This window comes from Mesoplodon mirus (assembly GCF_964341445.2).
Source record: "Mesoplodon mirus genome assembly, chromosome: 3".
NCBI classification, from domain to species: domain Eukaryota; kingdom Metazoa; phylum Chordata; class Mammalia; order Artiodactyla; family Ziphiidae; genus Mesoplodon; species Mesoplodon mirus.
This window is the reverse complement of record NC_138978.1, coordinates 18,358,498-18,430,586: the sequence shown is the minus strand read 5'-3', so window position 1 is coordinate 18,430,586 and position 72,089 is coordinate 18,358,498. Positions and strand designations below refer to the sequence as shown.

Sequence of the window (72,089 nt, the reverse complement as noted above, 5' to 3'; positions counted from 1 at the left end):
GAACCACACAGAGTCTCGTAGGAGGGGAGAAACCATCTAGTCAGGACCTACACCCCTAGTGAGTGACCCAGAAGAGAATGGAGATGTCAGAGGCTCGGGGATCTTTCCTAAGGACTGAGGGGCTCGAGTCCCATATTAGGCACCCCAGCCCTGGGATCTGGCACTGGGAAGATGAGCCCTCTTGGCTGGTCTGAAAACCAGTGGCGCTTACCAGAGGTTTGTAAGAAGCTGAGACTCTGCTCTTGAAGATTGTGTACACAGACTTGCTTACTCCCAGTCCCGGCACAGAGGCAGCAGATTGAAAACTGCCTGGTTCTCTGGCCAACCTTCCAGGACCACCTCAGTACACCCCCAGCCCACACCAGGCTCCTCCTCCAGCCCTACCTGCTCTGGCATTGCTTCCCATCCAGGCAGAGACCATCATCACACACACCAGGGAGAAGCATAGCCAGCTCAGAAGTGCAGCTCTAACCCCTCAGGCCGATCCCATCCTCCCCAGCCAGGGCAGAGACTGCCATCACTTGCACAGGGAGAAGTGGGGCCAGCTCAAAACAGCTGTTCCAGCCCCATGGGCCCTGCCTCTACCCAATCCCCAATCAAAGCAGAAACCTCCATCTTTCTGGGGAGAAGCCCCACTCCCTCAGGGCTCCTACCCTAGCCCCTCAGGGCTCAGTCACACATACCCCCAACAAGGCAGTGACTGCCTTTGAGCCTGAGAGAAGGCCCGTCTTGCACCAGGCTCCAGCTCCAGCCCCTCCAACTCCAGCCTCACTTCCCACCAAGGCATTGGTCACCAGTGCACCCCAGGAGAAGACACCACCCATGCTCACTTCAGATCCAGCTCTCCCACCGAAGCCACTGGGCACACACAGACTGCATAGGGACTCTCCTACACAAGAACACACCTTCAAGACTGGGGTAGGTAACTGGTTCTCCTAATTTCATAGATACAAACAGAGAAAGTCAAACAAAATGAGAAGACAGAGGAATATGTTCAAAATGAAAGAACAAGATTTAAAAACCTAGAAAAAAGCCCTAATGAAATGGAGAGAAATAATTTACCTGATAAAGATTTCAAAGCAATAGTAATAAAAATGCTCACTGAACCCAGGAAAAAAAATAGAGGAACACAGTGAGAACTTCAACAAAGAACTAAAAAACATAAAACAGAACAAATCATAGCTGGAGAATATAAAAACTGAAGTGAAAAATATACTAGAAGGAATTACAGCAGATTAGGTGATGCAGAAGAATGCATATGTGATCTGTAAGACTGAAAACTGGGAAATCACCCAATCAGAACAGCAAAAAGAAAAAAAAGTTTTAATGAGGATAGTTTATGGGAACTCTGGAACAACATCAAGCATACCAACATTCACATTATAGGGGTCCCAGAAGGAGAAGAGAGAGACAAAGGGGCAGAAAACATTTTTGATGAAGTTATAGCTGAAAACTTCCTTAACCTGAACAAGTAAACAGATATCCAGGTACAGAAAGCATAGAGTTCCAAGCAAGATGAACCCAAAGAGACCCACACCAAGACATATCATAATTAAAATGGCAAAATTTAAAAATAAAGAAAGAGTTTTAAAGGCAGCAAGAGAAAAACAAAGAGTCACATACAAGGGAACTCCCACAAGGCTATCAGGTGATTTTCCAGCAGAAACTTTGCAGACCAGAAGGGAGTGGCGTGATTTATTAACGTGCTGAAAGGAAAAAATCTACAAGCAAGGATACTTTACCCAGCAAGGTTATCATTCAAAACTGAAAGAGAGATAAAGAGTTTCCCAGACAAGAAAAATTAAGAGTTTATCACCACTAAACCAGCCTTACAAGAAGTGTTAAAGGAACTTCAAGTGAAAAAGAAAAGGCTATAACAAGAAATAAGAAAATACATGAAAGGAAAAATCTCATTGGTTGAGGTAAATATATACTAATGGCAGTGGATCAACAACTTAAATAAGCTGGTACAAAGGTTAAAAGAGAAAAATTGTAAAATCAACTATAACTATGGTAAACAATTAAAGGATATATATAAGGATGTAAAATATGACATCAAATACATAAAACATGGGGGAGGGAGTAATATAGGTATAAACCTTATGGTAACCGCCAGTCAAAAACCTGCAATAGATACACAAAAAACAAAGAGAATGAAACCCAAACATAACATTAAAGAAAATCAAACCACAAGGGAATAGACTAGAAGAAGAAGAAAGGGAGAGAGAAGAACCACCAAAATGACCAGAAAACAAGTAACAAAATGGCAATAAGTACATACCTATCAATAATTACTTTAAATGTCAATTGACTAACTGAAGAAAACAGATAGGTCTCAGATGATGATAACAGATTCCACAAATTCAAACAAGAAGTTGCTCCGATGGAATAAGCCAGGCCAGATGTGTCTCCTTGGTAGAGCATATTAACATAGTATTGGTCCTCAAGTATACAGTCCTCAATCTGGTGAATGTGCTCTTTTTCATCCCTATCAAGAAAGTAGATCAGAATGAATATACATTCAACTGGAGCTGACAATAATATACATTATTTGAGGGCTATTTTAGTTCTTTCACCTTCCATCATAATATAGACTGAAGAGAACTGAACTATCTGTACATCCTGCAGGACATCACACTGGTCAACTATATCAAGGACATCATACTATTCAGACCGTAAGAGCAGGAAGTGGGTAATACATGGAAGGTCTTGATAATACACATGTGCTCTACATGGTGAACAAGAAACTCTATAAATATTCAGAGGCCTGACCTATCAATAAAAGTTTTAAATGTTAAAATAAAATGTCAATGGACTAAATGCTCCAATCAAAAGACATGGGGTGGCTGACTGGATAAAATAACAAGACCTACCTAATGCTGCCTACAAGAGACTCACTTTAGAGCTGAAGACACAAACAGACTGAAAGTGAATGGATAGAAAAAGATAGTCCATGTATATAGAAACAAAAAGAAAGCTGGGGTAGCAATATTCATATCACACAAAGTAGACTTTAAAACAAGTCTATAACAAAAGACAAAGGAGGATATTATATAATGATAAAGGGGTCAATACAAGAAGAAGATATAACATTTATAAACATATATGCACCTAATACAGAAGCACCTAAAATATAAAACAAATATTAACAGACATAAAGGGAGAAATTGACAACAATACAATAATAGTAGGGAACTATAGCACCCCAATTACATCAGTGGAAAGATAATCCATACAGAAACTCAATAAGGAAATGGTAACTTTAAGTGACACATTAGATTAGATGGACTTAACAGACATCTATAAAACATTCCACCCACAAACAGCAGAATACACATTCTTTACAAGTGCACATAGAACTTTCTCCAGGATAGATCACATACTAGGCCACAAAACAAGTCTCAATAAATTTAAGAAGATTGAAATTATATCAAGCATCTTTTCTGACCACAATGGTATAAAACTAGAAATCAAATACAAGGAAGAAAAATGGAAAGAACACAAACATGTGGAGACTAAACAACATGCTATTAAAAAACCAATGGGTCAACAAAAAATCAAAGAGGAAATCAGAAAATCCCTTGAGACAAATGAAAATAAAAACATAACTTTCCAAAATCTATGGGATGTAGAAAAAGCTAAGAGGAAAGTTTATAGCAGTACAGGCCTACCTCAAGAAACAAGAAAAATCTCAAATAAACAACCTAAATCTCATCTAAGGGAATTAGAAAAACAAATAAAACCACCCTCCCACCTACTGCTTCATGGGCTCCACCCCCATGAAGACAAAAGCCTGAGCCCATCAGCCAATCCCTTATCCTGGCTCCTGTGATTGGTTCCGGGGGTTGGGCAGTGAGCCAATCTGGGCCAGTGATGGTCAGACCTGGACTTTTGTTCCAAGGGTTTGGAAGGAGCTCCCTCTGTGGATTTGAACCTGGAGGGTGTAGACCAACAGCTGCTGGCAGCCATCTTGCCACCTCTCAGAGATGGAGAATAAAGCAACACAGAAAAAAAGGAGTGCTAAAGATGGGGAGAGACTGGAGTTTTTCTGGATACTCAAGTCTATATAGGCTCTTTTATGGCCTAAGGCAGTCTGAGTTGGGTTTGCTGTCATTTGCAGTTGAAAGAGACCTACCTCAAACAAAATGATTGGGACCCTCAGGGAACCCTTTGATAAGGGCTGGGAGGTAAGGGTCTCAGGATGAGCCCCTGCCAGTTCCCTGAATCCCTGAGGGTCTCTCTCTTCCCTCCCTTCCAGAAAGAGAGAGTTTTGTCCTCTAGGACAGTGGCCATTTTGCTGTAGTATCTATGTCTTTCAACCCCACATATTCTCACTTCACAAAAGCTGCACATTGTGGTAAAAAGAACAAGTATACTTCTCAAATTCTGGCTGTCACTTACCAGCTGTGCCATCCAGAGCAAGTTACTTAATTTCTCTGAGACTCAGTTTTCGTATCTGAAAAGGACAATACTGTCTCCTGGACTTTTCGTGAGAATTAGATGCAATACCACGTCTCCCCTGTGGGTGGAGCAGCACTAAAGCACTTGGAGCCCGCGGAGGGTGGTTGACAGATGCGGGGCTTCTATGACCCCCTTCTCTTTCCTCCTCACCCTCAGCCTTTATGGGGAGGGGATATTTGACACAACAGATATGTCATATTATGAAAAGACATGAGCGGTAGGATGAGAGAGATTTATTTATCTCATAGATGTTTCACTGTGAGATATATAAACATCACTGCTGATCTCAGGATGGTACCGGGTGAGTCTCCCCAGCCTCAGACACGAGAGGTGCATGTGCATTGTGCTGACCTCCACCACGAGGCATGCAAACTGAGCCGGTGAGGACCCTGCATGGCTTTCAGCGAGTCGGAATGCCTTCTCAGGGGCCAGGGGCAGCAGAGGGCCAGGGGTGGTGATAGCAGTAGAGCCACTGGGGCAGGGGAAGACTTCAGAACAGACACTTCAACCAGGAGCAGGGACTCCGCCTTTAGGTCGGAATTGATGGGGCAGGATAATGCCCAGCCCTACTCAAGGGAAGGTCCCTGCAGGATTTCAAGGGAGGCAGGGGGCCTGTGAAGAACAGTGCTTACCTGTGCAGCAGGCAGCCTGGAGGAAGAGGTTCATGGGTGCGATATGACAGAGCTGGTGCCAGGACCTTAGCCAGTGTGGGATCAGACTCCGCCCACACAGGGGCTCTGGGTGAACAGCCCAGGACAAGAAAAGGACCAGCAGCACAGCTTGCACTGGGCACCCCACATTTGGACACCTTGGGGCTCATGGGAGATTAGGGCACGTGTCAGGGCAAGAAAAACTTGCCTCAACAGCTAAACACCCTTGTGAGAAGTCACAGTGATGGAAACTGTGGTAGGGTGAATATCCCAAAGATATCCAGGTCCTAATCTCTGGAACCTGTGACTGTTACCTTAGGTGACCAAAGGGACTTTGCAGAAGTAATTAGAATAAGGAATTTGAGATGGGATATTACCCTGGATTAGGCAGGGGAGGCTCTAAATGTAATCAGGAAGTATCCTTTATTATAAGACGAAGGCAAAGGGAGATTTTACCAAAGAAGAAAACAGCAAAGTGACTACTGAAGCAAGAGATCACACTGTTGGCTTTGCAGATGGACGAAGGGGCCATGAGCCAAGGAGTGCAGCTTTAGAAGCTGGAAAGACAAGGAAACAGACTCTCCCCTACAGCCTCTAGAGAGAACAGCCCTGCCTACATCTTGATTTCTATGCAGTGAAACTAATTTTGGACTTCTGACCTCCTGAGCTATAGGAGAATAAAGTGTGCTATTTTAAGCCACCAATTTTCGAGCAGTCATAGGAAACAGGGACTGATAAACAAAGGTAGGTAATGGTGAGCCTCAAGGACCAGGAAGGAGGTGGGAGGTCCCTGCACTTGACTGGCAGCTGGAGCTAGAGCAGGCCTTAGGCAATTGAACAGAAGGTCAATTCTCAATGGCTCAGTGCCTGCTGACTGCCACCCCAAATAACATGTGTGAGGGGAGGTGGTGTTGGCACCTGGGCAGGTTCCTGGATGGGCAGCTCGGAGACGGGGCCTTGCAGAGAACTGTGGCAGTTCTCTGTACTGCCACTGTACAAAGTTCACCTGGACGCTGACCTCACCCCTGCTCTGCTTCCTCTTCTGCTGTCACTGTTGGCCTCATTCTAGTCTTGAACGTGGGCTCAAATTCTGAGTCCTCTGTCTTAAGGGCTGAGGAAGGACTTCCTGATTCCCAGGACTACTAAGCAGAGTCCCCAACACCCCTGAGGTTGGGGGTGGTGAATTTCACTGTGTTCCCCACCCCAGGTGTTGCCTCTCCTCCACAGCACACAGACCAGTTCATTCATGCTCCATCACCTGGTCAAAGAACTGGGGGGAACCTACCCAGTCCCAAGACAGAAACAACCAGGGCTGGACAGCAGGCAAACTCCAAGCCTGGCTAGAGAGGACCCCTAACTGCCCACTGACTCAGGGACAAGGAGGCAGTAGAAGACGGATGGACCCTGTCTGGTGGCAGAGGGGATAGGCAACACCCAAGGCAGACATCCAGTGACATCTCTGGGGGATTTAAGGAACCTGCGCAGTTGTCCTGGGAGACAGGAAGCCTCCCTGAGACCTTAAGGAGAAGACTTCACATTTGAACCCTTATTCGAGACCAGAATGAGACCGATGGTGACCATGAAAGAAACAGCAAGGCAGGGGGCAGGTTTGGTGTTCAATGTGGAGAAGCCAGGCACAGCTACCTGCAAGGGGCATCGGGAAATCCACCCAGTGTTGCAAGTGACCCCTGAGAAGCTGGAGGACCTCACCTCAGTGGTCCAGCTGTGGTTCGGTGGTGACTGGTCTTTGGGGAAAAGGTGCCCACCCCCCAACCCTAGGAGAGGGGCAGAAAAAATGTATCTATCTCTGCTATATTCGTAGTTATTTCTTTTTCACACTTCTGATTCTGTAGGCTTGCTCTCTCCCCATTTTTTTTTTGATCAGACTCATAGATTATATTATTAGGTATTTTCCCCTCTTGAATCAGCTCTTTGACTTGTCAGTTCTGTTATTTTTCTCTTTTTTTACTTATTACAATCTGTTCTTATCTCTCTTGTTTCCTTCCTACACTCCTTTCTGTGTATTTTGTCATTCTTTTTCTAAGCATTCTTGCATTGAATGCTTAATTTATTCATTTCATTCTTCCTCACTTATGAATGCATTTAAGACTATCAATTTTCTGTGTATGGTTTAATCTATAACCTGTAACCGTGAAATGCTGTTTTCATTATTCTACAATATTAAAAATGTCTTCATATATATGAGAGTCATTTAGAAGAATTCCCTTTCCCAGTGATAGAGGCTTTTCTTTCTTCTTTTGTTAGTTATTACTGCTTCTTATTGTGTTGTAGACCAAGTCTGTACTATTTCTACCGTTTTTGTCTAAATTAATTGATGTTTTCTTTGAGACCTAACATGTGGTCAGTTTTTGTTTTCATCCCACACACACTTGACTAGGAAGAATAACCTCTGTTTATCGGGCATAGAATTAGACCTATTAGATACTTTTTTTTTTTTTTTTTTTTTTTGCGGTACGCGGGCCTCTCACTGTTGTGGCCTCTCCCGTTGCGGAGCACAGGCTCTGGACGCACAGGCTCAGTGGCCATGGCTCACGGGCCTAGCCGCTCCGTGGCATGTGGGATCTTCCTGGACCGGGGCACAAACCCGTGTCCCCTGCATCGGCAGGCGGGCTCTCAACCACTGCGCCATCAGGGAAGCCCCTATTAGATTCTTTATACAGTCATTTAATAACATTTCTTAAGGATTTGCTATGTTCCAGCACTGTTCAAGTGCACAGATCACACCAGATAAAACAGATGTCTGGCCAAGGTTCCTGCTCTGGGATGGTGGGGGGCAGGGAGGAGGAGGGGGGAAGACAGTCAATGAATGTAAACATAATTAAAAGTAAATTATATAGAAGGAAGAGAAGATGGAAAAGATGCTGATGATAAATAAAAGCTATGTAGCTTGAAAAAATTTTTAAGCACTAATAAAAAATATCTAGAATTTTTTTTAAAAAGTAAATTATATAGTATATTAGAAGGTGACAAATGCTATGAATATAGAAAAAGTACAGCTGGTTAAGAGGAATGGGATGGGGGAGGAGTTGTAACTGTAAATAGGGTCAGAGGGGGATTCACTGAGAGTGACATTTGAAAAAAAAATTGAATGACATGAGGGTGTCAAGCAAACAGACATCTGGGGAAAGAGCCTGCCAGGCAGAGAGACAAACCAGGGCCAAGGCCCCAGAGCAAGGGTGAGCCTGGCATGTTGGAGGACATGGGTGTCTGGAGCACACTGAGCAAGACAGCATAACAGGGATTGGAAACAGGGCGTTGGACCATGTGGGACCCTGTCTCCCACAGTGAGACTTTGTCTTATTCTGAGACAAAGTGAGATGATGTGACTTGCACATAAAGTGATCACTCTGGCCAATGTGTTGAGAAGAGACTGTAGGAAGCAAAGGCAGAAACGGTCATACAGGTGAGGGAGTCATACAGGTGAGGGTGTCATACAGGTGGCAAGATGGTGGCAGCTCAGACAAGACAGGAACCATGGAGGAGGTGAGAAGTGGTCAGTTTCTGGATATAATTTGAAAGGAGAAACAATTGGATAAGTGGTGTGAGGGGTCAAGGGTGACTCCAGGGTTTTCAGCCTAAGCCCCCTAGAAGTAGAAATCGCCATCGACTGAGATGGGAGAGACAGAGTGAAGCAGTGCTCTGGGGGCAGGTCAGGAGTTCACTCTTGGTCATGTTGACTTTGAGATGCCTGTTAGACATCCACGTGGGGGTGTTGAGTAGGCAGTTGAATAAAGGCATCTCCATTTACAGAAGTGCATACCTGAGCTGCAGGTATAAACTTGACAGTCATTAGCCAACAGATGGTACTGAAAAGCCGTGGGAGTTGATGGTATCACCAAGGGAGTGAGTGTGCAGAAGGGAAGCTGGGAAGGAAGATGAGAAGGAGTGGCTGGGGAGGAAACCAGGAGAAGGTGGTAGAAGCCAAGTAAAGAAAATGGGCCGAGGAGGTGGAAGGGTCAGCGTGTTAAATGCTGCGATAGGTCCCCTAAGATGAGTATTGAGAATTAGCCATTGGACCAGCAATGTGGTTAGCATTGGTGACCTTAGGAAGAGCCATGGGGTGAAGTTCTGGGAGTGAGACTGATTGATCAGAGTGTGTATCAGTCAAAGTCCTGATGGAAAATAGGTAGCCCCTTCAAACTGTAACTCAACGAGACTTTAATAAAAGGACTTTCAGCCAAGATGTGGGCAGGTGTAGGGAAATCTCAAGGAATTTGTAATGGTGGGGTAGTTGTTACCATCTCCATGTCTGGAAAGTCGGGGGGTGGGGGGGTGGGAGGTGGGGAGTGAGGAGAGGAGCCGGGGGGTGTGGCCTTCAGTCAAGGGACACACCCATACCCCTCCCCAGAGAGGGGTCCAGAGGAATAAACATCCTGACCTCACTCTCCTCCCTCCTCTGATTCTTTGGCTGGTCCTCCCTGGGGACAAACCCAACAGGAAGCCATAGCTCAAGTGGACCTGTTGATGCAGCCATAGGGGTCAGCCTCCCAGGATGCAGGCAAGGCAGGGAACAGAACTGGAAGGACAAAGTAGTTTGGAGAGAATAACATTTGCTGTGTTTGCATTTTCCTGGCATTTTTAATTCCCTTGTGCCCTATACTTGCAATAGGTGTAAGAGAAAGTATACACTATGACTTAAATGAAAGAGACTTTCTTAAATTAAAAATGATGAGGTCATGAGAAATGTTATATGTTTCTATGGGATGAATCTTTCAACCAAATGTTTTTCAAGAACAGAGAGCAAATCAGGCAACAAGAGAAGAGTGCAGTGGCCCTAAACAGAAACAGAGGCCTTCATCCTCTTTCCTCAAACTCTCTCCTCCCTTTTGGACCACATTCTCCTGGTTTTTCCTCATCTCACTGGTCACTCCTCCATCTCTACTGCAGACCTCCTCCTTGACTTGATCAGAGTTCCCCCAGGCTTGGCCCTGGACCCTGTACATGGAACTTGGACACAATGGCTGGCACTCAAGCAACCATGTTTAACCATGAGGTACTACACTTAGAATACCAGAGCAGCAAGACAGAGGATGCTAAACAGTCCTTGATGACTGTGGACTCACTTTTACACTCAAGACTGCCTACTTCTGAACTTCTTTTCTGTGAGAGAGAAGTAAACCTCCATCTTGTTTAAGCCACCATTATTTTGAGTTTTTATCATTCACAGTGAAACCTAATCCTGATACACCACCCCAAAACCAAAGCTGAAAATCCATTTCACATTCTGTTTTCCATTTCATGTTCAGCCTCATTGTCCAGCACAGCCTATTAGAGGTTCTGCAGTGAGCACAAATGACATCAGAAAGATATTGCAATAACTAATTCCAACCGTAAAGTGCCCCTCATTTGAATATGAATCCTCTACCATTATCAAATCCCCAGGAAGAAAGTAAAATCTGAAAACTACCCTAATTCATTTATTCTAAAATGTACACTTGCCCCTCGTTTTAATGCATCCAGATTTAATGCAATTCAGATACATCTTAAAATCAATATCATTTTACAATTGTCTGACAGGTAGAATTCTTGACCTAGTTGTGTAAAAATCTTCCATTGGCCACTTCAGATAAGAAGAACCAACATTAAAGCATATTAGATTAAAAAGGTTATTTTACCTTGCAAGCTAAAATCCAAGGAAATTATGGTGCAAAATTTATCCTCCCCAATTTTTCACTGGCTCAGTCTCAGCTGGAGGACACAAGATCTCATTTTTTCCTTTTATGTCTCTAGGCAGTCTCCTAATATCGCAGCCTTTCTCTGAAGGCAGTGGTTCTCCAACTGCAGTGAGCATCAGGATTACCTGGAGGGCTTGTAAAAAAGGGTTCCAGGGCCCTACCCCTAGAGTTTCTGGTTTAGAAGGTCTGTGGTGGGGCCTGAGAATTTGCATTTCTAACAAGTTCCCAGGTGATGCTGATGCTGCTGATAAGAGACCACATTTTGAGAACTACTATTCTAAGGAAATCTCGCCCCTAAATTAACCTGCTTGTCTTCCTTGATTTCGTTTTCCTTCTTTTACTGCTCCTGTTCAGACTAAAAACAAAAAACAAACAAACAAAACCCCTGAGGCATACTTCTCAAATAATTCTGGCTCCTTTTTTAATCTCCTGAGCAATTGGACTCCTAGAGACAGAGTATTACAAATGAAGGCCACTTTAATTGCCTTAACCCTCAAGTTGACAATAAGTTAATTGCATCATTTCTATACCTTAACTACAAGTAGATGCGATGTTATGTTTATAGTAAAAGTATCCATTCCTTTTTAATTTTTTTTCTCTGTTATAAAATCTACCACCTTTCCATGGGTGGGTCTAAAATTTGACCATGGCCTGACTTCTGTCATTGATAAATTCAGAGCTAACTTGAGACTTTGTGTGGGAATGACCACATTGGACAAGCCATCTAAATCCAAGGCTGATCCCTCTACAGCAAGGTTTTCAACCTCAGCACTATTGATGTTTGGGGCTGGGTAGTTCTCTGTTGTGGGGTCTGTCCTGGGCATTGTAGGCTGTTTAACAGCATCCCTGGCCTGCACCAACTGGATCCCAGTAACATCCTCCCAGTTGCAACAACCAAATACCTCTCCAGACTTTGCCACATGTCCCCTGGAGGCCAAATCACCCTTGGTTGAGAATGGTCCTCTACAGTTTAGTGCCTTGGCTCTGAGGCCATGCAAAGAAACATAAAGGGAAAGGAATTTGGGCGATCCATCTATACCGACCACATGAGCCTTTAATGCTAAAAGCTAAAGCCTTCATGCTCTAGAGCAACACTGCTCAAAATGTAACATGTCTGAAAATCTCCCAGGGAATCTTGTTAAAATGCAGATTCTGGTTTCTGGCCTTACATTTAGGGCCACTCTGGAAAACAGTATGGAGGTTCCTCAAAAAACTAAAAATAGAACTACCATATGATCCAGCAATCCCACTCCTGGGTATAAATCTGAAGAAAACAAAAACACTAATTCAAAAAGATACATACACCCCAATGTTCATAGTAATGTTATTTACAATAGCCAAGATATGGAAGCCACCTAAGTGTCTATCAACAGAGGAATGGATAAAGATGTGAGATATATATACACACAATGGAGACACACACGCACACACACACACACACACAAGAGTATACTGCTCAGCCATAAAAAAGAATGAAAATTTTGCCATTTGCAGCAACATGGATGGACTTAGAGGGCATCATGCTGACTGAAATAAGTCAGACAAAGACAAATACTGTATGATATCACTCATATGTAGAATCTAAAAAATAAAACAAACTAGTGAATATAACAAAAAAGAAACAGACTCATAGATAAAGAAAACAAACTTGTGGTTACTAGTCATGAGAGGTACAAACTACTATGCATAAAATAAATAAGCTACAAGGATATATTGTACAGCACAGGGAATATAGCCAATATTTTATAATAACTTAAATGGAATATAATCTATAAAAATATTGAATCACTATGTTGTACACCTGAAACTCATAAAGTATTGTAAATCAACTATACTTCAATTTCAAAAATAATTTTTTAAAATGCAGATCCTGATTCAGCAGGTCTGGAAGGGGACCTACCTGGGTATTCAAAGTCAAGTCCAACTCAGACTAAGTGAATCAGAATCTGCCTTTTCAGAAAACCCCCAAGGGATTCATATGCACGTTAAGGTTGAGAAGCACTGTCCTGAAAAAACACACTCAAATTTAGCTGAAGCTAAAGTCCTGGCCTGCAAACCTGGCTGAAGAAACACAGGAAATGCAGCAGAAAATCGTTCTGCCCCCAGCGTCTGCAGGACGTGCCTACAGGAAGCCTCGTTCCCCCATCATGAATCCTTGCCTCAGCTGTGCACGCTGCCTAAATCTCCCACAGCCCTCCGGCATCTGCTAAAGACCTCTGCTATCTCATGTACCTGTGCTAAGGCAGGCTCCTAGTTCAAGGTCAAGGTGAAGTTGCTTGGCCCAAACTTTTGCTAAGTCCTTCCCCATGAACCTGCCCATATTTGCTTAAGAATATCACCTGAAGCTCCACCTGTATGGAAACAGCAGCTTGCATCAAATGCCACCTGTATTGTGCTTCCCTAGTTCTATTCCCTGTTTATTTCTTACGTTCCTAACAGACATCAGATGTGGGTTTTGGAGGAAGGTCATTAAATAACATTTTTCCCTTCCCATGTAGGTAGCTTTTGTAGTGAACTTTAAATTCTGTCTCTTATTAACCCAGATCCAGAAGAACATCTTATCTCACCTGACTCAATTTTTTTGTAACATTTTGAAACATTTTAACACAAATACTGTAGAATTTTATCTCTAAGTGTATGGCTCCTACATCACGTATTTCTTTCTACTGGATCAAAGTTAGTTCTGCACCTGCTTATCTCCCCTTTGGGACAACAGACCTGCAGGATGGGCTACATATCTGGTTTGTTCTTGGACCAGGACATAACCTTGCACATAAGAGATGCTCAATCAACATTTATGTAATGAATGGTCATGACTATTTTGCCCCTTAGGCCATGGTATTATAAATTAAGTAATTAATTCAACTCCTTCTAGACGTGGCATAGAGCCTAGTTCTGTGGGGTAGCCCTCCCTGATCGGACCCTCTCCCTCATATCGGAACTCTGAAACTGTCTTGCAGATCTTATGCCATGTTGACTAACTCGCTGATAGATTTCTTTTTCCTTGTCTAGTTCTGGGCTTTTGTTAATGTTTGAAGACTCTTATTTGCTTTCATCTGTTCTTGGATCACCTTTGTTCTGTTATCTCAGCAGCTAAGGACTTGATGGACAAATTATTTCAGATCTTGATCTGAAGATGTTCTATGTCTAACATCAAAGTATAACAAGGTGACCCTGGGTGGGAAAAGACTTGAACCTGTTTTAACCCTTGGTGAGGAACAATGAGAAAGGGATGGGGCTAAGCTTGGCTATTAGTATTTCACACATGGTGTCACTTAACACGGAGCAGCATAGACTTGGGAGATGAGATGATGGGGATGGTGACAGGTGGATGATGATGATGATGATAAGGAGGAAGAGGGGGAGTCAACAGTATGATCTCTTCCATGACACTCAAGTACATGAAATGTCACAATTCTTTAACTTTTCAACTCAAATCAATTTAGCTCACCTGACCCAGGTTGGTAGGCAATTTAAGTCATGTTTTGGAGGAATCTCTTCCCCCTCCCTTGAAGTTGTACCATAGTCTTCAGGATTTACCCAGCCCAGGACATTTGGGAAAGGGTCTTGGTACACCATGCTGCACTTCCTGGTGGTCACTTGGCCCATTTGAAAAGCTGAGGCTATTCTCTTTCCAAGCCATGGTTGAGCCCATGGATCTTTGTTGAGGTTTCCAACCTCTGCACCTGGTGTTCAGCCTCACCTCCATGTACCACCCAGATACCCCTCCTGGGGTCTCCTGAGTACAAGTAGAACCAGATTTCTGCTCCCCATAGAAACCTTCTGGGTTAGTCTTGATCCTTCTTAGTTTCAAATGACAGAACCCAAGTCAAACTAGCCTAAGTCACAAAGAGAATCTGTTGGTCTACATAACTTGAAGGTTCAGAGTAGAAATCAAATGATGTTAGATCCAAGAATCTCAACATCTCTCTCTGTCTCTCTGTCTCTGTCTCTCTGTCTACCTCTCGGCCCGCCTCCACCAGCATAGTGGCTTCATTCTATAGGAAGCTTCTCCCATATAGTCAGGAAACATGGTCACTGACAGCTCCAGGCTCGCATGGTCTTTATAGCTCAAGGCCCCAGAGAAAGGGGAGACCCATAAATCTAAGGAAAGATTCTGATTGGTCCATTTTAAGTGCCAATTCCTGGAAATACCCCTGTAGCCAGGAGAAACAACCTGTGCTTGGACATCTTGGGTCACGAGTCTACCCTAGTGGTGGAAAATGCAGGGCACCATAACGAATAATTGTACAGGATCACATAGAATGGAGGGGAGAGATGGTTTTCAAAGTAAAAAGTGGTTATTACCAACAAAATGGAGAGGAGATGTTAAAACAAACCTTCCTCACTACACACACACACACACACACACACACACACACATATACACACACACTCACATAAACACATATACACACATAGAATGCCTAGTGGTTGGGCATCCTATCTCCCCACCCCCAGTCCCCACTACACTCCTAGCAAAAAAAAAAAAAAAAAAATCAAAGGTCTTCTATTTCAAAAAGTTGTCTAACAATAATTAGGGTAACTAATGTGGACTTTCATGCTCAAAATAAAAGAGCACTCCATGCTGCCACAAAGGCGGCTCCCTGCCCATCCATCTGAAAGCGCTGGATGACAGGCCCCACCCACATGCATGGAGATGTTTATTGTCTTGTTTATAAATGTCAGCAGAGCATCAAGGACTATCAGAAATGTAAAGAAACATTACAAAATGCAGGAGGCCAACATAAACAAGGTGAGGGAGATAACCCAGTAGAAATAGAGACAATTCAGAGAACAGAAGATATGTTTTTTAAATCTCTAATTGTTACCCTCAGAAAGATCCAAGAAAATAATGCATTCATAAAGCACCAGGAAGTTATATTAAAACAGTAAGTGGATAATAAGAAAGAAGTTTTAAAAAAATATATGATTGCTGGAATTTTTTTTTTTTTTTTTTTTTTTGTGGCATGCGGGCCTCTCACTGTTGTGGCCTCTCCCACTGCAGAGCACAGGCTCCAGATGCGCAGCCTCAGTGGCCATGGCTCACGGGCCCAGCCACTCCGCAGCATGTGGGATCTTCCTGGACCCAGGCACGAACCCGTGTCCCCTGCATCGGCAGGCGGACTCTCAACCACTGTGCCACCAGGGAAGCCCTGATTGCTGGAATTTTTAAAAGCAAAGAAGGGTTGGAAGAAAAAGTCAAAGTAATTCTTAGAAAGTAGAACCAAAAGACTATAAAAGAAAAAATATAACAGAAAAGAGACTCAGAGAATCAATCCAAGAAGTCTAACAGTCATCTTATAGGAAATTCAAAAAAGAGAAAACAGAGCAAAAGAAATTCTCAAAGAAACATGAGAATCCCCCAGAGCTGAAGAATAACAGTCCTCAGATTGAACAACCTCACTTGAGTGCTTAGAAAATCAGATGGGGAAAACACTCATGCCTAGCCACATCGCTGCAAAATTTTAGAACACTAAAGATGAACAAGGGATCTTATAGCTTCTGAGAAAGAGGGGGAAATAAACAGGTTATCTACAAAGGAATAAGAATTCGGCAAAAGGGCTGGATTTGGTCCATGGGCCATAATTACCAACTGCTGGGATAGAGTTCTACATCCAGAGAAACTGTGAGGTAACCATGATATTTTGGGACATGGAAGGATTTAGAGTTGCTTCTTTTTCCTAGAAAATTACCTGAGGATGCATTCCAACAAAATTAGAATGTACGTTAAGGTGAAGACGTAAAGTCCAAAAAACAGTGCATCAAACTCTCAAAGATAGGGCTTCACTGGTGGCGCAGTGGTTGAGAATCTGCCTGCCAATTCAGGGGACACGGGTTCGAGCTCTGGTCTTGGAAGATCCCACATGCCATGGAGCAACTAGGCCCGTGAGCCACAACTACTGAGCATGCGCGTCTGGAGCTTGTGCTTCGCAACAAGAGAGGCCATGACAGTGAGAGGCCCGCGCACCACAATGAAGAGTGGCCCCCGCTCGCCGCAACTAGAGAAAGCCCTCGCACAGAAACGAAGACCCAACACAGCCAAAAACATTAATTAATTAATTTAAAAAAAACTCACAAAGATAATAATAGGAAGTCCCAGGATGATTGACAGCTGTACCTGATGGAAATCTATGCCAGTCTGAGTCGCCTTCTAATTTAGAAGGGATATCCTGACAGGCTCCTAGACCCTAAGGAACTTCACTGAAGTTGAGATGCTGTATATTCAGTATCCTGTCATTCGGGTGTGTCCATTACTCAAATCAAACACGATCTCAGTGGGATACCAGCCCATTTCATTTCTGGTGACTCCAAAGTAGATCAGCCCATGCTCTGAGATCTCATCACCTCACCCACCAGCTATTGCCAGGATGACCCTATTCATTCTGCTCCTGATAACTGCCTGCTGCCTCCTGGCTGTGCCACCCTGGGCATCCCTCAACCCCACTGAAATAATTTCACCGGTTTCATTCCTCCCTCTTGTGAAAGGAAAATCAAAATGGAGTTGGTATTGGTAAGAGGACTCTCTAAAATGGAACAGGGAGGGAGGCCATTGAGGAAGGATGACCTAGGTACATCTCAGCCTGGATGGGATCTGACCTTTTGACTGCTTATTATCCTAACAGAGGCATCCAGAACATCTGGCAAAACCTCAAGATACTGATTGGACCTTACCCTAAAACAACCCATGATAGCCACCCCTTAAGGACAAATATGTCCTTTCTTGTATCAGAGTACAGCTTCATGGCTTTTGCCTTTATAAGCCCCTGACTCTTTCTCTTCCCCAGAACACTCCTTCCATTTTACCAGAATCTGTGTCTCCTGACTTGCAATTCTATTCTTTTTTTTTTTTTAATTTTCTTTTGGCTGCGTTGGGTCTTTGTTGCTGCGTGCGGGCTTTCTCTAGTTGCAGCGAGTGGGGGCTACTCTTCACTGTGGTGCGCAGGCTTCTCATTGCAGTGGCTTCTCTTGTTGCAGAGCACAGGCTCTAGGCACACGGGCTTCAGTAGTTGTGGCACGAGGGCTCAGTAATTGTGGCTCGCGGGCTCTAGAGCACAGGCTCAGTAGTTGTGGCACACAGCCTTAGTTGCTCTGCGGCATGTGGGATCTTCCCGGACCAGGGCTTGAACCCGTGTCCCCTGCATTGGCAGGAGGATTCTTAACCACTGCTCTACCAGGGAAGCCCCTAAATTGCAGTTCTTAAGACCCCAATACACTCTTTTCTTATTTGCAGCCTTCTGTGGTTTTCTGGCTGATACTCCATGTTAAGACAATGAGTTCTGACTTTCCACATGCCGTGAACCAGCATATGAGTTCGCCAACCCAGGTGACATTAGACTCACAGAGCTGCCCAGATTAGCACAGTGAATTACAGAATCTTGGGCTAGGGCATCCAGAGTAATAAGTTCAACCTGACACAACATTTTACTCTTGGTGGAGGAGCCTCAACATCTTTTCTCACAATTTCTCCCCAGATTTTTTTATCATACGAATTAGCAAGTTCTTTTTATTCTTTCTGGGATAATGCTTCTATTTCTTACTCTAGAAATTCTAAACTAGAGCTTGCTGTTTAGTCACACGTGCATTTGCTCACTTAAGTGCCTACCTTGTGTCAGGCACTGTTCTAGGCACTGGAGGAAGAACAGTGTTCAAGACAAAGTGTCTGCCCTCAAGGAACTCACATTCTATTAGGTGAGAACAGAAGAAATAAACAAATCTGACGTATAATATGTTGCGTGGTTCTGGGTATGATAAATATCTCCCTCTTTAATTAACCAAATGCTGTCAAAACAATCATCCCATCATGAGGTCTTTCTATTCCTCATCCCTCTTAAATTGTTGTATGTCAGCAAGCACCCAGCACGCCAAGCTTTGCCCTTGTGAGCAGGTGGCTGTTTAATGACTATGGGTACCATGGACTGCTGGCGTTTGAAAATCATGGCCCCGTCTGTGCCCATTAACCTATCCCAGGGCCTATTGCTTACAACCTTCCTTCTGGTGCCAATTTCTATATGAAATAAAAGTTTTTGTTTGCAAGCACATTGAACTGTTACAGAAACCTACTTGGGTTAACCAAAGCCAAAAAGGAGTTTGGTGAAAGGAAACTGGATGACTCATGAACTAGAAGAGCACAGGGCGGAGTCAAGATGGCATACTAGGAGGACGTGGAATTCGCGCCTCTGCACAGCTAGGGTACCTACCAGGCACCGGTGGGGAACCACGGACACCTAAGGGGTCAGGAGGAACCCCCAGCGACCTGGTAGGATGTGAGCGCTGGGGGGAGGGAGGGGGGAGGAGAAGTGGAGGCAGCAGAGGACGGGCACCCCTCAGGGGCGGCAGGGGGAGGGGAAGGGATCTCAGGCCCGAAGCAGGAAACTGGGAGGGCGGAGGATCAAAAGGGAGCGTGGCCAGGTTTCCCCTGCCCACTTGGGCCCCGGGGAGCCTGCTGAGATCCCGGGCCTGATCCTCTGCCCAGGAAGGCCCCCTCCAGCCGCGCGGGTCCTGAGGGAGTGGGAGGGAGGGAAGGGGGAGCACACGTAAAAGGCTGGACCTCCAGGATCGGCACCCCTGAGGGGTGGCTGGAGGAGGGGAGGAGTTCCTACATCCAGTTGGACCCACTCATGGCTAGGGGTCCAGCGGGGACGGGGAGACCCTGGGGGGCACCGTGTGGGGCTGGAGGGCGGAGGAACGGAAGGGAAGGTGGTCAGCGCTTTCCCTGTGCACTTAGGCACTGGGGAGCCTGTTGGGCTCCCAGGCCTAATCCTCTGCCCTGGGAGCCTCCCTCTTGCTGTGCAGAGCCCAAGCCCCTCCCCTACACCCCCCCCAGGGCCCACCTCTACACTGGGAGACCCCCTCCAACGCGCTGAGCCTAAACTCCACCCACACCCCCTCACCCAGGGCCTTAGCTCCCAACTCCACCGGAGACCCTCCTTTGGAGGTGCGGCCTCTCCCCTTCCACACAGGTGCTAAGCAGGGTCCGGGCCCCACCCCACGCCTGAACGTCACCCCCGCACCGGCTTAGGTCCCGCCCCACCCTAAACTCCACCCCTGCCTAAGTTCCACCCCCGTCTAAACTCCACCCCCCATGGCCAAGGCTTTTTTTTTTTTTTTTTCTGTTGTGGTTTTATTTTACCTTATTGCAGTTGTTTCAATTATATTTTTATATTTTTTACCTTTCTAATTTTATTTTGTTTTTTATTCTTTGTTATTGTATTGCCCTTTTTTTTTTTTTTTTTTTTTGCCATGCCACACGGCTTGTGGGATCTTGGTTCCCAGGCCAGAGGTCAGGCCCAAGTTCCTGTGGTGGGAGCTCCAAGTCCAAACTGCTAGACTAACAGAGAATACCCCAGGGAATATTAATCAGAATGAGGCCTCCCAGATGTCATCACCTCAGCACCAAGACCCAGCTCTATCCAACAACTGCCTACAAACTCCAGTGCTGGACGTCTCAGGCCAAACAACCAGTAAGACAGGAATACAGCTCCACCCATCAAAAAAAAAAAAAAATGTTACAGACAAAGGAGCAAGGTAAAAAGTTACAAGACCAAATAAATGAACATGAAATAGGCAACCTACCTGAAAAAGAATTCCGAGTAATGATAGTAAGGATGATCCAAAATCTCAGAAATAGAATGAAGAAAATAAAAGAAACATCCAACAAGGATCTAGAAGAACTAAAGAGCAAACAAACAGTGATGAACAACACAATAACTGAAATTAAAAATACTCTAGAAGGAATCAATAGCAGAATAACTGAGGCAGAAAAACAAATAAGTGAGCTGGAAGAGAAAGTGGTAGAAATAACTGCCAGGGAATAGAATAAAGAAAAAAGAATTGAAAAGAATTGAGGACAGTCTCAGAGACCTCTGGGACAACATTAAACACACAACATTCAAATTATAGGGGTCCCAGAAGAAGAAGAGAAAAGAAAGTGTCTGAGAAAATATTTGATGAGATTATAGTCGAAAACTTCCCTAACATGGGAAAGGAAATAGCCACCCAAGTCCAGGAAGTGCAGAGAGTCCCATACAGGATAAACCCTAAGAGAAACACGCCAAGGCACGTATTAATCAAACTATCAAAAAATTAAATACAAAGAAAAAATATTAAAAGCAGCAAGGGAAAAATAACATACAAGGGAATCCCCAGAAGGTTAACAGCTGATCTTTCAGCAGAAACTCTGCAAGCCAGAAGGGAGTGGCAGGACATAGTTAAAGTGATGAAAGGGAAAAACCTACAACCAACATTACTCTACCCAGCAAGGATCTCATTCAGATTCGATGGAGAAATCAAAAGCTTTACAAAGCTACGAGAATTCAGCACCACCAAACCAGCTTTACAACAAATGCTAAAGGAACTTCTCAAAGTGGGAAACACAAGAGAAGAAAAAGACACACAAAAACAAACCCAAATCGATCAAGAAAATGGTAATAGGAATATACATATCAATAACCACCTTGAATGTAAATGGATTAAATGCTCCAACCAAGAGACACAGACTGACTGAATGGATACAAAAACAAGACCCATATATATGCTGTCTACAAGAGACCCACTTCAGACCTAGGGACACATACAGACTGAAAGTGAGGGGATAGAAAAAGATATTCCATGCAAATGGAAATCACAAGAAAGCTGGAGTAGCAGTACTCATATCAGATAAAATAGACTTTAAAATAAAGACTGTTACAAGAGATAAGGAAGGACACTACATAATGATCAAGGGATCAATCCAAGAAGAAAACATAACAATTACAAATATTTATGCACCCAACATAGGAGCACCTCAATACATAAGGCAAATGCTAACAGCCATAAAAGGAGAAATCGACAGTAACACAATAATAGAGAGAGACTTTAACATCCCACTTACACCAATAGACAGATTATCCTGCTTTGGGTAGTAGAGTCATTTTCACAATGTTGATTCTTCCAATCCAAGAACATGGTATACCTCTCCATCTGTTTGTATCATCTTTAATTTCCTTCATCAGTGTCTTATAGTTTTCTGCATACAAGTCTTTTGTCTCCTTAGGTAGGTTTATTCCTAGATATTTTATTCTTTCTGTTGCAACGGTAAATGGGAGTGTTTCCTTAATTTCTCTTTCAGATTTTTCATCATTAGTGTATAGGAATGCAAGCAATTTCTGTGCATTAATTTTGTATCCTGCTACTTTACCAAATTCATTGATTAGCTCTAGTAGTTTTCTGGTAGCATCTTTAGGATTCTCTATGTATAATATCATGTCATCTGCAAACAGTGACAGCTTTACTTCTTCTTTTCCAATTTGGATTCCTTTTATTTCTTTTTCTTCTCTGATTGCTGTGGCTAAAACTTCCAAAACAATGTTGAATAATAGTGATGAGAGTGGACAACCTTGTCTTGTTCCTGATCTTAGTGGAAATGGTTTCAGTTTTTCACCATTGAGAACGATGTTGGCTGTGGGTTTGTCATATCTGGCCTTTATTATGTTGAGGTAAGTTCCCTCTATGCATGCTTTCTGGAGGTTTTGTTTGTTTGTTTGTTTGTTTCTGCTTTATAACAAAGTGAATCAGCCATACATATACATCTGCTCCCACATCCCTTCCCTCTTGCGTCTCCCTCCCTTCCACCCTCCCTATTCCACCCCTTCAGGCGGTCACAAAGCACCGAGCCGATCCCCCAGTGCCACGTGGCTGCCTCCCACCATCTATCTACCTTACGTTTGGTAGTGTATATATGTCCATGCCTCTCTCTCGCTTTGTCACAGCTTACCCTTCCCCCTCCCCATATCCTCAAGTCCTTTCTCAAGTAGGTCTGTGTCTTTATTCCTGTTTTACCCCTAGGTTCTTCATGACATTTTTTTTCTTAAATTCCATATATATGTGTTAGCATACAGTATTTGTCTTTCTCTTTCTGACTTACTTCACTCTGTATGACAGACTCTAGGTCTATCCACCTCATTACAAATAGCTCAATTTCATTTCTTTTTATGGCTGAGTAATATTCCATTGTATATATGTGCCACATCTTCTGTATCCATTCATCCGATGATGGACACTTAGGTTGTTTCCATCTCTGGGCTATTGTGAATAGAGCTGCAATGAACATTTTGGTACATGTCTCTTTTTGAATTATGGTTTTCTCAGGGTATATGCCTAGTAGTGGGATTGCTCCTTTTGGACCCACCTCCTAAAGAAATGGAAATAAAAACAAAGATAAACAAATGGGACCTAATGAAACTTAAAAGCTTTTGCACAGCAAAGGAAACCATAAACAAGACCAAAAGAAAACCCTCAGAATGGGAGAAAATATTTGCAAATGAAGCAACTGACAAAGGATTCATCTCCAAAATTTATAAGCAGCTCATCCAGCTCAATAGCAAAAAAACAAACAGCCCAATCCAAAAATGGGCAGAAGACCTAAATAGACATTTCTCCAAAGAAGATATACAGACTGCCAACAAACACATGAAAGAATGCTCAACATCATTCATCATTAGAGAAATGCAAATCAAAACTACAATGAGATATCATCTCACACCAGTCAGAATGGCCATCATCAAGAAATCTAGAAACAATAAATGCTGGAGAGGGTGTGGAGAAAAGGGAACCCTCTTGCACTGCTGGTGGGAATGTGAATTGGTACAGCCACTATGGAGAACAGTATGGAGGTTCCTTAAAAAACTACAAATAGAACTACCATATGACCCAGCAATCCCACTACTGGAGGGTTTTTATCATAAATTGGTCTTGCATTTTGTGGGACCTCAACATTTCTGATCACGACAGAGCCAGGTCCTCTCCTCCATCTCACGAACCTCCAGCCAAGCTTTGAAGCCCAGCCTCAATGTTCTGACCCGACGACGGGGACAGCAGCTTCTCTGGGGGCCAAGTTGGACCAGGAGGTTACTGTCTCCCCGACCCAGGCCCTAAGATGACATCAAAAGGATGGAAGTTTCCAGTTCATGCTGGAATGTGGGTTTTCCAGCTGAGTCAGATGGAGCCTGTTTCTATGGCAGCCATGCTCCACCCCTGCTCAAGGGTTTGGGTAGACAGAATTCTTAACTGAGAGTATTTTCGCTACCTGTCAAACAAGCAGGAGCCTGTCCAGGAAAGAGCAATAAAGAAAAACCCCTAAGCCCAGCTGGCTGAGCGCCCAGCCTTTGGATTCTAGGTTCTTGGACAAATGGCCCCCGGCTATGTAGTCAAGTTGCCATCACCACTCTCCATCTGGGTAACACAGGAGCTGGTTGAGGAGCAGGGAGGGGAGTCGGGGCCATGCTGAAGTAGCTAGCATCATGGAAACAGGACAGACTTGCCCTTGGTGCTCCCTGGCCAAGGGAGCTGAGAACTTAAGTTTCTCAGCCTCTCTAGGCTGCATCAGTAAAATGGGAATGAGAAAAAGACACCAAGAATGAAGAACACTTAGCACAGCGAAGACATACAGCTCCTCGGTGGGACCAAGCACAGTGATTTGGGGAAAGGAGGAGGGGAGGGGAAGGGCAGAGAGAAGAAAGCCCACAGATCGACCCCACCTTCCCCAAAGTGCCTGGAAGCAGAGCCCACAGGCCCCAGGCTGGCCCCTCCCCTGGAGACTTGGCCAAAGTGTCAGACCAGGAAGTATCATTACGTCACTGGGCATTCAGGGGTTAATGATGGGGAGTGGACAGGACCCCGGTATTTAACTAATGCAGAGACGCCTTGAGATCAGAGGCACCCCTGCTGACTTTCTTCTCCTGCAGCCCAGCTTCTCTACTCCCTGCACCCCTCCCCTCCCCCCAGAATGAAGCTTCCCCCTCTTCTGACCTTACTTTGCCTCATGGGTAAGTAACCTTCCTGCCTTTACCCCTCCCCCGCCCCAGCTAGGAATCCCCAACTCCCTGGAGGCCCCTGAGCTGGGCCCTGAGGACGGTGTGATTGGACATCCTGAGGAGGCCTTCCCTGGTGGCGCAGTGGTTGAGAGTCCGCCTGCCGATGCAGGGGACACGGGTTCGTGCCCCGGTCCGGGAAGATCCCACATGCCGCGGAGCGGCTGGGCCCGTGAGCCATGGCCGCTGAGCCTGCGCGTCCGGAGCCTGTGCTCCGCAAAAGGAGAGGCCACAACAGTGAGAGGCCCGCGTAACGCAAAGCCATCACTAGTCAGTGGAGAGGGGGGAGAGGGGAAGACTGCAGCCTGGATGGCCCGGTGGGGCGGGGGAGAGGGGCTGGCAGGGATCCCAGACAGCACACGAGCTCCTGCCACCCCCGCTCCATCCCTCACTTAAGTTTCCATTTTGGGCTCTAACCTGCCCGGGTCAGCAGCCCCCCATTGCTGCATCATCAGGACCTAGAGGAATTTGGGGAAGTCCAGGTGGTTCGGAAGCTTATCCAGTGACATCTGATGGGACTTGACAGGGACAGAGTTCCTGCGGGGATGGGGCTGACACCTGGGGAGGTGATCAGGAAGGGTTGGGACCCGGGAGGATGAGTGGGCGGTATTCTAGGAGCTGGTGGAAGGAGAGCAGGAGGGGGGTCACGTGTGCTGACACGACGCGGGTGAGGGCTAGGGGATCGAGGTGCGATGATGTCGTGGGGATATTATTACTGCTTAGCATTGTTATTATTGGGAATGAGGTGCTTAGGGAGGTGAGGTTACCTAGACAATCAGAGAGATGTCTGGACTCAGATTTGGGGGCACATCAGGGGCAGCTGGCTGCAGAGGGTGGGGCCCTGGGGGATCTGACCTCCTCCACCCTCCCTCCCAGCAGTGGCCCTGGCTGTCGGGAACCTGGTCCAGTTCGGGGTGATGATTGAGAGAATGAAGGGGCGGCCTGCACTGCAGTACAATGATTATGGCTGCTACTGTGGTTTCGGCGGCTCCCACTGGCCAGTGGACCAGACAGACTGGTGAGCAGGCGGCCCAGCAGGTGGAGCACCCCGCTGGAGGATGCAGAGGCTGGGGGAGCATCCTGGGGGATGGAGGAGCTGGAGGAAGCATCCTGTGAGGAGGGAGGGGCTGGGGGCACCTAGAAAGTTGGGGCCGACCTCCACTTTGAGCCCCTTTGGGCACTGAGCCCCCCAGGCAGCCCCTGGTCCTTCCCAGCCTGGTTCACAGGCCCCTCCAAGCCAACCATGACCCTTACAGGTGCTGTCACGCCCATGACTGCTGCTATGGGAGTCTGGAGAAGCTAGGCTGTGAACCCAAATTGGAAAGGTATCTTTTCTCTGCCAGCAGGCACAGCATCTTCTGTGGTAAGTGAACAGCCCTAGACTCCCCCAGATACAAGGTTGGGGGACAGCTTCAGCTAGGAACCCTCTCCTGATGGAGACCCTTGAGCCTGGTCACCTGGGCTGGGGCGGGGGTGGGATCTTCCATCATCACTGAAGTGAGGAGAGACCTGTCCATCTACCCAGATGCTCCTGTGGCACCCAGGCTAGAGAGCACGTGACCCATCAGCTCCTGCCCTGACCCCAAGCACTTTCTCCAGCCAGAGCCCTCCCAGCTCCAGCCTCTGGGGAGAGGAGCAAAGGGGGTAGAGCTGAGCCAGGCCCCAGAGCAGCTGTACCCACACAGCCCTCCCCAGGGCCTGAGTGGCAGCTAGAGGCAAGGTTCCCAGGACAGAGCCTTGAGGGCAGAGCCCCAGACAGAGAGAGCTGGAGCTTGGATTTGGGACAGCAGACCCTGCTCCCAAAGGCTGACTGCACCGGCGCTCATCTTTGCCAGGCCCAGTGCCCACTTGGACCAAGTAGCTTTCCTCTGGTCCCCGGCCTGGGGAAGCAGCCTGCTCCGAGTCAGAGTGCGGAGGGCTCCACGCAGCCCAGCCCCGTGGAGGGAGCTCAGATCAGAGAACCAAACCTTCTTCCTGCCGCAAAGCCAGGAGCAGCCTGGAAGGAGGGCAGGCCCAGCGTGGGGCACAGCAGGAGGGTCTAGGAGGGTCAAAGAAGACTCAGCTCAGATCTCTAAGGTCTGTCCTGGGGGAGACGCAGAACGAGGACCAGAACCACTGGAGGCAGATTTGGTTCAGAGTTGCCTGTTCCCAGCAAGGCAGCTTTGACAGGTAGTAAGCTCCCCATCCCTGGGGGTTCATGCAAGGCTAGGAAGCCACCTGTTAGGGACGGCACTGAGAGGGGAGGTGTTAGGTGAAGAGGGACACCAGGTCAGGGAGTCACCTACCCATCGTATGTCTTTGGGCAAGTGACGTAACCCCTCAAAAGCCTCTACTTCCTCATCTATAAAATGGAGACAATCACTCACTTCCCTGGCTTAGTCCAGCTTCTGGTAAGAACCCCCCAAAGGAGCTGACATGGCTGTTAAGCCCCCTCCAACTCTGATTTCTGCTGAAAGAGCCGGTGAGAGCAGAACCCGGATGGGGAATGAGGCTGACCTTTGCGAAGGACAGTGAGGAACCTGGACACTTCTGAGCTGGGGGATGTCTTTGTGGGGACAAAAAGGAGCCAGAACCACTCAGGGCAGACAGAGGCAGTGGAGGGAAGAGGAGGCTTTGGGGCCCCTGGTGCCTGCAGAGCTGACGCCAGTTCTGCTCCCCAGGCAGGGTGTGGCCACGTGTGGAGGGGGAGCCCTAAAGTTAACGCTAGGAAAATGGGCTCCGTCCACTCTGAGGGAGATAGGCACGGCCGAGCAGGCCCCAGTTGCAGTCCCTCTGGGGCACGCTGAGGCCATCTGGGGTTGAGCTGCTGTAAACTTCCCAGTTTTCCTCTCTGGTTGATGGCCGCCTCACTATAAGTAACGCATTACATGGGAGAAGGAGTTGCCTGGAAATGCCCTCTCCCTGGGCTGAGGCGGACGACAGTTAGTGAACCAGATGGTCATCCCATGGGGGAAAGGGCTAAGGGCAATGGACTGGGCTTGGGAAAGAACAGGAGAACAAACTTCCAGGCTTCCCAGCATCCTGGGCCCTAGCAGGCCCTCCAGTACTCTGCCCTTTCTCTCACCCATCCCTGGAACATCCCCCATGAGAATGGGCTTCCAGCAGAATGGGGCTGAGAACAGGGACCCCAGAGCAGTCCCCTGCATGTCTTGAGAGTGGCAGGACCGAGGCGCCCAGGCCCTGACTCACCTCGTCCCATCCAGCTGGCAGAACCACCTGCCAACAGCAGACCTGCGAGTGTGACAAGAGGGCTGCTCTCTGCTTTCGTGACAACCTGGGCAGCTACAACTGCAAATATGCCCATTACCCCAACAAGCTGTGCACCGGACCTACCCCGCCCTGCTAAGGCTGTGCTCCACTTCTCCCCTGCGGCCCCCTGCCCTCCAGCTGCTGGAGCCCCAGACCTCCAGAACATTGGCACCAGAGCCCCTTCCTCTGGAAAATTCCTTTGCTGCAAACCCATCCCTCCCTGAGAGCTCCCAGATGAGGAAGAGCCATGCCTGGGGGCCCTTTAGCACCCAGAAGATTCTATAACCCACCCCCTGGGATCTCAGTTCCCTCTTCGGAATATGTGAATGATATTTTCCCATAATTCTAATACTGATCCTCAGATTCTATCATTGTAGGGCTTAATTAGTCTGCAGTTTCATTCATTCATTCATTTTTTGAGCACCCACCATGTGCCAACAATGTGCTAAGTACTGGGACACAGCGTGGGTCTGACATGGGTGGCCCCTGTGCACGGTTCTGACATTCTGTCCTTTTAATTTCCCATTACAGTGAGTTTTTGTGATTCTCTTTTTCTAGCATTCCACCATCTTATCCAAGACAATAATGGCAACCTCTAGAAGGAATGTTTCTGGCCATATGGCATAATGTGAGAAGCACACAAAATACCAACCTAAAAATATTGTCCCCACCATCTCATCAGGCTTCAAATCCCTCCCATTAGAAGACTGGCTCAAAGTGAAAAGAAGCTCTCAAATCACCTTTTTCGAAGCCCTCCTTTGACAGATGGGCATCCGGGGCTCAGAGAAGGAAAGTTCTACCTGAAGGGGTGTCCTCACTCCCATGCCAGTGTGCCTTCATTTCTTCATGAGTGGGTATCAGTCACTGACACTCTACCCCTCTGGTTGTCATCTTGGACAGCCTAGGGTGCCCAGGGAAGGTCAGCTGTGAGGATGCCCAGGCCAGGTCAGGCTCCTGATACAGGGAGGGGAAGAGGAAAGGTTTCAACCTCCAACACTCTAGGGCCAACTCTGGAGCCAATTTAAAGCACCAAAGGATTCCCATCAAATGGAATGCAGCCTATCTGGGAAGCAATGAACTTCAGCAGATTCCACTCCTAAATATAGATATATCTCCTCTATCTATAATATGCTAATAAAATCTTCCAGGATTGGGATGAGCCTATTCAATGAGATAAAGCATGTAAAAAAGCATCGCACAAGTGGTTGAGAGTCCACCTGCCGATGCAGGGTACACGGGTACGTGCCCCGGTCCGGGAAGATCCCACGTGCTGCGGGGTGGCTGGGCCTGTGAGCCATGGCCGCTGAGCCTGCGCATCCGGAGCCTGTGCTCCGCAACGGGAGAGGCCACAACAGTGAGAGGCCCACATACCACAAAAAAAAAAAAAAAAAAAAAAAAAAGCATTGCACAGGCAAAGCTCTCAGCGGCCAGGTAATAAACATCCACTCCCTTTGTCCATTTCATGGCACACGTGCAACTTTCAGTTCTTTGAGGGCAGGAAAGAGCCTGAAACCATCAAAACGATGATCATCATACATTTTAAAAGGTGAAGAAGTTCTGTGCTAGCAAAACAAACACAAACAAACAAAACACGAGAGGGGCAGATGTGCGTGCTTTGTTGCTGTGACTTGACTCAAATCCTTGGTGAATAATCACCAGGAGACCAGGTCTTAAAGCACAGGATGTGTGGGTGGGGAGGAGAGCACAGTTTTTGTTGGGAAGAGTGGTCCTGAGGCGCCCTCTGTTGTCCATTTTGTTCAGGCTAATAGGTGGAAACAAATTTGGCTTAAACCTGAATTTCCCTTCATCGTGGGGGCAAAGTATGTTTCTGGGCTAGTGAAACCGGTCCCTTCACACTTTCAGTAATCATATGCTCAGAAATAATCAATAAGTCCTTACAGACATCTTAGAATGATGGTACGACTGCATACACGAGAAACACAGGAAGAAGGAACTGACCTGGGGGAGATGGAGAGAGGTGGTGCTCTGGGCGTTATGGATTCAAGGCAGCGATGGAAGGAGTACCTTGTGATGTTACAGTTGCTTAACCATCTGACAGGGTGAAAATTGGAACTTAAGAACAAGCCCCGGTGCAGCCTGTTTTTCGAAGAATCAATAAATATTTGGTGAATGCAACAATGATTCTGTCTAAATCCTGTTTGTGTGTGTCTACAGTACACACGCTTGATTTCCAGCGCAGACTTGGTGGAAAAGGCTGAAAAAAGGAAAGGAGAACCCTGAACTTGATGTCGGAGCTTCCAGGTAGAGCCCTCTGCTTTGCCAGTTAGCAGCGGTGCATCTGTTCTAGACCTCGCTGCTCAGGGAGCTTATTAGAAATGCAGAATCTTGGACCTGACCCCAGACCCCCCAGTTAACAAGACCCCCAGGTGACTCGTGTGCACACTGAAATCCAAAAAGCGCCGATATATGGCCACAGACAGCCTCAGTGTCTGCACTTGTAAAATAGAACAATGACATTTCCCTGGTAGGTCGATTGTAGCAAGATTTCAATAAATTAGCATGTGTGAATGTACACAAAATAATGCCTAGCCCATTATAAGCATCCCATAAATGAATGAATGATAGTCATAATAACAAAAAATACCTAGCATTTATTAAGCATTTGGCATTCACCAGGCACTGTTTTAAATGCTTTATGTTTATTCATTTATCAAATGAATGAATGAGTGAATGAATTAATGGATGAATGAGGCATGGGGACTAAACCAAGGCTGGGGAGGGGACTTTGTTACCTGAATGTTTCATAGCTTGCGTCTCTAATTTTGATGATAGGATTTGGATGGTTTTTGCTTTTGTTCCCACTTAGCCCCTAACAAAAGCTATGAACCAAGTGTTCGATTAAATAACTTGCTGAGTAAGCGATTAGAAATCAAATCACGTTGGAATTCCAGAGTTAAGTCCAATTATTATTTCATGGACATTCGTCCGCTTCTTTAGGGTTCTCCGCAGTGTCATTGCTGGAGCACTGAATACTGTATTAAATTCCATTCTTTCCCTCAATATGCCTTCATTCAAACCATGCTCCTGGCCCCTCGCTGAAACCTGGTGACGGAGCCAAATCTGACGTGGCCAACCTGCAGACAGACAACACCAATTACTCTACACTAGTAAGTGTCGTAATAGAGCTAAGATCAGGCTCTCAGGACCTAAGGTTCTTCAGCCCTCCGTTCTCCATCCAGTCTCCATCCTGTCCACAATGCCAGCTTCATTTTCCCAGAGATTGATTTCCATCATATCACTCTTCTGCCCCTGAACCATCAGTGGCTCCCCATTGTCCACCAAGCCCTGGCATTCAAGCTTGGTATCATCTGCTTTTCCAGCCGCATATATTTCTCTATGCTCCTCACCACTGCCAGAACCTGCCCACCTGTTTTCACACCTCTGTGCAATAGCTTCCTTCAACCCGGAAGCCCCCCTCTCACAGGCTCCTTATCACCACATTCACATCCATGTGCTTTGAAGGCACATCTCAAATGCCACCTTTCCCATGATGCTTTTCCACTTGGAGAAGATTTCACCCTCCTCTGAAAAGCCAAGCAATGTGTTTATACTTTTCTTAGGGATACTTACTGCAGCTATTTGGGCTCTTGTTTTGGGTTCCTATATGGTGAAGGCAGACTGCCCTGGGTTCAAATCTATGATCTTGGACCCATTATTTATTTCCTCATGTGTAAAACTGGGATGGGACCATCAGCCTCACTGGGTGGTTTTAAGGTTTAAATGAGATAACTTATTCAAAGTGCCTGGAGCATCATAGATGCTCCATCTGTGCTAGGTCACTTTGCTTTTTTTTTGCGGTACGCGGGCCTTCACTGCTGTGGCCTCTCCCGTTGTGGAGCACAGGCTCCGGACGCACAGGCTCAGCGGCCATGGCTCACGGGCCTAGCCGCTCTGCGGCATGTGGGATCTTCCCGGACCGGGGCACGAACCCGTGTCCCCTGCGTCGGCAGGCGGACTCTCAACCACTGCGCTACCAGGGAAGCCCCACTTTGCATTTTTGTCTCCCCTATTGAATCCATCACATGGTGGATGCTAAATAAATATCTGCTTAATTGAATCCACAGATACATGATAATTGCGATTATTTTACAGAAGTAGCATCATACACATGATAGATACTAATTTATTTGAATAGCCCCTTGGCCCACTACTCTGAGTGCCATTTTTTATCTTAAATGGACAAGTGTTTGGAAATCATTAACCTTCAGTGCCCTGATCTGTTGTCCCACAGAGGCAATGAGGTAAAATTGGCTGGAGAGACGGTACATAGCACTCTTCCTGGAGGGCTGTTACCTGTGATGTGTTCCAAGGTCAAAATGCACATACAGGCTGACTCGTGACACTGTAAGAAGAGGTCAGGAGGAAACAGGTATTCCTGATCTTGGGAATTCATTCAGTATGCACAGCATTAGTCTTCCAGTAGCAAAAGGCATGCGACAAGTGTTTGAAGAAAGGAGTTCCCAGTCCTTCTCCACACGAATTGTTTACCCCGAATAAACTGTCCCAAACACGTGGGACATCCCACTCTCCCACTGGAGGGGTTTGCTTATTATGCTGGTCCTTCAGTCCCAAATCTTAGCTTCCTATTTCCACCTCCTATCTTCCCTTTCATACGTCATCTAAATGTCACTTCCTCCACCGAGCCTTCCTTGATTTCCCTTCTGAACGCACAGCCCTCCTATCAGTACCTCCTTTTATGGCCTGTGTTCTCTTGGGTCAGAATTACATATCCGCTTTCACTGCTGGGCTGAAAGGTTTTCGAGGACAAGGTCCATGTCTGATTCAATGCCCAGAAATAAAGACTCCAGCACAGCACAGGTTCAGTAAATGATGGATGGATTCTTGGATGTTTGGATTGGTGAATAAATTGAACAAAAACTGAGCATCTTGAGATATCTAAATCCCTCTATCATAGGGAAATTCAGACAAGCTTCTCCCAGGTGGAGAATTTTTCCTTCTGCCAAGCCAGAATCCATGAATCAGCAGGATTGTTCTTGATCCTATTCAACCCAGAAAGTTCTAAATCGCTGCATGACTATGGTCTGAGGGCCCGCCCTGTCCAGCAGTCCAGTCAAAATCATATTGGAGCAGACATTTTATGACAAATTTTGGTTTTATCTCAAGGCCAACATGCACTTTCTGTGCATGGCAAACAGGTAACTTTAAACCTGGGGGTTTCAACCCTGTTTTCTCCTAGACAACCATAAGCAGTTAACAAGAGGGGACACGGGAGCAGCCACTTTCCCTCATGGTATCTCCATCTTTGGCCCCATAAATGGTCACTCACCCAGAGTAAGCAAGGCTATAGCCTGGAGGAAAATGTAAATAATAAACTGTGTTCTCTAATTATCCCCTACGTGGCCTGAGGACACTTCCGCCCTTACAGACTCATCCAATCTCACGGGTCACCGAGACCCAGGCAGGAAGCCCCAGGGCCACCACCCGGCCCAGCAGGTGGCCCCCGGCCCCAGCTGAACCACTGTGGGATGGAATTAAGGAGGCCACAGAAGTCTTCCAACTCGGGGAGGGGACACTTACATCGGGACAGCACTCTGGTCCTAGCAGATCTTTCAGAAAGATTCTCAGCTGGGTTAACAGAGTCCAGAGTCTGGGCCTCGTGGGCTCAGGAACTGGATAGCATTGGTGCACCCAGAAGTCTCTCGGTCACGGAATGAGGCAAAAATCACACAGGGAGGACAGTGACCAAGGGGGATCGGCCTTGCCAGAAGCTGGAGAATTCTTCCACCCAGGGTGGTACTGGACACTGTTCAGTGCCAAGATTCTGCAGAAACAATCCAAAGGCTGCTTGATGAGCACAAACATAGAACAAGAGCGAGCAGGGGCCTCGAGGCCAAAATCATGAGGCCGCAGCGAGGCTGGTGAGATGGCAGCAACCTTGACCTGTGACTGGCCCTGGAGCCCTGGAGCCCGGCGCGAGCAGCGCCCTGCTGCACGCGCCCAAGGGTCCCCTCCCTCTGGGTTTCTGTGGCCACCCTTCCCCCGCCTGAGGACATCTTCCAGGTGAATCCGTGCAGTCACCGCTGCCCACGTGCGCCTGGGGGAAGGTGCTCCCTCCTGGAATGGGATCAAACCAAGCCCCCGGGTTCTAGGGAAACCCCAAGGTGGCAGCCAAAAGACAGCTGCTCTGTATTTAGACAACTACGAACTATCAGAGACGTTCTTAGATACCAGGCAGAAATCTGAGGGATGGCCCTGCCAGTGTGTGCGGCGGCCATACTCCCCTGGACGGAAGCTACAATCGGCTGCTTAAGCTCAGTGAGATCCCAGACGACCATACACTGGAAGAACGGTGCACATCTTCTGTGCCAAGGTCTCTAAGGAGGACATTTCCCAGCATGCTCTCCGTCTCATGCAAACGGCGGTCAGACAGTGACAAAAACAACCTGAAACTTTCTCTTTAAACTAGAATTTATTGGTATACAAAACTCCATTTCATAGATAAAGTGGCACATCTTTGCAGCTTCTATTGCACCAAGTATTGAAGATTAAAAACACAAAAAAAGAAAGATTTGGTTTTGAAAACACTGCAAATAGCCAAGTACAGTACTTTGGTAAATAAAAAATAAAATGGTTCAGAGTAACAGAATCTGAGGAAAGAAACATCCTGGAGGAAATGAACTATGGACATCAGACAATGGTCACATTCCCCCCGTCCAGCTCCACAGATAAGGCAAGACTTGCTAAGTCTATGGATCATGACCCCACAGAGGTCTTAAATATCTCCGGACTGCAGTGAGGACAAGTATAGTGCAATTAGAAAAAGGAGAAGGTGGCTGAGCCTGTGAAGGGCCCTGTGTTCTCCACAGACCCATCTGCCCTCCTTCATAAAGGGGATTAACACCCACCAGCGCGGCTACATCAGCAAGAGGAACACGGAGGTTTGACGTCCGACTCCTGGCCCTTTTCTTCTTCTCACGGAGCTCCGTGCTAGTGGCGGACGCTGGAAGGGTAGCCAGGGAGGCCGAGGGCCCATCTCCCCAAGGAAAATGAACCATGAGAGGAGCCCACCCCCCCATTCCTCAAGTTCTGGTTGAGGGACCTGCCAGGGGATCAAACCACAGGCTGAGGTCTGTGACTGTGCTCGAACAACTGCCACAGACGGCTGGCAACAGTGAGCTGCTGGATGTCGAGATGCAGAGGATGAGGGGCAGACCACCGGGGTTTCGCCCAGCGGTCATCACCTTCCAGGGCTACAGCACAGCGAGCAGGGGTAGTTCCGGGACCAGGGGCAGGCCCTGCTTAAACCAAAGTCACCACGCAGAAGTCCGCGCTCTTACAGAAATTATTCTCTACTGGTACCAGCCCCTTCTCAAGTCCCTTTGCGAGGATGCTAAACATTTTAATCAAGCTACAAAGTAGTCTGAACTAGGAGAGCGAGGCTCTAGAAGGTAATTCCTCAGAGGAAATGGTTAAGAGCCTGAGGTTTTTACAGGGAACGTTACCTTGGACGGACGCAGCCAAGCAGTCAACGAGGCCCAGCTCCTCCCCGGAGCCGGGCCCTGTGGGCACCTTCTGAGTTCCGTACTGTGCAGTGCACTTCGTGACTGGTGCTCAGTGTCTCCACTTCAATCCAATTATCCGTTCCCCTTCTTGCATGTGACAGCAGAAGGTCTGCTATCATTTACATACACCGTCGAGATCTTCAACTTAACAACATCAATGGAAAAATACAATTTGTTTTAGAGTCAGAAAAACACATCTTGTAGAAAGTGCCATTATTAAATCACCTCAGAACAACCGTCGGAAGGCCCCCAAGTTTGAGCAACGCCTGTTCTGAAAGCTGAGATGGACGAAACAGTGAATAATGAAAATGTCAAAACACAAAAACTGCATCAGACTCTGAGTCTAAAGGTTTGCTCTAGATAGAGCCTTGAGGTAAAAAAAAGGTGAAGAGATACGCATCTACCCAAAATGGGAGTCAGAGAGGGCCACAGATGTGACATTGAAAGTACAAAGCTCCACTGTCACCCCATCCACACAGACCCTTCTGGTCAGGGTGAGAGTTAGTCAGCTCCGACTGGGAACCCAAGTTTCCTTCAACTGACTGCACATTCGAGTTGAACATCTCACAGAGGTAAACTGACAGCATTCTATGTGGACACAATAAAACCCAGGCAGTCCAGAGTTTCTCAGAATGACAGAAACTGCACACTGATGACAGGGACTCACTATGAGCACAGTTCAATGCCAAGTCCATCTGATATCCACCTATTTAACATGGGAGCAGCTCTCCCCCCTCAGCATGGCCCTCCCCCCACCCCAGGACCCTATCATTTCGCACCGTCAAAGCTCCCCAGGGAAGCAGGCAGCACCATGAGAAATGACCTACACAAAGGCCCACTCTAGCTGCCCCACAATGGAGCTCCCACTTCACAAGCCCTCAGAATCACAATAGGTAGGGAAGTGTTTTCAGAGCTTATAAAAGAAACTATAGACAAGCTCAACTAACACTTAAGATTCTTCTTTTCTGCCACAATGCTTCAACCAGACTTCACTCCTGAAAGCATTTGTTCCTATTATTGAAAAATTAAATATACATATACATTCTCTAATATCTCCTGGTGGCAACTATATTAATTCAGAAGTTGTGATTCTATGTTGTTTCAATACATCTACCTCTCTAGTACAAAGCTGATGCTACTAAAATTTTATTTCGTATTTTGACCTTTAAAAAATCTTTTTTTAAAATCCATAAAACCTTTATATACAGTTTATAAGACTAGTAAGCAGCTATGGACCACAGCCTCATCCCCCTTCTCCTGACCAAAGCTACCGAGACAATCCCACATAACAAACCTCTAACAGCCACAGAGGTTAAGACAGAGTCGCCTCCTACTATGCAGTGCACCTGAGTAACTATACCCGGTAACCGTCACTGACCACAGTCATCCCAGGACTAAACATGCTGGGCCTCCATTCTGGCTGCCAATAAAGTAGTTCTCAAGTGCCTACCAAGGCAACCAAGTACGACATGGATTCCATCTACCTCGTACTTTGCTGGGACTGAGGCAGTGAAGGCTAAATTTAAACCCTTAGCTAGAAGTTATCACTAAAGTTGGATACATGTTCCCCATTCCTAATAATTAACATACTAAACACAGACCAATTATAACTGGAAAACTATGAAATGGTAATAAAAGAAAACTACTGAAGCCATTTGATTAGTTTTTAAAACCACTGTTATTTTACCCAAGAAATGCTGAAGCCTATTATCAGAATTAGGTAATTTATAAATAAATGTGTCCAATATTCTTTAGCAACTTTTTAGCAACTTCTAAAACCCAATAGGAAAAAAACAAAAACCCAATAGGGCCCAAGGCCACCTTCATTAACCAAGTAAATAAAGCGCTCCTACTACTTCTGACAATGGGTCTCCCTTAAGCTATTTCTGACTCCTAATTCCGCTGAATTTCTGGTACACAATCAGTCTTTCTGAGAGGATCTGGTCTCTTGTACTCTCACAGTACAAAACAGACAAGAAAGAGTGCTCACTCAGAAATGCTCAGCCAGAGTCAGGAACGTGCCCAGAGGTAAAAGCCAAGAGAACAGATCCTAAAGCACTGGACCTCACTCCCTTGGAGACAGTGAGACAACGGAGACCCCTCACTTGTCTGGACTGAGTACTAGAGGCTCTAACTCAGGACTCCGCAATGTGCAAAGAAAAAATGCTGCGCAGTTTCTAAATCTGCTACATATTACGATGTACTGTACCAGGATGTTCTGGGAGCACTTCCAAGAGACCACTGATGCTCCAACCACAAAAAGTCACCAAAGTCAAACAAACAAAAAATTAAAATACATCACCAAAACCACAGAAAGCAAATCACCTGCTGATAAAGACAATCCAATGAATCCAAGGCCAGCCCACACAATGATATGTCTATATGTGTCAAAACCTTTTTATAGTTTTTCTCTTTGCCTCGGAACTCTGATAATTTTGAAATCTGAGATGGGGGAGGTAACTAATAATTTACCTTTTGATTCAGCATATATTATTTCTCCAAATATTAGGTCCCCAAAAGGCAAAGACAGTCCAAGATTGGCCGCTTCATACATTCCAGTTTTAAAGTTCACATCCACCTAATTCGGTTTGAGGAATGAAATCTCTCCACCGCCCAAATCTATTTCAGCACTGTGGAGTCATCTGAAGGCCTCAGCCAAAGTAAGTTCTATGTCCTGCTAGTCTAACCTAAGTCACTGACAACTTCTGGAGGGTGCTGGAGAGTGTTTTGAACAGCAAAATCCCCAAACAGGGCTTAACTAAAAAGAAGTTAAGTGCAGCATTTTATGGGATTTCATTTTCACAATACTAAGAAAATTCAGCAATGGGTCAAGTTACCTTTTATTTCTCTGAAGGCAACTTTCTAAATCCAGAATAGTAAGGAAGAAAAGACAAGTTACTTACTTAAAATGTGAACATGAAAAGCCTTAGAAATTCTTCCAGACACCCCCAACCCCCCACCCCAAATCAATTACCCCTTCAGACTTCTTCCTGAGCAAAAACTCAGGACTCCCTTGACTTCTCCCTTTATAACTATGGCTTCTGCGCTCCACACTATCAGAATCCCAGAACTGTACCGTAAGCGCTGATGATACACTGTCTTCTCGTTGTCAGGAAACAAGTACCAACTACTCAGCAACACTACAGATTTTCCAGCAAAGCCCAGGCCTAATGAACAGTCTGGCCTGTTTATCAGACGGCTTGAGTGCAAACGAAGCAACAGCACCTGCATCCCATCTGAGCATCAGAATCAGGAGGAAGAGGAACGTAGCTGTTTAATTTCCACCCTGACTACAGGCCACAACCTTCACATCCTATTACTTTGGGAAAACACTTCCTGAATTATTTTCTGATGAACTTGCATTAGAAGAAAGGTAATTCTAAACATGTACCTGAGTTGGACATCATTTATAAACTCTCCTGCATATGAATGTCTGTTTGAAAATGAAAGAGACACAAAGGAAACTTGTCATTCTGAATTTCTAGCAATTAATCTAAACTACTTCATGAACAATTACAGTGAAACCCCGAGTGTTAAGGAAAGATCCCAGCGTCACCGAACTCTGATTTGCAGGGCAAATAAAACCACACTTAAAAAGTTTTTTTTGACCTAACTATCCACCCCTAAAAGTCGATATTTTAATTATGGAACATGAATGGCTTCACTGCACTTTCATTAAATAAGACATCACTGACAAAACTGTGAACAAAAAAGGAGGCAGCTTGAAGGAAACTAACTCAGTGTGTGATTCTGTGGGTTGAGTTTCGTTTTGTAAAAGGATGGCCTCGCTGGAAAGCCTGGCACACGGCCCTCTGCTTTCCATTCCCTTCTCACAACTCCCAGGAGGCCAGAGTCAGATGTTGAGAGCCGCGAAGGTCTTCACCAAGGTGACCTGGGTGCTCGCGTCTGCTTCACTTCTGTTGTTGTCCCTGTGGCTACTCCTGCTCTCCAGGGCTTTGTGACGGTGCCTCTCCTCCTGTCGTTTCTTCTTCTCTAGTCGCTGCTGTTCTCGCCTCTGTTTGTTTGTGACCTGAAAGAGAAGACTGCCGCCTGAGTTGCCTGCACGGGGACACAGGCTGCACCAGTGGACGGGAAATGCAGGGCTGACAGATGCAAAGGGCACAGACTGCCTTTCGACAGGAACAGAGAAAACCCACCTAACAGACCAAAAATGATTTATTTCCCATTACTGCTCAAATTTACATTTAAATTTATACCCTCTTGCTGAGCTAGCAAACAAAATCAATTCCATTCTCCTCATAAACCAATTCAAAATGACCTAAAGGAACATTAACCCTAGTCCAGCAGGAGGTAACACTCAAACATGCCACAGGATGCCTTCCTGTACATAATTTATTGCCCCAGGGGATCCTAACAAAATCCTCAGAAGCTTATCACATCTTAGCCTCTGCCTGTGACCTTTTACATTAGGTTGCATTTTGAGCTCAGAATTTCCTGGTGAAAGTCTTTACGATAAGTTCCAAATTTAGTAAAATTAATCGTGTCATATTACTACTTGTGGGAGTGGGGTTGGGAAGGGAGCAGTACAACCCTTTGGGGAAGCATTTGACAATTTACCAAAAGACCTTAAAAAGATTCAAATATCCATGCCCTTTAACCTGTTAATTCCTCTTCTGGGATTCTAGCCAAGCAAATAATGCAAAATACTAAGACTTATACACAAAGATGTTCACTGAAAGGTGATGGTATTTACAAAAACTGGGATTCAATCACATGGGTTAGCATGGAAAGCACCCACACACGCAGTAATGTTAGGCGGGAAATGGAGCTGATCCGCGTGTATGAGTATGAATTCAGGGTATACTTCCTTCTAGCCATCACTGCAAAGTCCAGGCAGGACAAGTGAGGTCTTTCTTCCGCTTCATGATAGACCCTCATGCACTCCCCGTATTTCCTACAATAACCACTTTCATAGATCAAGAGAAAATCACACACTAAATTGAGCTCCAAGTTCCCTCCACGCCACCGAATTACAGCAGCCCACCATTTGCCCTTGCAGCCCCATCTTTCCTACCTTTGGGAGGTGATTTTTATTTGCCTTGTTTTCTTCACTAGGGCTGGCCCGAGACTTATCGTTTTCAGTTCTGCCTTCATTTAAGCCCTGATTTCCAAAGATTCTGGTGCCACTGCCACCCTCCTCCCATAAAGGGTCACACTGCTTCAGCACTCGGCCACTGGGCTCAAGGTTCTCCTCTGCATCTTCCAAAGAAAGATATTTTGTTATATTGAAAACCTAAGGTAGTTACACAATGCGATTATTATTAAATGACTCCAAAATTACCCGGGTCCCTAAATCACTGGCATTTGGAAAGCAAGTTTCCTTGAGGCAAAATTCTAGTATCAAGTCAATACAGTGGGGAACATAAGGAAAAAATAATTGGTAAAAATCGGAAGATAAATTTTAAAATAACCTGTTGACCACCAGTCTTATCATCAGCTTCCTACCAGCTGAGTGCTTTGTTTTGTTAGATTAAACCACTTTTTAACATGAATTTTTAGGGGGAAATCTTTCATTTGTATCCAAAAACCAGAAAGGAAACAAGCTCTAAAGCTGTGCTCTCCAATACAGTAGCTACGAGCCACACGTAGCTATTTAAATTAAAATTAAATAAAGTTAAAAAGAATTTTAAACTTAGTTCCTCAGTCAGCCTCGCTTAGCCACATGTCAAGTACATACCATATGGGACAGCACAGACACTGCATAGCGTTATTTTAAAATCACAAAGACCAAGTTACTTACAGCTTTCTAAGAAGGCATAGCAAATATGTAAGGAGGATAATAAAATACCCAATCAGAAAACTATAATGCCAGGAACAGTATGTGGCACATAATGTCTGGCAATAAATATTGAAATCATTTTAAATAAATAACTTGAGAAAACAGTTCGATGTTAACATCTTTTTTCCTTCCTCTGAATCACAGAATTAAACTCAGTTCAAGCAAAAAGAAATTCTGAATTATCACCAGTTGACAGATGCCAGTAATTTAAATATTTCCATTAGAAAAATAATTTTTCTCTCCATTCCATTTCAATGATCATTTTGGTATTATAACGGGATCTTATTTCTAAAAGGCTAAAGTCGGGACGGGATATGGGAACAGATGTATATGTATAACTGATTCACTTTGTTATAAAGCAGAAACTAACACACCATTGTAAAGCAATTATACTCCAATAAAGTTGTAAAAAAAATAAAATAAAATAAAAAATAAAAGGCTAAAGTCTTCCCTGACATTTTTCCATTCCTCCAAAACTGAGCTAGGTGGCCTTTTCATGCATTCCCCTAGCAGCCTGTACCCACACTTCATTATGTCTTATTAAACCAATTTACTTATCTCTCTCCACCAAGCCCCTCCCCACCCCAGACTATACTCTCCCTGACACAGGGCTGGCACCTAGTAAAAAAACACCTGCATATACAAAGCTGCTGAATGAATAAATAACAATATAATTATTACCTGTCACTTGATTAAAAATAAGTATTTGGAAAATCACCAACATAATCATTTTGAAACCTTATAAATATCAATCATGGACTTACTATTTCTTTTCCCCTGGTTCATATGGAGCATGGCAATTATTGCAGATTCAATATTATAATTTTCAGCTTCCAGGTTCTGGACTATCAAATTAAAATCCTATGAAAGAAACAAAGGAACACATCAAGACTCTGGGTATACTTTTCTACCTATCTCTACATCAATAATCTGACAAACAATTTTATAAACTTTTAGCATGTAAAAGTGTAAGTGGACTCAAGCAATGTGCAGTCTATTCCTTAGAATGTTAATAAAAACAACCTATTCTAAAAATAAACAAAAGGATGTCATTGAGGCAAGGTTTCAGACCTTCCATTTAGAAAATGTCTTAATTTTCAGTAAGGTTAATCACCTGAAATAACCATTTAATAAAATGCATTCTTATAAAACTGCACTAGTCAGAAAATAATAAACCCACATACTTCCTTAGGATTTTGAACAGTATTGGATAAAGTCTAGCAAACAAAAGAGAAATGAATGAACATCTCTCATTAAACTGTATCACATAAGCTAATTAAACTGCAAATATTATGGGCCTATTTTGGCCCATCAGGTGTTAGCATGCTAGAGTGATGCCACAAAACTAGCAGATAAACTAGGCACAGCAATGCCTGTCTATAAACCACTGTTACTGCATGACAAATACTAACTGAACATCCAGTTGCATTGCAAACTTTCTGGACAGCATCTTCTACTTCATCTCTCAGGTCATCTTCAAAGTCAACTCCCTTTGTTTTGATCTTCTCTCTTTTATTCGATTCATCCTGATGAAGCATCTGAAACTAAAGCTCACAGAAAGAGTAATAATCATGAACTCTAGCAAACTATGTTCAGAATCTGCAATACAGGAAGAGCCTCTAATCTCAAAAACATTTAAATATATGCGAAAAGATTCCAGCGACAGTCTTAAAGGAATAGCAATCACTAGGCTAAATTTTATCCAGACACTGAGATTCCAGGCCACAACTGAAGTATTAAAAAGAAAGGCCCAAGATATGGGATAAACTGTTCAGTAAAAATGGCATTAGAGCGCCTACAGCTTCTACAGACCAACATTTTGGCAATGACTGCCGACTCAGACAGCACATATCTGTCTCAGCTGGTTTCCAGAGCTGGGAGCTTAGTAACACAATCGATCCTCTACACTAGCACCAATGAGCTTTTTCATCAGGACAACTCATCGTGAAGAAACACACATACAACTCTCATCTGGTTCCCTAGGCCCTATTTGATCATCAGCAAGCTGCAACGTGCTGGAGCTCCTGTCCCAACCAGATTATCACAGGTGAGCGTGACTCATTTAACCTCACGTGCTACCACCACACTCAAGGGTACCTGTCAAATTCTAAAAACTTGAAGAGCCACTCACTTGGTATCCACAGGCCTTTACAACCTAAACCCATTTCAGAAAAGCTAAAATCATCCCTCTGTGGCTCCCAATCACTTTCTCCCCCTGCTTGCTATTAATGCAGGGAGATAGGAAATGAGCAAAGATATTTCTACTTTTTGCATGTAAAAGTGTAAGTGGACTCCAGCAATGTCAGTCTATTCCTTAGAATGTTAATAAAAAACAACCTATTCTAAAAATTTACCCTAACCATTTGGCTATGTGTAGCAAGTCTTTGAAATTCATCCAAAGGAAATAATGTCAACTATAGAAAGGATTTTTGTTAAAGCGCTCCTCACAGTGCCACTAAGAGTGGTGAATAACTGGAAACACCTAAAGGTTTCATAGTGTGAGTATGGTTAAATAACCACGGTAAATCCACAGAATGATGCTTCATTCCCATTCAAGTAAGGTACACAACAAGGATTTTCACCACCACCATGATTATTTAACCGTGTCTTGGAGGTAACAGCAATGCAATTAGCACCCCCCCCCAAAAAAAGAAAAATTAGAAGTATAGAACTGAAAAGGAAGAAGAAAAGTTATCGCTATCTGCAGATAATATAATTCTATACCTTAAAAAAAAAGAGAAAGAGAGAGAATCAACAAAAAAACTACTCCAAACAAAAAGAATTCTGGAAAATCCTATGTTTATAAGGAATGTAAATTGATAAAGCCACTATGGTAAACAGTATGGAGGTTCCTTAAAAAACTAAAAATAGAATTACCATATGACCCAGCAATCCCACTACTGGGCAGGTACCCAGAGAAAACCATAATTCAAAAAGACACAGGCACCCCAATGTGCACTGCAGCACTATTTACAATAGCCAGGTCACGGAAGCAACTTAACTGCCCATCAACAGATGAATGGATAAAGAAGACGTGGCACATATATACAATGGAATATTACTCAGCCATAAAAAAGAACGAAATTGGGTCATTTGTAGAGACATGGATGGACCTAAAGACTGTCATACAGAGTGAAGTAAGTCAGAAAAACAAATACAGTATATTAACACATATATGTGGAGTCTAGAAAAATGGTACAGGTGAACCAGTTTGCAAGGCAGAAATAGACACAGATGTAGAGAATAAACGTATGGACACCAAGGGGGGAAAGCATTGCGGGGGGGGGCAGGTGGTGGGATGAATTGGGAGATTGGGATTGACATGTATACACTAATCTTTTAAAGTACATGTATCTTTTAAAAAGAAATAAAAATAACAAGTGCTGGTGAGGACGTGGAGAAAGCAGATCCCTCGATACGCTGCTGGTCGGAATGTAAAATGGTGCGGCTACGCACTGTGGAAAACAGTGTGGCAGTTTCTCAAAAAGTTAAAGATAGAATTACCATATGATCCAGCAATTTCACTCCTAGATATACAGTTGGCGGATTTGGGCTACACGTTCCACTTATACAGATTTTTTTCAGTAGTAAATACTACAGTACTACACAATTCACGATTGGTCGAATCCAAAGATGCAGAACTGCAGATACGGAAGCTCAGATACAGAGAGTCAACTATAAGTTATGCTCGGATTTTCAACTGCACATAATTGGCACCCCTGACCCCTGTGTTGTTCACAGGTCAACTGTATATTCAGAAGGTTGAGAACAGGTACTCAAACAAATACTATACACACATATTCACAGCAGCACTATTCACAACAGCCAAAGAGTAGAAACAACCCAAATGCCCGTCAACAGATGAAAGGATAAACAAAATGTGGTATATCATACAATGGAATATTATTCAACCTTGAAAAGAGTGAAGTACTGATAAGTGCTATGACATGGATGAACCTTGAAAACATTATGCTAAGGAAAGCCAGACACAAAAAGTCACATAGGGGCCTCCCTGGTGGCGCAGTGGTTGAGAGTCCGCCTGCCGATGCAGGGGATACGGGTTCGTGCCCCGGTCTGGGAGGATCCCATATGCCGCGGAGCGGCTGGGCCCGTGAGCCATGGCCGCTGGGCCTGCGCATCCGGAGCCTGTGCTCCGCAACGGGAGAGGCCACAACAGTGAGAGGCCCGCATACCGCAAAAAGAAAAAAAAAAAAAAAAAAAAAAAAAAAAGTCACATAGTGTGTGACTCCATTTATAAGAAATGTCCAGGATAAGTAAGTCCAGAGAGACAGAAAGTAGCCTGGTGGTGGCTGGGATAGAAAAGGAATGGGGAATGACTGCTTAATGGGCACCAAGTTTTCTTTGCGGTGATGAAAATGTTTTGGAACTGGATGGAGGAAGTGGTTACACAGCTTTATAGGTGTTTTCAGTGCCGCTGAATCATATACTTTAAAATGGTGAATTTTCTGTTATGTGAATTTTACCTCAATTAAAAAGTGAGAAAATTCTGTAGCATAGCTGGGTATGTACATAATTAACATTTTGTTAACAAATCTCATACATACAAATATAAAGGGGAAAAAGATCCTTTCCTAACAACAGGAACAGAAAACATAAAACATCTAAGAATAACTCAGTAAAAAATGGGGAAGAGCTATATGAAAAAAGTGCTCCCTCAGATTGCCAGAAAGTCAACGAAACAAATAAAAAGCTTATCAGGTTTCTGGCTAGGAAGATTCAACATCATAAAGATGTCAATTTTTGCTTGTTAATCTATTAATTTAATGAGATCCAATAAAAGCAAATTATCAACAGGACTTCTTTTTAACTAGACAAACATATTCTAACACTCATATATAAAACAAAAAAAGCAAGAATATACAGGAAATCAAAAAAAAAGAAAAGTAACAATGAGCAAAGAGTTCTACTAGATTTTAAAATACACTATTTCTTAACTAAAACAATGAACACATTAACATATGGAGAGTAAAACCAGTGGAATAGAACCAATGTCTAGAAATAGACCCAACTACATATGGGAATTTATTATATGAAAAAAGCGGCATTTTAAATCAGTGGACAAAAGACATGTAATTAATAAACAGTTTGGGTTCAACTAGGTAACCACAAGGAAAAATATAAAGTTGGATCCATACCTCACACCTGTATATCAATATAAATCCCAAATAGAGACAAGATCTAATTTCTTTTAAAAAATGAAAGTACAGAAGGACTAAAGTAAACTATGGGAGAATTCTTTTTAACCTCAGAGTGGGAAGAGCTTCCTAATCATGATCCAAAACCCAGAAGACATTTATATGTTGTCTTGAAAACTTGATAAATTTAGCCACATAAAAATTTAAAATTCCTTCAGAGCAAAGACAATATGGGAAAGAATAAAAAGACAAATGACAGACTGTGAAAAATTTGCAACTCATACCACAAATAGAGGCTAATTTCCCTAATACATAATGATCTCCTAAAAATCATTAAGAAAACTGAACAGGAAAAAAATGGACAAAAAACATGAATACAGTTCACACAAAAAAGTACAAAAGTAGGTTTTAAACACAAGAAAAGATGCATAAGCTCATTAATAAGAAAAATACAAATTAAAACTATGTTAAGAAAACTATTTTTTCCCGAACAGTGACACAGATTTAAAAACTTGATAACACATTGTGCTGGCGAAGGTGCAGAAGAGACACATATTGCAAGTGGGAGTGTAAACTGATTAAGACTTCTACAGAGGGCAACTTGGCAATAGCTACCAAAATTATAAATGCACACGTCCTCTGATGTAGTAAGAACCTTCTAGGAATTTATTCCACAAGTACACTCGCACATGTGTGAAAAGATATACATGTAAGGTACTGCATGTTGTTTGTAAAAGCAAAGTTTGAAAGCCATCTAAAAGTCCATCAAAGGGACTGTTCAAGCACATTATAATGCATCCATACACTAGAATGCTATGGAACCATTTAAAAAGATTTAGGAAGTTCCGTATGTACTGCTATGAATTAAACTCCGAGATATGTTCCACTCGAAAAGCATGGTGCACAACAGTATATAGAGGATGCTACAATTGTGGATAGGAAGAATGTACTCCAGCAAAAGTGAAATACATGCACATACTCACATATTTGCTTGATATGTAAAATATCTCTAGGTAATTTTATGATATGCTAATAACATTGGTTGCATCCAGAGAGGTAAACAAGGGTGAGAGAGTGACTTTTACTTTATTTTTTTAATTACAAAGAAAGTGTCTAATAATGTGAGGAAAGGCTTGTGAAATAATGTTAATGGCAAAAAAGCAGGAAACAAAGCTATACAAATACGAAAACAATAACAAAAATTGTTGATTCTGTGCATTTTGTATTTTCTTCTTTACTTTTTCTATAGTTTCCGAATTTTACATACAAAGCATGGATTAATTTTAAAACATACAAGTTATTTTAAATGTTTATATAAATTATATTCATGCAATCATAGCCGTCAGCTGTTAGGGAAAGCAAAAGAACAATAATTTTATCTGCTGCTCTCACCTGAACTAACAAAATTAAAAAAAAAAAATCAAGCCCAGAGATTCTTTTTTGGGGGGAGGGGCGGGTATGCAGGCCTCTCACTGTTGTGGCCTCTCCCGTTGCCGAGAACAGGCTCCGGACGCACAGGCTCAGCGGCCATGGCTCACGGGCCCAGCCGCTCCGCGGCATGTGGGATCCTCCCGGACCAGGGCACAAACCCGTGTCCCCTGCATCGGCAGGCGGACTCTCAACCACTGCGCCACCAGGGAAGCCCCAAGCCCAGAGATTCTTAAAGGCAACTTTCTATTAAAACATCACTGGTTTTTAGCTCCAGGGCACACAGCTCTTGACCTGGTTCCTGCAGGGCTGAGAACAGAGAAGAAAATGGAGGCTTCACTCACATCGGTCTGGAGGTGCGCGGGCGCTTCTGAGTTGTCATTGACCCTCCGAACGCTGTCATAGTGCTCTCCGTACCGGTACGCGATGTGTAACTCCTGCACGTTGCTCTTATCCGTACCACGAATCTGCGGGCAAAGGAAGGGGAGATGCCAGCGCAGATCTGCACAGTGTCCACTTCAGAAGAGAAACGCCACCTGCTTGCCCAGGAAGCCCAGTCAACAGGCTCTATATAGAAGGAATTGGGAATATGACTGCGATACGTCCTAAGCAATTTCTGAATTATCTTTCTTCCGCTCATGTATATATGATTCATTGTGCTTTAATATGCAACTGTATGGATGGAAATCCATACAAAAATGCATATTCAAAAGCCACGGGCAGATTTACCATGAAGTTAAGTGAGCTTCAGTTTCAGGAGTGTTAGCACCTCTCAGCCCCTCAAATGCACAGGTCCCTTCCAAGAGGGAAGGCCCAGGGGCAGAGGCAGCTTTGTTGGGCTTGAAACTCCAACGATGTGGGACCCTCTTTGAGAAAAAGAATATCAAAGTACATGTATAAAATTGCTAGGACTCCTCCCAAGACCTTGAAGGGGGGCCCATAAAAAGGAAGGACCTGACACTTATGCTTCACTAGCTTCACAGTAAATCCACACTGTTCTTAAAACAAAAATAGCATTTTTCATCAAACACATACTGAGAAACATTAACAACAAACTCAAAACATCCCACTTGTATCAATTTCAAAATAAAATTGTACACAGTCAGGCAGTACTACTGCACTGCACAACCTGGAGGCACTACTCACAAGGTGTTTTGTGTGACTGGTGCCCCTGCAGCACAATCCAACCAGAATGGTGCTCCCTGGAGTCATGCAATACAGACGCCCCGAAGTGGAGCCTGGGCATCCCCCCCAAACCACCAACTCTACAGAAACTCTACAGTAATTCTGAATCTGTCCTTTAGAAAGCCCAGTAACTGTCTACTTGTTACCCAAAATATCAGCACCTCCTTCTTGTTTTTGCTGAAAGTCACAGGCAGTAAGATACTATTATTAATTTAAACAATATCTGTGGTCTAAACGCACAGCAAAACCATGGAACAAACAGGAACTACACAGGTTTAGAAGTCAGAATCGAGCCAAGTTTTCTCCAGGTAGAATATCTAGGTCTCAAAGGGCAGAGGGTATGGTTTTGACACATGCAAAATAGAGAGAGCACCATTCATCTCCCAGGAAGATTACTGGAAAGGAAATTAGTTGATCAGAATCTCTGAATGACATAATCCCTAAAGCACTTATATATTTAAATAATAATAACACTATATATGCATTATGAATAAGAAAAAATAACTTGAGGAACAGTCACCAAATTGTGATGCTCATGGAGAGGGAGATCACAGAGGACTTTCATTTTCTAAGTCACACGTGTCTATATTGTTTACAGAAGCATATATTTCATTTGTAGCCAGAAAAAAAAATGTACGTTGTGAGTATAAACCTCCTTATTAACGTAAGAGCTCTTACCCATGACAGTAGCAACCAATTCGGTTTCGATTCTCAAATTTTATAAGGTGCTTCACTGGGGTGGGGAGAGACGGGGAAAACCTAGTAGACAATTCCAGTATACAGGAAATGTATTTATTTTAAAAACATATCCTCTGAATGTTTAGCGAGAGGACCCTACAGAAATAAACGTATTTGAAAAAAAAATCTAGTTATGCAGAATTATCTTCCACAACTACTTAGATAATTAAGAAACTTTAAAAACGGTTATCAAAGGAGGAAGAGGCAACCTACAGTTACTGAGTTGGCCCTGGGTATATTCCTTCAAGAAGAGGATCATTATGCTGTATATTCCAATGATTTTGATGACTTCTGCTAAGCAGTAAAGATTTCAAGACAAAAAATTGGGACAACGAGAGAGGTAACCAGTCTTCTTGGCTCAAAGACATCCTTAGAAAGAGAGAGGCTCACGAAAAACACGATAGCTCTCCCCGGTGTCAGTACACGTGACAACACTACCCCAAAGAACAGCATGTACAGATATTGTTTCCCATCCTGCTCACTGTATCCCTGTAACGTAAAGTCCTTACCAACCTATGGAGTATCTAATTTATTTTGCTGTAGTGTAATTTTTGTTAAAAGGACATTATGCCAGACACAAAAAGCTATATACTGCCATCTATATGACATTCTGCAAAGGCAAAAACTGTAAGAGACAAATCAGATTAGTGGTTACAAGAATCTGGGAGTGGGGGGAGGGGACCAGTGACTGCAAAGGGGCAGGAGGTAACTTTTTGGGGTGGTGGAAATATACTGTATATTGATAGTGGTGGTATTTACATGACTATGTTTGTCAAAACACATAGAACTATACACCAGAGAATGGTGAATTTTGCTACATGTAAATTATATCTCTATAAATGACTTTATTTTTAATGAGCAAAGGCTAAGCAAAGGAATAAGCAACTTACAAAGAAATATATATGCAGGTGGTACAGGAAACCAAGGAGGAAAAAAGGCCAGTTGCCTTGATAATAATATAATATATAGGGATACACAGTGTGTGTATACATACACGTATGGATGTGTCTATGTGTGTGTAGACTTGCTTAAAACGTGTGACACTGTGACAGTCTCTTCCCAGTCATACATGAATGATTTTATAGTTAAGAGTGTGTGTGAATAACAGGGATACATACTAAAGTGTTAATAGTCATTATCTCTGGGAGAGTATGATGACTCCTAGTGATTTTTATTTGCCTTTTTTTATTTGCCTTCAATGGGCTTTTCTGAATTTTGAAATTGTTCTATAATCATTGTTTTACTTTCTAATTAAAAAAACAAAGTTAGAAATGGGGGAGTAGTGGAGCAGGGGAGAGAGGAAGACTGATAGGAACCACCTGACCAGCCTCCAGGAGCTGAGCCACAAAGTGAAAAGCGCTCTGAGTGCAAGGAGGACGAGCAACGGGTGGTAGTCTGTGTACAGTTTCACCCCGGCCTCTGACCTTCCGTACTCCAGAATGTTTGGTTTGATGGACTGTTTGGGAGACTAGGGTACTTTAGAATAGAATACCAAAGGTAAAGGAGGGGAAGGAAGGCCTAAGCGACTCAGCAGCAGCGTGCTCTGCCATCCCACAGCACAAACGCAACATTTGTTGTAAAATCTTACTTGCTGTAGAAAAACCATTGGAACCGCTATGTATAGCCGGGCAGGGCACAGAAATAGAGCTTGACACCCTAGGCCATGAAATAAATTTTGTTGTTCAGAAATTCTTTTTAGCAACAGCTATTATAGTGAATTTGGTCTTTGTTTTCCTCCATCTAAAAAACAAAAACATATACATGGAACAGGTATATTTCAAACTAGAATATGTATGCAAATCCTTTAAATTCTCATTGAGATATTTTTACAAAATTATCTAAGTTATTTCCACAGGAGGCTCTCCACCCCAAACTACCCAATTAACTGACTGCTGAGTAACATTTCTGGCATTTTAAAGGTTTTTGAATTATACTTGACTCCATTTGTAATGCAGGGTTTAATTCCAAGCCACCACAAGCTTCCCATCTTGGGTTAGGCTCACAGTCCAAGTTACCCTGCATAGTTCAATATCATAAGTCAAGTCCCATCATCTGAGGACATCCCCAAAGCTAATTTATAAACAAGAGCTTAACATAAATTCCTGAATAGGTGACCTACCTGCCACAAAGGGGCATTAAGTTGATGAATCACCACATTCAATTGATGATTTCTTGCGAAGGCTACAATTGCATCATTGCCAGCAAATGTTCCAGGCTTTGCCAAACTGGCCACTGCATGGAAAGAGAGAAAGAAAAATGAAGTCTTTACCACAGAAAAATCCAAATGCAAACATGCTTTGGTATAATTTAGTTCTAAATAATGAGAAACGGTGAACATACCTGAAAAAGTCCATTAGCTTTGTCAGTCTACGAATTGAAGCTGGTTAAACAGTACATAGACTGCTACTCAGAAGGGTACCAATCACTCATAAAGAAAGGATTCATTTATTCACTCCTTCAATAGATATTTTCTGAATGCTTCCTAAATGCCTAACTCTATGAGAGACATTGGAAATGTGACAATAACCATAACAGTTTGCAGTAATGATGCTTATTATGTGTCAAGCACCGCTTACTCACGTCTCATATTCTTTCAGATTTTATTAATTTCTTCTCACAAGTCACTTTTTTTCACGTTTTTATTGGAGTATAATTGCTCTACAATGGTGTGTTAGTTTCAGTTATACATATACGTATGTTCCCACATCTCTTCCCTCTTGCGTCTCCCTCCCTCCCACCCTCCCTAGGTGGTCACAAAGCACAGAGCTGATCTCCCTGTGCTATGCGACTGCTTCCCACTAGCTATCTATTTTACATTTGGTAGTGTATATATGTTCCTTTATACACTACCACTCTCTCACTTTTTCCCAGCTTACCCTTCCCACTCCCCATGTCCTCAAGTCCATTCTCTAGTAGGTCTGTGTCTTTATTCCCATCTTGCCCCTAGGTTCTTCATGACATTTTTTTTTAGATTCCATACATATGTGTTAGCATGCGGCTTTTGTTTTTCTCTTTCCAACTTACTTCACTCTGTATGACAGACTCTAGGTCCATCCACCTCACTACAAATAACTCAATTTCGTTTCTTTTTATGGCTGAGTAATATTCCATTGTATATATGTGCCACATCTTCTTTATCCATTCATCTGTCGATGGACACTTATGTGGCTTCCATGTCCTGGCTATTGTAAATAGAGCTGCAATGAACACTGTGGTACATGACTCTTTTTGAATTATGGTTTCCTCAGGGTATATGCCCAGTAGTGGGATTGTTGGGTCGTATGGTAGTTCTATTTTTAGTTTTTTTTTTTTGTTTTTTTTGCGGTACGCGGGCCTCTCACTGCTGTGGCCTCTCCCGTTGTGGAGCACAGGCTCCGGACGTGCAGGCTCAGCGGCCATGGCTCACGGGCCCAGCCGCTCCTCGGCATGTGGGATCTTCCCAGACCGGGGCACAAACCCGTGTCCCCTGCGTCGGCAGGCGGATTCTCAACCACTGCGCCACAAGGGAAGCCCTATTTTTAGTTTTTTAAGGAACCTCCATACTGTTCTCCATAGTGGCTGTAACAATTTACATTCCCACTAACTCACAAATCACTTTTAATCCTCAAAACAATCTCCTGAAAAAAGGTATTATCATGTACACTATCTTATAGATGAGGAAACCAAGGCACAGAGTAGTTTGCAACGGTGTCCAAGGTCACGAGCCCGAGCTGAGCTTCACCCCAGGCATCCTGACTCCAAGACCTTGGCTCCTGGCCACTCCATTATACAGCCTGTCACAGTTTGCCCTCAAGGAGTTTATAACCAGTGGGGAACAAACAACAAGAAAATGGACACTGCTGATGTGTAGGTGCTTTAAGAAAGAAACATGTAGTAAAGAACGTGGCCTTACCCAAAGAGAGTTCTGGCCTTTACCCCCTGCTCCTGGGAGAGAACCCCTAAACCCTTGGGATTTCCCAAGCGATAGGGGTGTCTTTGTTATTCACGGTAGGCCCCTCAGCCTCAGCTGACAGCTGATGCTAAGTTTATGCATGAGGCGACTCATGGTGGACCTCTCTGGCCATGTGATATTAGAAAGACCTTGGGGGACTGGGGAGCTGGAGACTGAGTTGAACCACTTAGGCAATCAATCAATAACATCTACATAATGAAGCCCTAATAAAAATTCTGGACACTGAAGTTTGGGTGAGGGTCCCTGGTTGCCAATATTCTTTGTATAATGTGTAACCTTCCCAGATTCTACCATTTGGCTAATTTTGATCTGTATTCTTTCCTGGTAACACACTACAACTGTGAGTGTAACAGCCTTCAGTGAGTTCTCTGAGTCTTTCTAGCAAATTATCAAACCTGAGAGTGGTTCTGGGAAACCACAAACTTGCAGCTGGTGTCAGAAGTCAGGGAAGTCTTGTGTAAGACTGTGTCCTTAAACCTTGCAGGTTGGCTAACTCCAGGTGGGGAACATAAGCCAGTCGGACCAGTGGGGAGGGGAGGTAAGGTGTACCAGATAAGCTTCTCAGCTGAGACAACTACGCTGCTTCCCAAAGGGCAGGTAAAAGACAGACAGACATAAGAGGAATGGATGAGGTTCCAAGCAGAAGTGAGAAAGAGAGCATGATGAGCTTGTGGACTACACAGTATTGGCAGGGACTCAGAATGCTGAGATGGCAGGGTGGGGAAGCAAGAAAATATACTGGGAAATGACAAGAGAAGAGGGTAGGGAAAGAAGAAAATCACAGATCATAAAGGGCTAAAGAGTTGGTCCTTTCCTGAGGTCAACGGGGAGCTGCCAACAGGTGTTAGACAGGGGAAGACCTATTCAATGTCCATTTAGATCACCACTCTGGCTGCAATGTGGAAAACAAACTGAAGGGGTCAGGAGGCAAAGAGTATTGAAGAAATCTAGGCAAATGGCCAAAGAGGCCTGATTCTATGAGACAGTAGAATGAGAAAAAAAACACTGAGGTAAAAGTGACAAGGCTTAATGAATGACTGGGTATGAGGAGGGAGGGAGAGAAGCCATTTAGAACATTCAGGTTTCTGATCTGGGTATCTGTTTAGCTAGGGAAAAGATGATGCCGATTCTCCAAAGCCACGGTCTAAAGGAAAGAAAGAATCCTAAAGACACAGCCAGATGCAAGGGTAACCAGGTCCTGAAGAGTTAAGTGAGCCATTCAATGATTCAGTCAACAAATATGAGTGCCTACCACGTGCCAGCCATTGCCACAGTGGGGAAAAGACACGGTCCCTGCCCTCAAGAATCTCACAGTATAACAAGGTAGACATTAAAAACATAACTATAAGAGTGATAAATGTAACAAGTCTAGTCTTCAACTGACACACAAGTAGAATGTGCAGACTTCTAGGTTTCTTTTCCCTTCTGCTATGGCAGTCAGAGTCACTTCCCACTTCTATGATACTCAAACTCTTATAAAGTACCAACCAACCATCAGGCATGCACAGCAACATTTCATGAAAACACCTTCCCACCATACGCCTAGGGTCCTGCCATACCCCAAATCTACCACTGAAGATGTTCAAAGTGGAATTTCAAGTCACAAACTAAAAACTCTCTTCACCTAAAATATTTTAATTGGATCAATGACACAACTCATTTTATATGGCATTAAACGCCCAAACTTGCTCCATATACCCACATTTAATTTGTAAACTGCTGACCATCTGATGAACTGGTGTCTGCTAAACAAAAAGTGACCCAGGAAGAGGACCATCAGAACTCCGTGACTATGACTAGAATAAACTAATCGCTAGGAGTTTTGCTACTGTTTCTCTTTTGCTGCTTGTGCCTAATGAATGAGTTCTTTCCCAGTGAGGAAAGAGAAAGGCTTTGGGATCACAGATAGCTTCCCTCCCAAATGTCTTCCTCCTGCTGCCCTCTAGCTTATTCACAGTACAGCAACTTGGTCTTTCCCCAGGCAGAAACTTCAGAATCTCCTTTGTCTCCCCCACCCCTCCCCTCCCCCCATCACCTCCCCAGTCCTGTCAATTATACTGCCAAACTGTGTCCCGGTCTGGACGCCACTCATCATCCCCAGTAGCTGCCTTGGTGGAGACACTCTTATGCTTTCATCTGGCCAACGTGCAGAGCTCTCTAACTCATCTCCCTTCTCAGTCTCTCTCCCCATCCTCTCCTGACATGGTTCCCAGAGTTTGCGCTCTAAAACGCAGAATGATTCTCTTTCCTGATAAGAGACAGACAAGACTGTGAGACCTGTAATGAAAATGTTATTTGTAAAACATAAATATATCAGCACCCAGCAGAGCAGATTCTCACTAAATATCTGTCAAAAATCAAAGCTTAAAAGCTAGTATTTTCTTACTAGCTTTGAGCCTATTAAGGAACTAATTTAAGTCACTAACTGACTTGCCTCAAAGAAACCAGGTTGTGTTTGGGTTTGGGGGGAAAAATTTAAACGACTTTATTGATTTTTCTGATTATAAAAGTAATGCATGATGATTTAAAAATCAGAAAAATCGGGCCTCCCTGGTGGCGCAGTGGTTGAGAGTCCGCCTGCCGATGCAGGGGATACGGGTTCGTGCCCCGGTCTGGGAGGATCCCATATACCGCGGAGCGGCTGGGCCCGTGAGCCATGGCCGCTGGGCCTGCGCATCCGGAGCCTGTGCTCCGCAACGGGAGAGGCCACAACAGTGAGAGGCCCGCATACCGCAAAAAAAATAAAAATAAAAAAAAAAAATAAAAATAAAAATCAGAAAAATCTACAGAAGATAATTTAAATACTCATAGTCCCATCATCCCCAGATGGCTGACACTTATTAAGAACTTATTTTAATTGTATTAACTAATTTAACCTTTACCAAAAACCCCTATAAATTAGGTCCTATTATTATCTCCCCTTAACAAAAGTTGTTGAAAGAGTGAGTGGTTTCTGAAAAATAAACGGAGCCAGGAATTAACCATAAAATGTTAGTATCTTTCCAGACTTCTGTGTGCATACACCTTTTAAAAATAGGATCAATCTATACACACTAGTTTATAACCTGCTTCCCCCCTCCCTCCCCACCACTAAATAAGAAGTCACGAATAGCTTTTCAGGTTAATTAACATCAACATTTTCTTTTTCAGACTTTACTTATTTATTTATTTGTTATTGGGGCCACACCACACAGCTTGGGGGATCTTAGTTCCCCAACCAGGGATCGAACCCGCACCCTCGGCAGTGAAAGCATGGAGCCCTAACCGTTGGACCACCAGGGAATTCCCAACATCATCATTTTTATTAATGACATCTACATCTAAACCTAATGATTCCCAACTGCCTAGCACGCTGCCTATTATGGAGCAGACAAATAAATACTTGTTGAATAAATGAATGCCATAATTTATGTAATCAAACCCCTAGCTGGGAGGGTAGGGGATGCTGATGGATTTAATTACCCAATGCATTACTCCTGGAGGATCCAGTGTCCCACGGTGAACCTACCATGTTTCTCAAAAGGAATGTCATCTTCTACAAAGGGTTCAAAATCTTCTCGCTGCTTTATCATGTAGTCCACTGTCTCTTGTCGGTGCTTGAGGTGATTTCGTGAGTGTCCCTCCAACTGATCACCAAGAGCTCTGAATAGGCAATTGCTATCAAAACAAAACGCTGGTCAAGACCTTCTAAAAATGAACTTAGTTCATCTAAAACAATGATGCTTCATGCTAGGCCATCCATGGAAATCTTTCACACAGAAAAGAGATAAAGCCTCAACTCTGACTGTCCAGGTTCCTCCCAGATACCAGACGGGAGAGCACTAGGGAAGATATTCAATCACATTACCTTTTTGAGAGGCATCAAATAAGAATCCTATTCCCCACTTACCAGCTGGCTGACTCAGGAGAGATACTGAACTTCTCTGTACCTTCGCTGCTTCAACAAGTGAAGTTTGGGGATACACTAACCACCTGAAGACAGGGTCCAGACACTACAGGCCATTCCACACCTAAGGGCTATGACTCCCAGATCCCCTTCCAAAATAATAAATCACATCTACTGCCTCTTTTCTGAAACGCTTTCACTATGGCTGCTCAGCTATTCACCTAACAAGTACCAAAAAGATAGCAATTTGTCAAGCTCCCAGTAGAAACAACTGAACTGAACATCCTGTTTGAGTCCTAAGGACACAGTGGGGAAAGCTGTGGGAAGAAGAGCACCTGGACAACACACAGGCATGGTTCACAAGGACACTCTCCCTCCTGGGCTCATCACCTCTCACCCAAGGAGCCACAATGCTGTTCTTATTCCTGCCAAATGAAAACTCTCCAAGTTTTCTTTCTGTTTTGTTTCTAAAATTAAAATGCTGGTAATAAATTGTAAGAGTTATCTTTACTTTCAAACTCCTTAAAGGCTTCTAAAATTCCAAACTATACCACAAACACAGAGCCCAGATACACAGAGACTGAAACAAGACAAACACAATCTGGTATCTTCAAAACTAAGGAAATAGCCATTCCGAAGCCAAACAGTTGTCCACTTTCACACCAAACTGTTTACTCTTCCAAATGAAAACCTACGATATTCTAATTCCAAAATATAAACTCATCACACTTCTGGAAGGACTTCAAACCTAAATGTATAGGTGACGGAGGTTTTCTGTTTTTCAACTCAGGAAAGTGAGTTTTCAACAGCAAGTTATAGAGAGGTAGGAATCTCTTCAAACATATAAGGAGATATATATTTTTGTTTGTTTGTTTGTTTGTTTTGGTGGGGTGAAGGGGAGAATTTAGAGAACAGATTCTACAAACTAGAATCCAAGAAACCCTGCATCAATCTGGGGCAACATTCTAGAAGGGACTGGAACATAACAGTTCTATACACTAGAATGAGGGGTCTGTTGCTAAAATCTAACAATGGCGGTCTTTTTCCAACCACAGGAATAAAGTAAGCTAATGGATAAGATGTTCTCAATTTTAAGCTTCTCTCTCAAACTTTTCTTAAAACTTTAACATCTGCCACCACTAGTTTATTCTTGAATCCAGTTTAAAAGAAGGCATGATTTGGTGCGAAATTACATATTTAGTTGCTTTACATTTGATATCTCAAAACTCATGGTGTTCTACGGAAAATAACATGCGTTCCATGAACTTTCAGCAACAGAGGCAAATGTTCTCCACATAAGCCAAAAAAGTAGGTATCAAACTGTATATACTGCATGAGTGCAAGCATGTTCATCTGTATACTATATACACAGATGTAGAAACACATACAAATGTACGCAAAGAAAAAGCACTGAAACCATCACTTAAACAGCTCTTACAATGTGCCAGGGACTGTTCCAAACACTTTATATGTATTAAATGTGTTTAGTCCTTACAACTCTATGAGATGGGCACTATTACTATCCCCCTAAGGTAACTTGCCCAAGGTCACAAAATCAGTAGGTGGTGGACCCAGGATTCAATCCCAGGCACCAAAATGTTAGTAACAGTTATCCCTGGGGAGTGGAATTAGGATTATTTGTTAAACTTAGTTTGATATACTTTTCTATATTTACCAAACTTTCCTTGAGCTCACTAAAAACAAGTAGTCAAAATGAAAAATCAAGATAGACAAATCACTTCCTTTTCTGACAGAGTTACAAGATAGTAGCACATGCAATGTGAACAAACTCTACAAAACAACCTAGGTTCCCTTAGGGAGCCCAGCAAGAGCACTCACGATCCTCATGAGAACAGTGCAGCCAGTGCCCAAAGGGCCTCTAGGAGATCCCGGCTGTTTCCGGAGTCCACACCCTCACCCAATACACTACAGCAGGGCTTCTCACCGCCCCCACACACTGCTGGCATTCTGGAATAATCCTTTGTCCTGTGCACTGGAAGATGTTTAGGAGCATCCCTGGCCTCTACCCACTAGATGCCAGTTAACAGCACTACCACCACGTTCCCGCCAGTTGTAACAGCCAAAAATATCTCCAGCCATTGTCAAATGTTCCCTTGGGGGAAAAATCATGCCCACTTCAGAACCACTGCACTATAGGGATATATGTAAAGTCTTGCATTTGAGTCCACAAAAATAACCAATTACATTAATTAAGGGTTTTGGGTGGTCAGTAATTTAGCATGAGACAATACTGCAATGTTAGACATTTTTAAAAAAATGACTGGGCTCTTAGGCTGCAGTAATGGCAGTAAGTATGCAGAGAAGTCGGGGGAGAGGGGGTCAGATTTTCTTCTGTCCTTTGAGGTCAGACCCCAGCTAAAGTACTGTATATGATTCTAGTTACTACATTTTAAGATAGGTTCAGATGAGTTGATGTGGCTTTAAACTAAATAATATGAGGAACATAAACAACGAGTGACTTCTAGCCTAAAGAAAGCTCAGGGGGACATGATAGCTGCCTCCAACTATTCGTCATGGTGAAAGGGACGTTATCCTTGTACAGTAAAACTAAACTAAAACAAGGAAGCTACAGAGACATAGATTTTGACAAATAAAAGGTGATTTTATTTTAGGTCTATAGAGACAGACTGCACAGACTACGGATTTTGTACATTTCTATTGGCAAGCCTCAGGCATTGCCTACAATATGGTTACCAGCAACCACAGGTGATCACTAAGCACTTGAAATGTGGTTAATACAGACTGAGGTGTGCTGCAACTGTAAAAGACTTACACTTTTGAACATCATTTTAAAAACTCGTTTCATTTGACCTTTTTAATGTGGCTAACAGAAACATGTTTAATTATTGTACATATGTGGTTCCCATCTTATTTCTATCAGGAAGTGCTGGTCTCAATCACTGATTCTCAAAGTGTGACCCCTGACTAGCAACATCAGGATCACCTGAGAACTTGTTCAAAATGAAAATTCTGAGCCCCTAGCCCAACCCCAGCCCTACTGAGTCAGACACTCTGGGGTTGGGAGCCCAGCAACCTCTTCCCTCTGGGGGTTTAACTAGCCCTCCAGGTGATTCTGTTGTATGTTAAAGTGTTAGAAACACTAGTCTAGGATCTAGACTCTAAATCAGCAGTTCTCAATTATACTGCACATTAGAATCGCATGTGGACATTTTAAAAACTTATCCCTAACCAGGCCCCACTGCCTGAGATTCTGGTGTGGCTGATCTAAGGGAGTGCCCAGGCGCCGTATTTCTTCCAAAGTTCCCCAAGTGATTCTATTGTGCCACCAAGGTTGAAAACCACTGAGCCAGACACAAAAGATGAGGCTGCTGTACAGGTGATGCAGGTACTAATGGATAATCAGACAAGATGACAAAGTGCGAACGCCCTTCTAGCACTAAGATCCTACGATTATAAAAATAAGGTAAAACTTTCAAAATAAAACAACCTGAGACAGAGACAAATGGCTAAAATTAGTGATTCTTTAACGCTTTAATATTGGAACACTACTAATTAGCAATGTACTTTGAGGCTACATTTAGGAAGATACAACTGGATATAGTTCAGAGACATGTTAATAGCGTACTGCCTAATCCAATTAGCGATTCTTTTCATGCTACATCCAATCATGTTTTTAAGGACAACACCAAGGTTAAAATATTTCTTGTTTTGAAACTGAATCCAATTTATGTCCACCCTCCAGATAACACAACAAATATGAAGGCGGGCCATGATGCATTACAAAAATCCATAAGTAGCTCCCTGATTAATCTATGCTACCTTGATTCGTTTCACGTAAAGGCTACCTTAGAGAACACCAGCTAATGTCTTCCCAAGTACCCGAAGGTTCCAGAATGCTACAAGTACCATACTGCCAACAATGAATACGCCTATATAGTGTGAGATGCTATCTCAGGCTACTCGATATTGTAATCAGACCAGAATGGAAAGACAGAAGAGTGGAGATTGTCAACTATTTTTTATTACCATAACTTTATATTTCACCAAGAGTACTCAATAATGTTAACAAATAAAAGAATCTGTTGATGCCCACTAACCTGTAACATACACAGGAAGCACCATCCACTGCACAGTGATAAAGCCTGTCATCACCATATCCAAAAGTACCACAATACTAAAGAGGGCTGAACAGTCCATGGCACCCATGGGAAGAATTTGTGAACAGAAAGGGGTTAGCTTCATGGAGCCCCCAAAGGAGAAATTATCATTATCATTTTATCTATCTAACATTGTCCAAAGAATAGGGACGTCAGAAGTGAGAGACATGAGCATTGCAGTCAAGCTGGCCTCTGCCTAGCCTCACTGCCACTGACTTCTACCCTTGTACCCTATACTCCTGTCATCCTAAACAACTTGCAGATGTCTCAAAAATAATGTGCTCCTGTGCCTTTACATGTATTACTCCTCAGCCTGGAATGGTCTCTTGGCATATTTTTATTGGATTTTTATTGGTCCTTCATGACCCAGTCTCCTCTGAAAGGCATCTAGCACACGGTAGGTTTTGATGAACATTCGATGAATGAACAAGGTTTCCCTGACCACTTCTGGGAGTGTTGGCAACTTCCTTCTCAATAGTACCACTATAATCGGTCACTGTTAAGAATATATCAACTTGCATTTTAATTATTTATATCATCTATTCTTAAAGTGTGGCCCAGTTTGGGAAGGGAGGGTATCTCTGAGAACCTTTCAGGGTATCCATGAGCCCAAAACTAAGATGTCATTTATCTTTTTCACTCTCATTCTCTCACAAGTGTACCGTGGAGTTTTCCAGAGGCTACCTGATATATGATATTCGATGTTATCACTCTGAAAGTTAATATAATGTGTGTTTGTGTATTATGTTTTTAATTTTTATTTTACTTTCTAATATAGTAAATATTGATACCTATAACCCACATAAACAAAAGCTCTTTGGAGTTCTCAGTAATTTTTAAGAGTGTAAAGGGATCCTAAGACCAAAATGTTTGAGACCTGCTGTTATGTCTCTCTCTTTCTAAGCTTGGACATTATCTTAGTCATCAATGTGTTCCCAGCATCTCTGTGCTGCAATTCCTGCTCATAAGCAATCTTCTGTTGAGTACTTCAGTTTCCTGGATACACTGCCAGTGGGAAGCCCATGCCCAGTACAGCAGACACAAGCAAACCAGTCATTTTCAAGGAAGAAGCAGACCCCAGCCCAATCCCACCGTAAAGTACTCAACTGGTATTTCGGTTTATAGAGCAACGTCTTGTGCTTGTGAGTTTGCTTAGGATAAATAAGGCCCTGAATATTTATTAACTGTATTTGACAAAAATCAAGGTACTAGGCTAAAGGCAAGACCCAGCAAAGCAAGCTTTTAACTGTAGCGACTCCACTAAGAAAATGCCTCTTTGAGGGGCCCTGCTGAGGGTCTAGTTGGCCTCCCTCTATGATATTCATTCATTCATTCAACAAAAATGCCCAAATGAAGGAACAAAAACAACCAGGCTGTTATTAATACTATCTCTTCAAGAGTGCCACACTCTGGCATCCAGACTCGCTTTTACCTACCCCTGCAATGGGGATGCTAACTGATCTCCTGCCCTCTCCCCTACCCTTTTTCTTCTTCCCTCCATGCTCCTGGATCCATATGCCCCTTCCTGAGGCCATTTTTCCTTCCCTTCGCCCATTCCCTCCCTCCCACCCCGTTTATCCCGTGTTCCCTAAAAAAGCTGTACACAGATTCCAGTCTAAACCCCAAGCAAACTTGGGTAAGCGCCATTGCTTACAGAGAAACTGAAGCCCATATAAGTAAGAATTAGAGAAGCTGCCTTCAGCTCAGTAAACAACAGGCCCTCACAGACCTAATTTCCCAAGCGTAAAAGGAGGGCAATATCCAACAGTAAGGACTCAAAGGAGGCCAAGCGTTATACCAAGTGGGGCTTACGCCTCTTTCTATTCGTCTGATGGTCATTACGACCGCTCTCCGTGCGGTCCTGCTCTTCGGCTGACTGGCTCCATCTCATTCGTTCAGGTCTCAGCTTAAATGTCACCTTCCAGGGGGGCCTTCCTGAGCACCGATCTAAAGGAGACCTGCTCCAGTATTCTCTCTCAGGACCCCTTTACAGTTTGCTTGGAGCCTTTGCCACGATTAGGGCAACTGGGGGATTACTCGAGCGTCTCGAGGGGAGGGGCCTGGCCGCCTCGCTCGCCGCCGGACCCCCTGCATTAGGAAACGGCTGGCTCGCAGCTGGCGCTCGGGGCCGCCCGATGAATGGATGGGCGAGAATCGGCGACGGTCGCCAAGCCCGGCGGGTCCCCCGGCGCCGCCCCCCGCGCTCCCGGGCCCGCCTCACCCGTCCCCCGGCACCTCCCGCAGCTTCAGCCCCAGGGCCTGCAGCTGATTGGCGAAGCTGACGAACTCCTCCTCGCAGCCGCCGCCGCCGCCGGGCTCCGGCCGGTTCCGCCGCTCCTTGGCCAGGGCCCGACGCGCCGCCCGCTCGTCCCGCTTGCGCTCAGCCTCGGCTTTCCGGCTGCCGCTGCCCGGCCGGCTCTTCGCCGCCTGCTTCCGGGACATGGCCTTGGCCCCGCGGCCCGCAGCGGCAGGAGGGAGAGCCGCAGGACCGCCGGGCGGCCGCCTCAAGTGCCCAGGAGGCGAAGCGGCGCAGGCTACGGAGCCCGGCAGCGGCTACACTGCCACCCACCCTGCGCCGGCGCAGGGGACCCAGGTCATGTGATGGAACCCCGCCCCTCCGCCCGGCTAGGCTGACAGGCGCCATAGAGAGCTCGCCTGGGAGAGCTAGAGGGGAACCCATCTTTGTTTGTTTCGCTCCTCCCCCTATCGGTGGGTGGTACTCCAAGTGAGCAGCCGGTGGGACCAGAGAGAACAAAGCAGGAAAAGGTCAAGGAGAGCCGGGGTAGTAAAGCGCATACACTTTATTTAATCCTGGCTTTCTCTGCTTCTCTACCTTCCCTCATAACTCAGGGGGAGGTAGCCCTTGTCCAAAACTGGCTCCTCTTGTAATCTTGATTCCACCGTAAGGTGACCAGCCCAGGTTTACCTGGACTAAGGGTTTTCCAAGGGTGCAGGACTTTCAGTTTTTAAACGGGGACAGCCCCAGGTAAACCAGGGTAGTTGGTAACCCTAATCCACGTCCACGTACCCTGGAAGCTAACTCCATCAATAATCCCCTCTCTCCTGCTGTAATCCCCTCTTCTCCCTCATCCTGGACCCTCTTTCTTAACTCTCTCTTCCCACAGTGATGCCACTGTCTCCTCCACATCTTGACCCTCTAACCAGTCTCTTTCACCATTTCTGGGAATGTTCCTAATGTTTCTGCCCTTAATGATGTTATTTTCTCTACCTACAAGTTCCCCTTTTGGAATAGCCTCCCTTTCCTCAGTTTCAACTAATGTCTGTACTTATCTTCAGTGTGTAAGTAACTCTCACTTCAGCCCCTGTGGTAGATGCCAGATGTAACACTGAATCAAAGGGACATGGCGATTGCTCTCAGGGAGCCCAGATTCCAATGAGACATATAGGCAAGGGCACAGCAGTTTCGATACTGCATGACAAATTCTATCAGGGGTGCAGTGGGGCAAAAAGTGGAGTGAAAAATGCAAAAAGGCTTCCCAGAAGAGCTGGGTTCTAGGCTGAAGCTTAAAGGATGAGTAGGACTTGGCCAGACTAAGACAGTTAAGAGAGAGGGGATTGTGTGTGCAATACCAGAGCTCCATTTTGAGGAACTGAAGAAAGTTCAATCTGACAGGAGCCCAGGACTTGAACTATGAGACAGGAAATGAAAGGAAGGCCCAGATCTGGACCAGTCTTGTAGGCCCTATGAAAAGGTTTAGTCCCAGTCCTTAGAGCCATTGGGAGCCATTGAAACATTTTAATCAGGAACTAACCTGAGCAGGCTTATGTTTAAAAAATGTCTTCGGCTCTAGTTAGGAGAATGGGTTGAAGGAGGGATGCCAGGTAGGAAGTTCCTGTAGCTATCCAAGGACGGGTGATGGGGATGGGGATGGGGATTGGGATGGGATGCTGAGTCTGGGATGGAAGGAAAGAGAAGTAGATCGGAAAGATAAATTCACATGCTAGTAAAAGTTCATGAAATGGAACTGGACTGAATTGTTGTAGAATGTTTCACATGCTTCTCAGAAGTTGCTGAAATTCCTCCTCTACAGATCCCTCTTTTAGTCTCAGAAAGAAAGAATGTGAATTATGCCTGGCCCCGCCTTTTCTTACACAGACATCCCAAGGCCAGCAACAACCCCTCTGCTTGTATTTAGTTAAGGTGGGAGGCAGTGCTAGGAGTGGAAAAACCACTGGACAGGACGGCAGAGCCCCAGGTTCCGGTTCAGGTCTATCGCTAACTCATTCCATGATCGTGGGTGAGTTGCTTAACATCCTTTTCCTCATCTGTAAAACAGGAATAACAGTGAAGACCACATACAATCATAATGATAATAATGACAAACTTTTATGGTATTGACCGTGTTCAAGCCACTATTCTAATTGCTTTACAAATACTACCTTATTTAATCATTACAACAACCTAGTGAAATATGTGGGGTTTTTTTGAAAGTGGACTTTAAAAAATTTTTTATTGGAATATAGCTGATTTACAATGTTGTTTTAGTTTCAGGTGTACAGCAAAGTGAATTTGTTATACATATATCACATATCCACTCTTTTTTAGATTCTTTTCCCGTATAGGTCATTACAAAGTACTGAGTAGAGTTCCCTGTGCTATACGGTAGGTCCTTATTAGTTCTATTTTATATATAGTAGTGTGTATATGTCAATCCCAGTCTTCCAATTTATTCCTCCCCCCGCTCTTACCCTCTGGTAACCATAAGTTTTTTTTCTACATCTGTAACTCTATTTCTATTTTGTAGATAAGTTCATTTGTACCCTTTTTTTAGATTCCACATATAAGCAATACCATATTATATTTGTCTTTCTCTGTCTGACTTACTGAAATCGGTGTTATTTTTAATTCCCGCCATCTAGGTGAGAAAACTGAGGCACAGAGAGGTTAAGTAACTTGCCCAAAGTCACAGCTAGTAAGTGGCAGAGCCAGGATTTGAAGCCAGGCCACCTGGCTCCAGAGCATATGCTCTTAACCACCGTGTTATAGGACGCATATAACTTTTTCATAAACTACTCTATGCAAAGTCCTCTACAAAATACCTGAATTTATTTCATTATTAACTCCCTTACACTGCCCGTAATTGTTGCCAATATAGTCTTTCTACTGTATCTGTTGTCAGATATCACTATTGTCTGATTTTCTAGTTAACTTTCTCTGCATTAAGGCAGATCACAAAGATTTAGAGCCTGATAGGCCTGGGTTTCTATCCTGGTTTCATTTTAGATGAGTTATTTGACTTCTGAACATCATTTTTCTATTCTATACAATGACTAAGATAACATAAGAATGGGAAGGAGGGTTGTAAAGATTACATAAAAATGTAAAGCTCTAGGCCAACAGTAAGTACCAGCTCAGTGAAGTTGTTTGAATCATTCTTCTGACTGTGGAAAACCCCTGGGCTCAGGGCAAAGAGTGACATTGCGAACTTCAGACACCAGGGAAGAAGGTTTTGTCACCACAAAACATGTGGGAAGGTGGGTGGAACATGTGGAAATATTGACAGAAATGCAAAGACTTGCCCTGTTACCGAACGCAAGTTCATGTGCCCGACGCACAGTGGAGCCAAACAAACCGAAATGTTGGAGTTCGGAGCAGAAAGGTTTATTGCAGGGCCATGTGAGGAGACGGGTGACTCATGCCCAGAAAACTGAACTCCCCAAGGTTTCAGCAAAGCAGTTTTAAAGGCAAGCTGAGGGAGAGGCATGGTTGGTTTTCGCAAACTTCTTGGTGTAAGAACCCTTTGTTCTTGCAGCTGTCCATGTAGGTCAGGTCATGTTGTAAACCTCCAACAAGATAAATATTATTCTCTGTTCTACAACTTTTTATCACTGTATGAATGGAAAAGTGTTATACCCTTAAAAGTCAGAGCCTTGAGAATGGGCTATCCTGTATATTTCAGGCTATAGGCAACATTCTTAACTGGAAGCAAAAGCAATAGAACACAAAGGTTAAAGTAAAAGAAACAGATCTAATATGGAGTCAGGTTTGTTCTTCCCTATTACAGTCCTTCTTGTAAAATCTTTTCTTACATAAGCCCTTGACCTGTCAGGCCATGCCTAGAATTTTGAATGAGCTCATTTCTCTTCTGTCATCAGAGGCCTGTATTAAACAATGTCTCCCTTTGAGGGCAAATCAATACTGCCTATAAATTATATCTAAAGGCCAAAGGGAGGGAGGACTTGTGAATTAAATGAATTAATTAAAAGAATCATCAAACCTCATTGAGTGGCATTTAGTTCAAATTAGTTTTTTTTTTTAAGTGTGACTAGTAGAATTTTAGTGAAGAAATGCAGCTTTAAGGCTTGCAAGAACATAGTATCAAGGGTATGGGGAAATGAGAAATCTCACACACTGCTGTTGGGAGCTAAACTAGTCTGGCCACTGGGAGGGCTGTTTGGGCAGTCTCTGGTAACATTTTAAATGCCCAGTGACCCAGAAATACCACATCTCATTAACTGTCCTAAAACAAATCTTGCACACATGCATTAGGAAGTCTGTCCAAGGATATTTAAGGCATAATGGTGAGTAAAAGTAAATCATTATAGTGTAAATATCCACCAATAGGAAAATGGCTTCTTCAATTATGAAACAGCCATTTATGAAATACTCTGCAATCATTTTAAAAAATGGTGAAGGGAAAAAGAGGTAGGTCTAGATGAGTTCAAATGGATAGCTCTCCTAGATGTGTGTTGGAATGAAATAGCACCTGGTAAAGTGATCCACTCCATGTAGCCTTTATGTAAGACAGAACAACAAAACAGAAGAACTCTATGTTTTCTACAGGTACACATGTGTACGGTCACCCCTCAGTATCTGTGGAAGATGGCTCCAGGACTCCTGCAGTACCAAACCCACGGGTGCTTAAGTCCCTATATAAAATGGCTGTAGTACAGTTGGTCCTCCGTAACCATGGGTTCCCCATCTGTGGATTCAACCAACCTTGGATCCACCATTAGCTGAATCCATGGGTGTGGAACCCCCAGATACAGAGGGCTGACTCTTCTAAATATGTAGAAAATGGTCTAGAAAGATAAATACCAAACTGATAAAAAAGAGTGAAAGTGAACTTATATGTATTTTTTTAATGAGTGCAATTTGATCGTGTATTACGTATGTAACAAAAGTAATAAAATTATTTTTACTAGACTAATAAAATCTATTCTTTCCTTCAAACTGAAGCCCAATAGACTTCTTTGGGGGACCTCTTTATCAGCTAAGCCAAATTTGTAATAAGCATATTGCTTTTCCCAAGAAGTGGGTATTTCTTAAGTCTTTAAGTGTTCTCAGGGGCTTCCCTGGTGGTGCAGTGGTTAAGAATCCGCCTGTCAATGCAGGGGACACAGGTTCAAGCCCCGGTCCGGGAAGATCCCACATGCTGTGGAGCAACGAAGCCCGTGCACCACAACTACTGAGCCTGAGCTCTAGAGCCCCAGAGCCACAACTACTGAAGCCCGCGTGCCTAGACCCCGTGCTCCGCAACAAGAGAAGCCACTGCAATGAGAAGCCCGCGCACCACAACGAAGAGTAACCCCCGCTAGCTGCAACTAGAGAAACCCCACGCAGCAACGAAGACCCAACACAGCCAAAAATAATAAATAAATAAAAATAAATAATAATAATAAAAGAGTTCTCGGCATCTTGCCTTTCTCACCATGTCACCTTTGGATCAATCTCGTTTTGCTGTTAATTTGCTTTTCCTGTAAGGACAGGGCTTCCTAAGCAAAATTAAATATCAAGTTAGCCATGTCCAAACTGTCACAGACTGTGTAGTACTAAATTTGAATTAATGATACATCGTTCTATTTGATGGACATAAAGCACATATGTATACATCAAATACTCAGGACAAGGATCCTCCCCCCACCCCACCACCCAGAACCCCTCTGCATGTTCACTTGGGCATATGTGCACACATACACATGAAGCTTTGTCACCCCTTCACCTCTTTTTCCATTTGTGGCTCCTGTTCTTGGTGGTGGTTGGCCCCAATGGATGCCTCTGTCCCTTTTACTACCCCACTTGTCCTCTTTCTCTGGATTTCCAGCGCCCCCTTTGTCTCACCCACTCAGGATATGGCGGAGCGAAAAGAAAAGACTTTTGGAGTGGTCAGACTGAATTAAGTCGAAATCCCATTTCTGCAGCCTGTGTGACCAACGCTATTTTCCATAATCTTTCCAAGCTGCAGTTTCCTCATCTGGGAAATGAGAGCAGTGGTGGTTCCTTCTGCAAGTTGTCCTGAGGTATTAATATCATGACCCTAACAAAGTACCTGATCCATTAAATATTAGTTTCCTTCCTCCTCTCTCCCTTACTTCTCTTTTTTTTCTACCTCAGCACTGCCCATTCTCTCCACTTTCCCTTAAGTGGCTATAAAACTGAAATATATTACATATACCAAATTATTTATATATGTAAAGTGAATAGATTAATATCCTCCATTACTAATTTTTCTGGCAACTAAATAGAATATTTTACCCTGCTCTTGAGGGGATTAAAAGACATCAGTTTCTGTTTTCATATGATCCTCGCTTGATTTGTGTTTCATCAATGACCCTTGAAGAGAGAAGAAGGTGATCGGTGTGGGAAAGGGAGTTCCCATCCCTGAACTAGATGCCCGTACTCATTCAGAATGACTTTGCTAGTCCTTGAGCTGCAGGATTTATCTTTACGGCTCCATAATAATTGCTCTGTCTGGTATCTCTGTGCCAAAGATCCTAATTGCCTGCAGAGTCTGTTGTTATCGTGATCCTGCGTAAACCACCTGCAACTGTTCCATCAGCACCTGTGCCAGGACCCCACCCTGTGGCGCAGATTAACTAACCTGGCAGGTGAAAGGAAAGAGAGTCCTGTGCTATAGGGCACACAAGGGGGCAGCAGAAAGACAGCTTTCTCTCTTTCTTCTCAAACGATCCACATAGAAATTTTTCTGGTATGGAAAATATAACCTGTTCATGGGAGAAAATCTGAAACGACATTAAAGAATTTTTAAAAAAAATCATCCATAAATCTACTCTCAGAGATAGTGATTGTTGCCATTTCAGTGTATCAGTTTTACCCATATGAGATTGCTGATAATCAACCATTTTTTAACCTACAAAAATGACAATTTCATGTGGTTTAACCTAATATTTCCTGCTATCGTTTCTCTATGAGAACATAAATGAACTTTTAAATATAAAATTGAGATGGGACTATATGTGTATATGTGTGTATATTTTTAAAACCTGCCTTTCTAAATGAAATATTAACAGCTACAAATATAGATAGGGAATTCCCTGGCCATCCAGTGGTTAGGACACGGTGCTTTCACTGCTGTGGGCCTGGGTTCCATCCCTGGTCAGGGAACTAAGATCCTGCAAGCCACGCCGTGTGGGGAAAAAAATAGATAAAGAATAATGCAATGTACATTAACACGCCTAACAAAATGTCACGTACAACTGAAGCCCCACATACACTGCTCCCCAACAGCTGCCCCCTCCCTAGCTCCTTGGGGCAACCATGCTCATAAATCTGGTGTTTATCATACATAAGTCTGTATCACTACACAATACACAGTATGGTTTAGCATTTTTAACTTTACGTAAATGATACCTAAGTGAATGTATCATTCTATGACTTGTTTACTGAACATTGTATTTTTAATGTATTATTTTTTATTGAAGTATAGTTGATTTATAACATTGTGTTAGTTTCTGGTGTACATCAAAGTGATTCAGTTATACATATATATTCGTTTTCATATTCTTTTCCATTATGGTTTATTACAGTATATTGAATATAGTTCCCTGTGCTATACAAGTAGGACCTTGTTGTTTATCTGTTTTATATATAGCAGTTTTTATTTGCTAATCCCAAACTCCCAATTTATCCATCCCCACCCCCTTTCCCCTTTGGTAACCATAAATTTGTTTTCTATGTCTGTGAATCTGTTTCTCTTTCATAAATAAGTTCACTTGTGTAATATTTTAGATTCCACATATAAGTGATCTCATATGGTATTTGTCTTCCTCTTTCTGACTTACTTCACTTAGTATGATCATCTCTAGGTCGATCCATATTGCTGCAAATGGCATTATTTCATTCTTTTTTATGGCTGAATGGTATTCCATTGTATATATGTACCACATCTTCTTTATATATTTATCTGTCGATGGACATTAGGTTGTTTCCATGTCTTGACTATTGTAAATAGTGCTGCTATGAACATTGGGATGCATGTATCTTTTCAAACTATAGTTTTCTCCAGATATATCCCCAAGAGTGGGGTTGTTGGATCATATGGCAATTCTATTTTTAGTTTTTTAAGGAACCTCCATACTGTTCTCCATATTGG

At 43.9% G+C, this 72,089-nt stretch overlaps 2 protein-coding genes across 6 annotated transcripts; one reads left to right on the top strand and one right to left on the bottom strand.

The window, feature by feature from the left end:
• Positions 1–24,572: 24,572 nt before the first annotated feature.
• Positions 24,573–28,003, top strand: LOC309800420 (group IIE secretory phospholipase A2-like; the record flags this gene model as incomplete). Of its 2 annotated transcripts, none has more annotated exons than XM_082614514.1 (4): positions 24,573–24,612; positions 25,537–25,675; positions 25,914–26,020; positions 27,861–28,003. In XM_082614514.1, the coding sequence occupies 4 exons, from the start codon at positions 24,573–24,575 to the stop codon at positions 28,001–28,003; spliced, it is 429 nt and encodes a 142-aa protein (XP_082470640.1). The 2 variants fall into 2 exon arrangements, with proteins under 2 accessions (XP_082470640.1, XP_082470639.1); XM_082614513.1 differs by having other exon boundaries at positions 25,534–25,675.
• Positions 28,004–36,214: 8,211 nt separating this feature from the next.
• OTUD3 (OTU deubiquitinase 3) lies at positions 36,215–64,419 on the bottom strand. Of its 4 annotated transcripts, none has more exons than XM_082613549.1 (8): positions 63,956–64,419; positions 57,218–57,366; positions 51,877–51,989; positions 48,179–48,301; positions 42,663–42,794; positions 42,015–42,111; positions 40,486–40,670; positions 36,215–39,480 (listed from the first exon to the last, which is right to left on the bottom strand). In XM_082613549.1, the coding sequence occupies exons 1-8, from the start codon at positions 64,174–64,176 to the stop codon at positions 39,304–39,306; spliced, it is 1,197 nt and encodes a 398-aa protein (XP_082469675.1). In that variant the 5' UTR covers positions 64,177–64,419; the 3' UTR covers positions 36,215–39,303. The 4 variants fall into 4 exon arrangements, with proteins under 4 accessions (XP_082469675.1, XP_082469677.1, XP_082469676.1 ...); XM_082613551.1 differs by having other exon boundaries at positions 63,970–64,066; XM_082613550.1 differs by lacking the exon at positions 63,956–64,419 and adding an exon at positions 63,533–63,936.
• Positions 64,420–72,089: the final 7,670 nt, after the last annotated feature.

Coding starts and splice junctions, on each gene's coding strand:
- OTUD3 (XM_082613549.1), bottom strand. CDS start 64,176: ATGTCCCGGAAGCAGGCGGCGAAGAGCCGGCCGGGCAGCGGCAGCCGG. Junction 48,302..51,876: donor TTAATGCCCCTTTGTGGCAG/GTAGGTCACCTA, acceptor CTTTGCCCGCAG/ATTCGTGGTACGGATAAGAG. Junction 39,481..40,485: donor ATAAAAATCACCTCCCAAAG/GTAGGAAAGATG, acceptor CTTCTCTTTCAG/GTCACAAACAAACAGAGGCG.